Here is a 72089-nt window from a genome sequence, read left to right on the forward strand (position 1 = left end):
GTCAAAAAGGAAGATCTTCCTGGAGTCTTTCTGAAGTCATCTGATGACTTCAGCTGGGCTATTCCTGCAATTAACTGGTGAAGTTTGGGTGCTGGCATTGTCTACGAGGGAGAAGTCACTGTTTCAGGAAAAGGGCACTGTAGAGTATTTCCTTATAAAGTTGAAAACCCAAAAGGCCCACCAAGGACACTTGATACTATTAAATCTGATGTAAACAGTGCCATAATTAACATCGAGAATGGACTTTCTGATTACAGTGTAAGGGGTATCAAAGGTCCCATATGGTTCATGTTTTTGAAACATTTTTGTGCAACCAAAGGATTTGTAATTGATTACATGCATGGTGTCTGTAGTGGCATTATGAAATTGTTGCTGACAATTTGGTTCACTAAAGAATATAAGCATCATTCATATTCTTGTTATGAAAAAGTCAAAGCAGTTAATGTCTATTTGAAACAGATAAAACCCACACTGGATGTAAGTCGAGTTCCAAGGTCTCTTGATGAACTACCATACTGGAAGGCCTCAGAGTTTCGAAACTTCCTTTTATTTTATGGAATACCTGTGTTAAAACATGTTTTAGATAAATCACGCTATTTACACTTTTGTGTACTTGTAAAAGCAATTCATAAGCTATTAAGTGACAACATTACCCAGGAAGATTTAAAAATAGCAGAACAGTGTTTACTTCTATTAGTGCAACTATTTAATGATTTATATGAAAAAAGATTTTTGACAATGAATGTTCATCAACTGGTCCATTTAGTAGACAGTGTAAGAGCAGCAGGGCCTCTGTTTACTGCTAATTGTTTTGTTTTTGAAGATCTTAATGGTTTCCTTTTACAACATGTGCATGGTACAGTAGGAATAGAAACACAGATTCTAGACGCAGTAAACATGATACAAGTAATACCTGTGTTGATGGAGAATCATTTGTCTCCCAATAGTGATGAGGCAGAATTTTACCAGAGTATGATGTGTTCATATAACAGAAAACAATACTTAAAAATAGAAAATTTCATTTACTGTGTTGGGTCTACATACCCCTACAGCTTAACAGAGAATGAATATATGGCAGTAACTCAGGTCACTCATATTTTAGGCTCTGATGTAGTAGCCTATAACAAAATATTTTTAGAACAAAGCAATGTTCTTGTTTACAGCTCAAATTACACTCGTATTCAGAGGAGAGACCAAAGTGTAATAAAATATGAATCAGAACCAGGAGTGTTTGCCTATGGCAGGGTGACTAGATTCATTCAGTGCAAGCAGACAGACGTGTCTATTAATCTGGCACTCATAATTCCACTTAAGTGTGAATCCTATGACGTTAGGGAACCGGTTCATCTGGTAGTTGTAGATAACAACATCATAGCTATCAGATTATCATTGATAAAGTGTGCCTACTTTTACATTCAGGTAGAAAATGAATCATTTGTAAGTGAAATGCCAAATAGATTTGAAATAGATTAAGTTAAAGCATTATACATAGTTTTCCTACATGCATGTCTCTTGATATACCAGATTTGATTTGAGATAATCTACAATAGCAATCTTAACCTGTGCTCTAGGGACTCCTGGGGGATCTGCGACACCTATTCAGGGGTCCAGGACTGCTTATAAAACATAATAATTTTGACACAATAATAAAGGGCCTGATTAAGAGTATGGCAGTCCTAAGACCAAGGTACCAGTGGTGAATGTCTGACTGCCACATCCATGCCAGTCCCACTGCCGGATTAGGAAGCTGGTGGTCAGACATCACAAGACTACTGCCCCTGCCAGGATCATGGATCCTGATGCGTTGGCGGCATTGAAAGCCACGGTCAAGCACAGGAGTGCCGATGTCGGCCCCACGTGCTGGTCACGACTTGCCTTCCCACTGGCCTTTTCAAGGCGGGGAAGCTGCCATCAAATGGCTGGCGGAAAGGCAGAGACGGGGCCACAGAGGGGCCCCAGCACCGCCCATGTCAATGTCATGGACAGTGCGGAGGCCCCACATCAGCACAGCCAGAATGAGCACTATATGCAATGGCAACAGTGGGCATTCCGACTGTACTGTTGGCGCAGAGAGTGCGGTGGCATTGGCCTCGGCTCTCTCTTTGAAGTTAAAGCCGTCCCACTGTCTCAGCCATCGGCCCTGTGGAAACATCATAATATGGTGGTCAGGAGGCCGCCGACTTGGCTTCATCCTCCCAACCATCGTCTTGGCGGTCTGACCACCCTACTGCCAAGTTCGTAATCAGCCCCACCGTGTATATCATTAAAGAAGCAAAATGTACAATTGAACATTCAAAAATGGTCTGTAAATATGCAGCACTATGAAATTGGAGGCTTTAATTTGGTATCCTAGATTGATTTGGGGGAACAGTGCAAGTGCATCAGATAGAATACAGTACGGCTAATGAGTGTCCCCAATTGAATTTAGACAAGCTTCAACCTTTCATTAAAAGTAAAATGTTGATCTCTTTATTTACATTTAAATGTGAATTAAATGAAATATTCCACCATTTGTGTATTTTTTTGATGAATGCATGTTTGCATAATTTTATGTATTTGTTTGAGGTTCAAATCATCCAATATCACAATGGCTAGATAAAGAATGTGCTGCATAATGTGCCTCTAGTTATTGCATCATATGCAGCATCCCTTTTTTGTTACGTTATTTAGTCAATCCTCTCAAATAACTTCAAACTCCATTGTCACTTAATTTTAGTGATCATGGATATAATGGTCAATGTTCATCTTTATTAATGTTAAGCATTGCTCATTTTAACAATGGATGCTTGTTTTATCCATTTTGGAAAAAAAGAAAAAGTGGCAAAAATAAAAATGTGTTGAAAAATAACCTGTGACTTATACATAGTTCTCTGCTCATGGTGAATAATAAAAAAAAATCATGTAATTTTGTGTTTATCTGCAATTAAATATGTAATCATCCAACGGTTTGAAGTTTTTCTAGCGAACGTGAAGCTAGAGCGGTGAGCATGCTCTTGAAGTAACCAGCAATTAATGTTAAAATCACCAGAAAAAAAACATTTTATTGAAAACAAAATCGTACTTTTGAAGTAATCAGATACTCATTTTCAAATCATCCAAAAGTCATCAGGAACAGTCTCATCTTATAAAGTAATCGGATACTAATTTTCAAGTCGTTCTTAAATCATCAGGAATAATGGCACCTTCTGAAGTCATCAGATACTCATTTTCAAGTCATCTTTAAATCATCAGGAATAATGACACCTCCTGAAGTCATTGGTTACTCATTTTCAAGTCATCCTCAAATCATCAGAAATAATGACACCTACTGCAGTCATTGAATACTCATTTTCTAGTCATCCCTAAATCATCAGGAATAATGACACCTTCTGAAGTCATCAGGTACTCATTTTCAAGTCATCCTCAAATCATCAGGCTGAGCTTTTAAGCTTTCCTGATGACTTCAAGAGCTTGATGATGTCTGATGATATGAAAATGACTTCTAATGTGGTTGGATGATCATCAAATGACTCTAGGATGGCTTCTAAAGCAATCCTGTTTGACCTGGGAAAAATAAAATTTAAAAAGTCTTCCAGGGACCAAACTTACGCAGTCTCTATCACTCCTTTAAATGCACCCTCAAAATAAATAACACTTACTAGAAACCTCTTTAAGGAATGGAGACTACTCATACCTCGTGAGTCCCAGTGCGGATAACCAGCACCATACTGAAATTTCTTATACCATACTACAGGGAAAGTCATATGACATTAAACGATGTCCGGATGCCAAATTGTCAAAATATATCTAATCCGAATTTAGAAAATCATCCAAATAGTAATTTGTGACAGGTAAAGCTCAATATAAGGTCGTAGTAAAACAACTATGTGCCACAGAAAATGTAACTGCAATCGAATGGTAGTACCCTGAAAGAAGGTTCCGATAACCGTCCGTGGGATTGGTGGCCATCTCATAATATGTAATACGTGCTGAAAAATGAATACAAAAACACGGTGCAAAAGTAATGAACGTATGTATATATGAAAAATTCAACTAATAACATTACCGCTGCTCCAATTGGTCGTCAGCATGATTCCTGGTTGTACCTGATAATATTAGCAGCAGTCATCAATAACCAAGCTTGGGCAATAGGGGAGCAGCACAGACCACTGAAACTGTGTTAGTGTGAAAAGGGCTGCTTTATCAAAAGAGGTGCACATCACGTATATCTAAACCAGGACCTTAATGCCTTGCAAAACTAAACCTCACTATACATACCAGTTACCTACCTTAAACTACACCCACCCCTAAAATGTCCCTCTTCCCCACAAACTTACACCTGCAAAGTACTTTCCCTTTTTGGGCTAAACTTCCCCACTTGAGCCTTCAACCTCTCAACTTTTCCCTTTTTGGGCTAAACTTCCTCACTTGAGCCATCAACCTCTCAACTGTTTCACTGTAACTATTAACCTGTTACTACTTGTTAATGAACCTTAAACTTCCTGCCTCGTCCAGGCATGCGCTTGTATGCCTGTCCCCTTTCTGCCTGGATTGCCGAAGTCAACAACCATAAACTTGGCCAACCTAAGCAAACTCCTTGGCCATCTGCCTATGCACCTGTTTCAAAGTGACAACCATACAATCAGCTATCCCCTGTAAACGTGTCCCAACAAAGGCGATCCGGAAAACCTCAATATGAACCTCCAATGAATGCCTAAACTTAGCGATGAGAGGGTGGATTTAAAGGAAGCTGCTTAACAGCCAGCCACCTTGTCCTTCCTATGGCCGTCTACCCCCCAAGACTCCAATCTCAACATAGACTGCATCCAATAGTGAGGTTAAATCAGTAAACTTCTTGGTAGTACCCCCGCGGCCATCTTAAAACAATTCCAGAAGCCTAACAATATAAATTCACTCTAAAAAGTATAAACATCCTGTGCTGTCAGTTTATAAAGTAAGTAGCCACGCCTATAAAATTTGTCACATAACCTACCTATGTAACATGGCAAACAGGAGATTTGGAACTGCAATCCTCTTCACAAGCATGTCCAAATCCAAGACTAACAGTAGACATAGATATGTTAATTAGACAGGCGGGCACTGTAACACCCTTATTCTTATCACTCAAAATGGCAGAACAACAGCAAATACCGGATCACCAACCGTAAATAACCGCATCAACCGCAACAAAAACAAATAACTGCATCTTTCAAAATTCGTAACACCGTAACTTTTAAATGGGCTACATAATGTGCAATAACGTGCAACTGAAAATATACAGTATATGATCTATGTCAGAATTGTGAATGCCACTTTACGTGATGAAATGGTTTATTACTATATTCTTGTTTTGCACTGTTAAATAAAATGGCACTACCAGGCATGAGGATAAGGCCACAATCGCCACGTGGATATCCTTTTACTTTTCGTGGACCCATTTATAATTAATATTATTTCATACCAGGCAGTCGTGAACCTGATAGTCAGTGCATAACAACATCCTGCTGACCTGCATGCTGTCTATTTCGGCTAATTTTCTTATTGATGCGTACCAAGGCTATTTTATCTGAAGTTCATATGTTCTCCTAAAATGAAAGGCACAGAAAATCACTTGTCGAGAAGCATATTAGGGCAGCCCAACAGGCCATGACTGGTTTGTTGATTTAGTCTACTAGCCCAATACACAGATTATGAGTTTATGTAAACTGCAAAGTATTCCAGACCATTACAAGAAAATTGATGTTGTAAATCACGCTGTTTTCCGTTTTGTGAGAAGCTCTTAAAAGGGCATTGACGCAGAACACCATATGCCGCATTATTAAACAGGATCAATCCATCCCACATAAAGGTATAGCCTGTAAAAGAGAACTCGAACTGTCTGAGGCATTCTACACAGGACAAATACATCATTGGCTCGTGAAAGCATGTGCTAACAGAGCTGCTCTTACTAATCAAAGATGCACTTGCCTTCCTCTAGGCAGTATGCCTTTGTTTCCTTTTAGTTTTGACGAGACATGTATGTTCCTTTTTTAATATTGCAGGAAAACATCATTCAGTATAAAGGGATTCTGAACGCTGCAAATAGTTACAAATATCTAGAGATCTAAAGCCTACTTGATGATATTTGAAACTTAAAAGTACTAAAGTGTTTCAAACAACACCGCTCAAACAGTTCATTGTGCTGTTTTCGAGATCAAAAGCAAAACGCACTTGAGTCTATTTTGAAAATGTTGAACTGAAATAGTATTTGAAAGGTAAGAACGTCCTGTTCATAGTGCTTTCATCCAACACCGAGATACATTTTTTCAAGCTCCGAGACATACTTTTGCAATTAATGTGGTCTCTTTCGACTGGCTTACCTTGCATCCGACATATACTTGTTAGCACCCATGTGGGGACCGTGGATCTGATGTACACAAGTACTTTATATTGCATAGCCTGCTATAAACATTTCTGGATTTGTGAGTGCAACATAGCTTTATACAATGTACAATAGCCCCTTTAGGAGATCTTTTGCGCTCATAAAAATACATTTGCATCTGTTTCCAAATCTCAAAAAGGCAGTGGCATGAAATAGCACCTCCCTACTATCAATGAGTTGCTAAGGTATATGTTCCAGTAGATCTCTACAGGCTCCACCCAAAGAATTTTCTAGTACAAACATTGTTTGTAGCAGTGCCTGTCCTTCTAATGAAAATGTAATGTTTTTTTAAAGGTTTGTCAATCAAATGCATAGCCAGGTTTCATGGTTTCTGACATAAACCTTTCCACATCTGGGCCGTCAGGGAATAGTTCCTTCAGGGATGTCCATGTTTGGTCCCTGTATGAATAGAATGTGTATCCATCATGTTTGGAGTTTGTCAGCATGATTGCTGGGATGCTGGCTGGGGCAAACACTGTTAGTCTGCTCTCTGATACGACTACTTAGCAGAGTTTTGACATTGCTTATCACTAAGTTTATTCCCGCTTTGTTCTTCTCAAAACATAAGATACATTTTCCCTGCCCCATCAAACAATAGTGGCAATTTGATAGTTTGACTTTGAGCCCATGGCACATAAATGGTCCCTGACATGCCCTTTTGCAGTAGTGGGCATATGTTGGCCTTGTTGTAGTTCCATCTTCTTAGACAATCCTGCATGTAGGGGAAGTTCTACTTTGGCCATCCCGCTCTGTGCTGGATGCAGTCTTCTGCAACAGCCATGACCTCTGGTTCAAAGGATCTCTTCTCTGGCCAGGGTTTATCTTACTGGTCACTTCCCTTTGTAAATCAGGCTAGCAAGTAAAAAAATTATCACACAAAAACCTTGCTTACCTCTTGGGCCACTATCTCTCTTGAGCTTCCTCCTTGTAGTTCCACCGGCAAGTAGAGCCCTTTGTTCCTTTGAACTCCTACCTCTGTTGGGGGTTCGAGGCCCTACTCCACCTGCAGGCTTCCCCCTGCGCCTCATCCCTGGTGTCTATTGGGAGATCTCTGCTCTTCTACTAGGCTGCCCTCTGCCTCTTTTCTCCATTTCTCCTCTTTTGCCTCTGTTTCACTCTTTGTGTGCTTCTCCTTCCGTGTTCTGTCCCTTCTGTGTTCCTTTTGTCTTTCAGTTTCTGTGTTTCACTCCCTCCTCCCCGTTTCTCTCTCCTCTCATTCAGCTCTCTCACTCTCACTCTCGCTCTCCCCTCTCTCTTTCTCTGCTGGTGCTGCCCCTGCGGCCCCGGCCTCTCCTCTCTCTCACACTGTATCCCCGCCTATGATGTCCCCGCAGCCCCACCCCCATTTTTCATACCGTTTTCCACCCCCGCTCCAACCTCCCAGCCGTCCTCTCCTCCCATCCCCACTTAATGGCGGCCACGACGAAGGCACACATAAGGCAAGCCCATCTGTGCACAGCCGCAACCCGAACACAACCAGCGCCAGGACTCCTGGCAGGGCCACCAGTCGCCTCTACACAGCAGATAAACTCATCGCACTCAACCCAGGACGCAACAACATCTGCAAGCAAGCAGCTCCACAGTCCATTCAGCTGCCTCTGCTGCCATCAAACATACACCACTACCAAGACCCTGTCCCAGCACAACCCACCTGCAACAACTCATCGAACCCTAAACCCCTGAAGTGCATCCTCCTCAATGTTCGCTCCCTCTATAAACACACCACGAAATCTTGGACATTCTCGACAGCATCGCCTCGGACGTCACATTCCTCATCAAGACCTGGACCAACAACACCTCAGGCCCAGACATCACCATCACCATCCCCCAAAGGTACAAGATTGCCCAGAAAGATCACCCCAGCCACCCCAGGGGGGAATTGCCATCATCCACAAGTCCAACCTCTGCCTGAAAACACACTCCAAAGACTCCAAAGAAGCCACTAACCTGATGGAACACCTCCACTTCAAGCTAGACACCAGCCCTAAATCCATCATCAGGGGAACCATCATCTACCACTCTCCTGGACCCTGCACACCTTTCGTCGACTCCATCACGGACTTCATCTCCGCACAAGCCATCGCAGCCACCAACTACACCTTTGCTGGGAGACCTCAACTTCCATCTCGAGAATCCACAAGACTCCAACACCGCTTCCCTCCTATACAACCTCCACAACATAGGACTTCAACAGATCGTGACAGTGCCAACACACTCTGCAGGACAAAGCCTTGATCCTATCTTCACCACAGGAACTGCCTCTACATTCAGCCACACCACAGAACTCCCATGGACAGATCACTGATGCATCCACTTCACCTTCAACTCACCCACCATCACCAGACCCCAACCCCAGCTATCGCATAGAAACTGGACAAGAATAACCGACAATCAGTGCACTGCTGCCCTCTCCATCGCCTCACACATAGAGGACCCAAACACCACAGCACACACCTTCCACAAGTGGACCACCACATGCTCCAACACCATAGCCCCCCCTCAAAAACAACAACACCCACGCAAAGAGAGGCAGCTGGTTCACCCCTGAACTCTGGGAATAAAGATGCACCTGTTGTTGCCTTGAGAAAATCTGGAGAAACACTAAGGGGGTCATTCACCAGGGCCGGGTACGGAGGAAGCCCCGCCAACAGGCTGGCGGTGCTTCAGGGGCAATTCTGACCGCGGCGGTAAAGCCGCGGTCAGAAAAGGGAAACTGGCGGTTTCCCGCCTGTTTTCCCCTGTCCCAGGGAATCTTCCACGGCGGCGCTGCAAGCAGCGCCGCCATGGGGATTCCGACCCCCTTCCCGCCATCCTGTTTCTGGCGGTTTTCACCGCCAGAAACAGGATGGCGGGAACAGGTGTTGTGGGGCCCCCTAACAGGGCCCCATTAGGATTTTCAGTGTCTGCAAAGCAGACATTGAAAATCGCGACGGGTGCAACTGCACCCATCGCACACCAGCAACTTCGCCGGCTCCGTCCGGAGCCGGCTTCATCGTTGCTGGTGCTTTCCCGCTGGGCGGGCGGGCGGCCTTTTGGCGGTCGCCCGCCAGCCCAGCGGGAAAGTCAAAATGACCGCCGCAGTCATTTAACCGCGGAACGGTCTTTTGGCGGTCACCGCCTGGCGGGCGGCGCCCGCCGCCCGCCGGGGTAGGAATGACCCCCTAAATCTCCAGAAGCCCACTGCAACTTCATAGCCACCAACCCCGCACACCACCAACTTATCAGAAACACCAGAAAGAAGGCCATCCAAGACAGGATCTCCTCATGACCACACAATATCAAGGAACTCTTCAACATCATCAAGGAGCTCGCCCAACCCAACAGGAAGACAACGGACATCCCACCCTCACAGGACCTATGCGACAGACTCAATACCTACTTCCACCACAAAATCAACACCATCTACGACAGTTTCAACAAGGACAACCCAAGCACCAAACCCACCGTCCAACAACAGACACCAACAAACCCACTATCTCCACCTGGAAAACCCTCTCTACCGAAGATACATTGAAAACCATGAAGTCCATCCACTCCGGGACCCCCACCGACCCATGCCCCCATCACTTCTTCAAAAGAGCAGCAGGCACCATCGCCCCCAAGCTCTGCTTCACCATCAACTGCTCACTAGCTGCTGCCACCTTCCCCAACGACTGGAAACACACCAAGATCAACCCCCTCCTCAAGAAACCATCAGCCGACCCCACCGACCTCAAAAACTTCATCTCCCTACTTCCATTTCCTGCAAAAGTCATAGAAAAATCAGTCAACAGCCAACTCATCAGGTTTCTAGAGAGCCACAACATCCTCAACATCTCCCAATCCAGGATTCAGGTCAAACCACAGCACCGAAACAACCCTCCTGTCCACAACAGATGACATCCATTCCCTACTGGACAAGGGAGAGACGGTGGCACCCATCTTACTTGACCTCTCAGTAGCGTTCAACACAGTCTCCCATCAAACCCTAATGAGAAGACTCCACAAAGCTGGCATTAGAGATTAGGCCCTCAGCTGGATCCAATCCTTCCTCTCTGTCAGAACGCAATGAGTGAGACTAGCCCCACACCTTGCAGAACCCACACCCACCTCCTGCGGAGTGTCCCAAGGATCCTCCCTCAGCCCCACGCTGTTCAACTTCTACATGGCCCCGCTAGCCACCATCGTCAGAAGCTAGAGAATAAACATCATCTCCTATGCCAGTGACTCCCAACTCATCCTCTCCCTCTCTAACGAACCAGACAAAGCCAGACATAACTTCCACAAGGGCATGAAAGCAGTCGCCCACTGGATGTGAGATAGCTGTCTTCAACTCAACACAAACAAGACCGAGGTACTCATCCTGGGCCCCCAACCCAACGCTTGGAGCGCCTTCTGGTGGCCACCCACCCTCCTAAAGCTACCCACCACTGCCAGCCACGCCCGCAACCTCAGTATCATCCTGGACCCCAACCTCAGCATGAACCATCAGATTAATGCAGTCAACTCCACCTGCTCCGCATCCTCCGCCTCCTACGTAAGACCTTCAAATGAATCCCACTTGCGCATAGAAAGACCGTCACACATGCCCTCATCACCAGCAGACTGGACTATAGCAATGCACTCTATGCCAGAATCAACAAAAATCTCACCCGCTAATTGCAAAACATCCAGAACGCCGCCGCCAGATTGATCCTCGACCTACCCCGACACTGCCACATCTCACAACACCTACGCACACTGCACTGGCTCCCTATCGAAAAAAGAATCACTTTCAAAATTCTCACCTACGCACACAAAACCCTCCACAACACCGGACCTGCCTACCTTAACCAGCGACTCAACTTCCACATACCCCACAGGAACCTACGGTCAGCCCAGAAAAACCAGAACAGGAGGACACTCCTTCTCCTACCTCGCCAACACCACCTGGAACACCCTACCCATTCACATCAGACAAACCACCCCCCTCCCCAGCTTCACGAAGGAACTGAAGACATGGCTTTTCTAATACACCTCCAGTACACATTACATCCCCCCAGTGCCTTGAGACCCTAACGGGTGAGAAGCTGCACTCTATAAACTCTGATTGATTGATTGATGATTGTTAGCTTGTCTGCCCTGTGTGTTCAAGAGGTGCAGCAGACATCGTTGTCATTGCTCCCCTTGTGTGCACACAAGTGTCCCAACTTAGTTCTCCTGCATCTAAGTTGAGTGTGCACCAGACTACGTTATTCGCTTACTTCTGGTTCAGCCTCTCTCCTGCATTGACGATCTGGTGAGACGTAGACCCCAGCTAAAAGCCTTTCCTCCAATTCCACCGCAGACTCTCCTTCAAGTGGGCTCTGTACCTACCCCATCTCTTATTCGGGGGAGGGGTGCTGCTGTAGTCTCTGGTTGTGTTTCTAAGGCGTGAACTCTCTCTCTCTCCAAGGAAGAGTTTGCCTCTTTCCTCTAAATCTCACGTAAATTGCCTCCTTTGATCCTCACTATGCGCTGTTCTTTTTGGTCTGGACATGTCCTCAAACTCGCTCTCTGTTATTTCCTCGGCTACCCTGTGGCTGTCCCTCATCATCAGATACCGGATGACTGGAATCTCTTTCCTCACCCCCACTATTTGTCTCACTTTCCGTAACTGGTATGAATCTCTCTGTAACTTGAGTATGTTCACTGGAACCAGTGGGAGGGCATGTTCACCGTACCATAGGAGTTCAATGGGCTGAACTTGACGGACGGGGGTCGAACTTCAGGGAGCTCTAGCGCTGGACTGGGGTGGCGCTGGGATTGTTTAGGCCTGCTGGCCTGTTAGTCTGCCATGCCTAGATCTAACAGTTTATTGTTCCATAGGGGCCCTTTTGGCTCCCTCAACCAACGGATCAGGGGCATCGGGGAGAGCACCTCCATTCCTGTGTATGGGGGAGGTACAAATAATTTGCTTTCTGACTATGGGTTAGTGTTGTTGGTCTGGGCTTCCTTGAAGAGGGCCCATAATTCTAATAATGCCTCTCTCCTATCCTTCTTGTGCCCTGCATATTTAGTCTGTACGTGTGTTCTTGTGTGTTCAAGTATATTGGTGTGAAAGGTTCCCTCTTTTGTCTAGGAAAGTATGTGTTTTAGTGCATGTGTGCCATTCGTGGCAAAACTTGTTATGTTTTTCAGCCTGTTGGGGAAATCTGTTTTGCATGTGCTTTAGTGGTGATTCCATGATAAGTTGCCCAGATGTCCGGCCTGAGGGGAGCATAATCACTGTGTGTTACTGTGCATGATGTGTTCTGATTGGCTGTGTGTTCCTAACTTCAAGTGGCATCTGACTTTATGGTGTTTGAGAATGTGCGCACCTCTCTAACAATGTGTGTTTTGGGGGATAATCTCCTGGGACCATTGTGGTTTCACTGCCTATCTGTGATCCAAGTTTCCTGTATGCATTTGTCTGCCGGCTATGTGCTAATCCACCTGTGACCTATCCATCAGTAATCTCAGACCTTGGTCTCAGAGCCTCCCAGACCACATATCTTGGAGTCAGAGTTGATGGAGATTTCATGTTGGGTGGATTAGTTAATGGTGATTGGATTTGATTAGTATATGTGATCATGTCATGTTGCACATTGATATCAAGTTTCTCAATATTAACAACTGATCCAAAGTCAGGCTTTTCTCTTAGGGTGGTGATTCAAGTGGTACAGTTTTGAGATGTCTTCCAGCTTGTTTGTGGAGATTTTCTCTTCTTGATACTTCAACTTGAGTCACTGTTAGGGATCTGCAGTTGGTGACTGGTTAAGTATGTTGTGGGACCTTCTCTAGATGGCCCCTCTTTTGAATATTGCACCCTTACAGTGCTCGTAAGTGTTGGAGCATTTTGAGCTGTGAACCTTTATTAACCTGTCGCACAGCTTACTTGCTGTCTATTTGGCTCAGGCATTTTTGGATCTTTCTTGATACAACTGGTATTAATAGCTCTGCTTCCTTGCTGTCCTGTGGACTTGGACTTTCCACAGATGAGAGTGATTCTTAGTTTGGACTTTCCTTGATGTGTGTTTCTCTGCCTAACTGATTCACTGGTTGGTTATCACTGTAATCGTTCCCTTAAGACCTATGAACTGACTTCCTACTACGTTTTAACTGTTCCGATTCCTGTTTTAGTCCTGCTACCACTGTGGACATAATTAGAAGCAGCTCTGTGAGTTTGTCCAGAATGGGGTTGTATTAGCATGTCCTTGATTTCTGCAGTTCCAGGCCAGCCTTGCTTCGGCCTGTGCTGTGTTCTCAAATTATGAATTTAAATTGTTTAGTTTGCTATCAATTGCCATTGTGAAATTTGCCAGCATTTGCAAAATCAAAATTTCCATGTTGAGTTTATCCATGTTTAGCATTGTTCTGTTAGTTATGGTAAGTTTTATTTAGGGATTCCCATCCTATCATAGATGATGATTTGGCTAAGAATGCTAGATCCATCATTAAAGCTTGTCCCGGGTCTTGCTGTGAGGTTGAAGGAGTGCATTTGGATCCTTTCTTTGGTGACACAGGCTGACTGAATACATTCTTGGAGGCTGACACTGCCTCCTATTTAAGCACCTCTTCCAATACCTCTTGGGTGAGTAAATCAACCCACCTAAACTTCTCTCGTTCTTTCAAATTTGACATTTGCATTCCTGACTTCTGTTTTCATGTGAGCACCTTTATCTGTCGTCCAGCTTGTGGATCATGGCCCGGTTGCTTCCATAAGGTGCTGAGTGCAGCTCTTTATGATGACTATTGGTGACAGTAGATAGGCCCCTTTTGGTGAACTTGTGTTCCACCGAGATTGGCTTATTTGTGTTCTTTAACCCCTTGGCTGCTAGGTCTTTTCCAACCATGTGCTGAGCATTTTTTGGCTATTTGGGGTAGTTTGTGCTTAGGCCACCATAATTGTATGTCCTCAAAAGGTATCCACGTCAAATTTGTGTTCTTTTTTTCCAACACCATTGGGATGCTAAACGTACCCAGGGTTTGTGGGTTCTCCTGAAGGGGACTGAGATATTTGCCAAAATTCAAGTACATTTTTAGTTTTTTGGGGGAAAAATGGGAATGAGTGCTGCAGAAGAAAGCATCTGTTTTTTCCCCTGAAAATGGCAGCAATGAATGGATTGTGGTGCTAAAAAGCACCATCTTCCTAGCTTTCAGGAACAGGCAGACTTGAGGCAGAAAAACAAAATTTCAATAATTCATTTTACTGGGACATAGCCCATTGTTCTATTTTTGTGTTTTCAACCTTGTTTGGGTTAGTGGTAGAAATGGGTGTAAAACCAATGGTAGATCAAATAATGCTTACAATTTCTGAAAAGTAGATTACATTCTGAATTTGTGTATATTCTTCAAAGTTCTCTTATAGAAAGTAACAGTTGAATCAACAAATATTAAAATTGAGTTGAAAATAAACAGCCATTTGTGTCTACATTTTCATCTGTAACTTCTTCTAACTATGGCAGATTATTGAAAGCAATGTACTGTTATTTCCTCAGAACCCTTCTGGCTGTGTGGAAATATAGTGCTTGTAGGTTCACCAAGAACCTAAGGAACCCAGAGCCATAGATCTGGGCTGCACATTGAAATGGTTTTTCATTGTGCACAGGGTATACAGCAATTCACTTATAAAAATATAAAGAGTGAAAAAGGTGTCAAGGAAGGTATCAAGGAAACCTATCTATTTCCAAAATGGCCACACGATATGGAGGTTAGAAGCAGTGGTTATTTGCACATCTCTGAGTGTGTGTGACCCCATACTAACTTTTGAATTAGGGGCATTTCTCAAAATGGCTTATTTTTACACGCTTTCCTACATTTGGAAGGTACAAATGCAGAGAAATATAATTTCCAATAACACTTGTTCTACTATTTCTGTGCTCCCTTAAGTCTCCCAATAAAAAGAGTATCTCACTTGTCTGGGTAAGCCTGGGACCTGCAAAATGAAACAGCCCAAAATGCAATGTGGACACATCACATTTTTCACTGAAAACTAACCTTTTTTGCAAGATGCTTAGCTGTGGATTTTAGCCCCTATCTCAGGAGGCACCTAGAGAAACATAGCAGATCAGTAATATTTTGGAAACTAGATACCAAGGAAATCCAGGATGGGGTGACTTTTGTGGCTCACACCAGGTGCTGTTACCAAGAATCTATTGAGAACCTCAGCATTTGTCAAAAAATATATTTTCCTCACATTTCTGTGATCGAAAGTTTTGGAATCTGAGGGAAGCCACAAACTTACTTCCACCCAGCATTCCCCCAACTCTCCAAATAACAATGGTACCTCACTTGTGTGCGTAGGCCTAGTGCCTGTGACAGGAAATGGCACAAACTGCAATGTAGGGTCATTACATTTTTCTACTGAAGACTGACCCTGCCAATTTTTTTAAACTAGACACCTACGGGTATCCACAATGGGCTGACTTGCCTGGCTCTCATCATGTTTCTTTACACAGAATCCCTTGCAAACATCAAACTTTGAATAAAAACAAATTTTCCTCACATTTTTGCGATGTAAAGTTCTGTATTCTGTGGATAGCTAGAAATTCCCTTCCACTTAGCATACCTTCAGGTCTCCCGATAAAAATGGTACCTAACTTGTGTGGGTACGCTTGCTGCCCACGACAGGAAACAGCCCAAAATACAACCTGGAAGCAGCACATTTTTCACCAAAACATGACCCTTTCTTTCCAATGTTAGTAGCTTCAAATTTTGGCCCTACCTCAGCTAGCACCTAAGGAAACCTAGCCAACCTGTACATTTTTGAAAACTAGACACATAGAGGTATCAATGGTGGGCTGACGTGCATGGCTCACCACATGTTTTTACCCAGAATCCCTTGCAAACCTCAAACATTCACTAAAAAACACATTTTCCTCAGATTTCTGTGATGGAAAGTTCTGGAATATTCAGGAAGCCACACACTTCCTTCCAGCTGGCATACCCCCAGGATGCCTTATAAAAATGATACTTCACTTGTGTATGTAGTTCTAGTGCCAACAACAGGAAATGGCCCAAAATGTATTGTGGAGACATCAAAATTATCTATCACAAAAACGTGGTTTTGCAAGGGGGAAACCATAAATTTGGTCCTTGCACCGCGGCCATCCAAGGAAACCTACTAAGCCCAGACATTTCTGGAAAGTAGACATCCGGGTGAGTGCAGGGAGGTGTTGCTTGCATAGATCCTCCAAATGTTCTTACCAGAATCCCCAGCAAGCCTCAAATTTAGCAAAAAAACTCATTTTCTTCACATTCCTGTGTGGGATCACCATGTCAGCACAAATTCCTCCCACCTAGTGTTCCCCTCAGTCTCCTGATAAAAATGATACCTCACTTGTGTGGGTAGGTCAAGTGCCTGTGACAGGGAAGGGCCAAACATTTTTAGAGGTTGAGGAGGCACCAAAGCGTGTTCATAAGTGCAAATTATACATTTTTAGGCTGACTCTTCTTTGAACACCCTCACAAGTGAGGTATCATTTCTCATGCTCATGTACGTATGCATTTCCCCAGAAAATGCTACATTCTTAGGTAGCCAAGGACTTGTTTATTTTTTTGAGCTATAATAATGTACTTATTGTTAATAAACTGATTGATAACTGGAGGCATGTGCATGTTGTCTCTCAAGAGACTGTGGATCTGATTTAGATTCCGGAAGACAGAGTAATCAGTCACACACATGCTGGAGTATGCTGCCAAAAACCCTTATTTCATTTATCTCATTTAGAGATGGGTAGACCTTATGTATTCTGCCAACTGAGTCCTTGTTGGTTCCATTCACTTAGTACTTCCTCCGACATCACCAGGGAGTAGGAGCTGCTGAAGCAAGGACATTATACTGATCACCCTGCTTAGGGTGAATGGTGCAATATCTCTTTTCTAGTCCGATACCACCAGGAAAAACTTGTTGAGGGACAGGAAAAGCAGTAATGATTCCCTCACCCTCCAAGAAAACACCCATGGAGTGGAGGTCATTATATGCTTTCTTATTTGTTTTCCAGAAACAAACATCCCTTTGAAGGTTTGTTTATGGCAAACAAATAAAATGTACTATGTTTGGTGAATAGGCATGAAAGCTATTAGGACACTGAAAGGAAATGTAATGGCAGTTACTTTCAAAGTATGGAGTAATCATTTTGCCAGCAGTCAGTTTTAAATATGGCAGACAGAGTATCATCCTCTTGGCAAAGGTTATATTCTGATCCATCTTGAGAGACACTACTCATCTGTCAAACCCTTATTCGGGTCTTGTGTATCTTGAGATTAAATTATTGACAATTGATGCTCATATAGATGTTACCCCACTGTAAGGTGAGAAGCAAACCACATTTTCACTTCTTGTGCACTTTTTTGTGATGATAATTTCTGTAATGTCAGAGTGTTTGTTAGTGCTCCAATATTGTGATCCTGAAAGAATTTGCCACCTTTCTCATAAACCAAACAAAGCAGAGTAAAGAGTATCTCAAGGGTACATAAAAGGAAAGCCCATTTGTGCCTGGCTGTGGGCCAAGCAGGAGCAAGGGTCGGCTACAGCAAATGAAATACCTTTCTAAAATATTCTGCTTCTCAAAATTGGGCTTTTCAGAAAGGTAATTTGCTATTAGATCCAGACACCTCAAACCTGATTGTTAACCTAAATACAGGTATTAACGTGGGTCTCAACTCAGTAACTACCTAATCAGAAAAATAAAGAGAAAATAACTGTCTACTGGTAAATAATAAATCCAATATTGTTCATTCATTGGCAGGCATTCATTTATTATTATATAGAAAAGTCTGATTTTGTTTATTTTAGTCTAAATCTTGTCTTGATGAAAATTCTGGTCCTATGATAGATACAACGTTCTTGAAATCCAATTAGCCCTCTTACAACAATTGGGCTACCAGAAGAAAAGGTGAAGTCATTGCAGGTAAAACAAAGCATCAGATACTCAACATAGTCAAACACCCTGGTTCCTTATTTAAAGCACTACTATTTTTGTTACCTCGCACTTATTAAAGCTAATCTGTTAGTAACAATCACATTACAACAAGACAATCAAAACCTGACTAATCAATAACATTTGTAATATTACCATCTGGCTGCCAACTACACCAGTCACATAAAATTAGCTAGAGATTTTACCATCAAAATGTATTAGACGTCAGTCACTATTAACTCTCAATTGATCAATTGATGTGGTATGCAGTAATATCTCTGCATAGCAATTTCTTCCAATAGGGATGGAGGTTAATGGAATAATTCTACATTTGAATCCCATTGCAATCTATAAAAATTTAAATATTGTATTTTGCAAACACAGATTTCCCCATGTTTCCTAAATGCAGGGACGGCTCCTCCATTAGGGCGGAGGCGCATTGCCCTCCCCCACAGCAGCAGAAGCTGCAAAACCTTTCACAATGAATGGATAATGAACTTTGTTGATAATTCTTTTGTTGTGAAAGGGGCGGGGCCATGGAGTGACAAGCAGTGAGGGGAGTTCACTGTGCACTCTCCTCAGTGCTCAGGTATGTTTGGCTGGCCGTCTTAGGCCAGCCAAATTCACATGCGCAGTAGGTCTCTCCAGTTCAGCACTGTTTTGCCCGGCTAGAGAGAGCCTGCAGAGGCTCACAATATGCCAGGGAGTGCCCTGTCTGGGCACTCCCAGCTGATCTTGATGCTGCTTTGAGCAGCGTCAGGACTGGCCGCAGGGCAGGCTGGGAGCATATGCCTGCAGTGAGAGGGAGGAGAGGAGCGACATGAGGAGCGAAGCAAGTTTTTTTTTTTTTTTTTTTTTTTTTTTACATTGATATTCAGACTACTCCCACGTCCTTATGAGTGAAGTGAGCCGCGAATGTCTAAATGTGTGCAACCTGAAAGTGACAGTACTGGCCATTTCAGATGTACCTAGGCCTCTTTTAGTATCCCTAAACACTATAATAGTGGCCGAGACATTATCCCTTCCAGGCCCATTTCCTTCATTACTTGTGACTCACGGAGGAGTGATTAACTCTAGATTGATACCAGACTTCCTGCTTTCAGACCTTCCACATTTTTCCTTTCCATTCTACCAGCTTAGGAGTGGAGGGGGATTTCCGATATGTATTGTATTGTATTGTAATAGTATTTATATAGCGCTTACTACCCCTGACGAGGCATTAAAGCGCTTTTTGGCAAGTAGCATGCTACTCCGGAAACCAAGAGGAATTAGTTGTGGATTAGTATGGGGAAATACAAGTACAGTTTTAGCATTATTATGAGTTAATTTGAGCAGAGGGTATGTGAGTTTGTTAGTTGGATTGACTAGAGTAATGGAGGGATAGAGGAGGGAAGAATCCAGAGGTGTTGATTCAGAGTTTAGAGTAATAGTGTCGCGTGGTCTCTCATTATCCTAAATGAGACTACTGTATTTCTAGGTAGCACGGTCGTTCCCGGTGTCGGGGACTAAGTCCTACCCACTTGGAAGGAGCTCTGCCACCTTAAATCCGGTTTTGCTCCGGCTAACTAGCAGTGCCTCATCTCTCCCAAGGGGAAGGGATGATTGGGCAGCTGAGCGCAAGACATCTTTAGTACTTCTCAGGGAAGTCGTGGTCACTCAGATCCCAACCAGCTCTCTCATTTACAGTATGATCTCATATACAAATGACAAAGGCAGTTTGAGTTTTATAGATTGTTTTAATAAAACGACTGCATTTTAGATATTAAGGCGTGAGCCGCAATACCCAGAACCATACAACACAGTAGGATTGAAATAGTCACGAGGAGAGATGTAGCTTGGGATAAGTAAAGGGGGGATGGAGGAGGAAAGAGTCTGTTGAAATGGTTAGGGAGATCATAGTAGCAGGAGGGGTTTTGGATGAGTCAAAGGTGAGATAAATGGGGGGAATTTAATAGGGTTATTTTGGAGATCATGGAAGTAAACTGATGTTTGGGTGAGCTCGATGTGGAAGAGGAGGGAAGAGCTTAGGCAGGGTTATTTTGGAGATGAAAGTAGTAGAATGGGTTTGGAATGTGTCAGAGTGGGGATGGAGGATAGAGTGATAGAGACATGACATATGGTTAAAGGTAGACAAAGTGAAGTTTACAAGAGTGTACATTCATTTTATTTGTATTTATTTATAAATGTACATATATATATATATACATATATATATATATGTATATATATATACACACACACACTTTTTAATAATTATTTTTATTTTTATTTAATTTATTCATCCATTATTATTATTTTTAATTTACATATTTATAATTTGAATTTTATTTATATTTTTTATTTTATTTATTTTTATTCAGTTTTTCTCTGGTACAGTAGGGCTAGAGTAATAAATAGATATGTAAATACATAGTAAGGGAATATTTGTTCTGGGAATTTAATAATGGGTATACAAATATGAGAAGAAAAGTAGAATTATATAAACTGACTTTCAAGATTTGTAATATTTGAAGTTAATTGATGAGTGTACTTTTCTAACATTGCCTCAATTTCTGAATAGTGAAATGCTTATGATAATAAAACATTTGATCAGTGTAATACAATAATGAGAGCAGGGATTCATAAGTATCTAATATTACAACTTATCTAGGAGCTATGCAATGTTGCAAATCTTTGTACAAACATCTCAAAGAGGCATTGACTTTATCGTCCCACAACTGTTTAGCCCCATTTCTTGAAGAATAGCTATACTATCCTGATAAATGATTTAAAATAGCCCTTAATTGAGTGTACATGAAACAATGTCATTCACAAAAAAACAGTCTGGCCCTTTCCAAAAAAACTACAAACTTTATGGTAGATAGATTCTCCCATTTTCCTATTATTTTCTTGGCCACGGCAGGAGAGAGAGAAATAGACAAAAGCACAATAGAGTCAGCATTGACATGGGGATTTGATATTTACTGAAAACTCTCATTATGATTGAGCACCCACAAATTCTCCAGCATACGAAGGGGAATGGAGTTTTCAAAATTAGAGGAAAACATTGGAAAACACTGCAATTGTAAAATAAAGGATACCAATATAATAATATTTCTGGAGGATGGGTGGTCCAAAGCCACCTCCTTGTTGGGCAGCTGTAGCACCTTTAGCTTCACTCATAGTCATTTATGGGACCAAAATAAAGATGAGAGAGCTTGTTCCAGTTTTTTGAAGGAAGCTTCTAAATTACAAGGATTAGACAGGAATAATAAGAGGAACAGTGATAAGCTTGACATTTTAATTAAGGCACTCTGACCCATAATGGATAAGGGCAATCTTCTCTATATTTTTAATAAGTTGATAACAATTCTCATCAATGGATTAAAATTGTTGTTAAAGACTTCCTCTGATTCCGCTGAATAAAACACCCTCAAATTCCTTTTTGGACCTTCTCTATAGTTTTATGGCAGAACGGATAGGAGGACAACTGGGGAGGTATTAAACAGCAAACGTTTGTCCTTTGCTTCATTAAGTCTATATTAGGCCTGGGTGGAGATTGGTGAGTTCTGTTATGTGGAACTTCGTGAAGTGCTGAAAAAAATCTGCCACACTATGCAGAGTTCTGCAAGTTGTGTTATTCGTGCTGATTTTCAGCACCAGGACTTTCTCCAATGCTGTTAAATCATAGGGAATGGCATCATGCAGAGAGCCAGAGGGCACAACTTTCTTTCTGACACTTGAGTAGATTTTCTACTTAAGTTGCAGCCTCCAAATGTGAGCAGCAACTTTCTCATCGAGAGCAGTTGCAGCCTACTGTGACAGCTCTTGTTCAGAAATCTTGCTTGAGCTTACCAACTTAGCGATTTCGCTTGCACAAACTAACTTAATGTTGGTGAGCAAGGGAAAAAACTCTGCTCAGCCTCACTTCGCTGTGTTTTTCGGAACTCCGAACAGAGCGCAGAGTGGGGAAAACTCTGTAAACTATTCTGGTAGAGGGGAATTCTTCACCCACCCCTAGTTTATATCCCCCTATCATCATAAAGGTTTTCAATGATTTCAAGTCTCTATGAAAATTAGGAGTGGTTGGGGTTAGGAAAAAGGCCATATCATCTACCTATAGCATTAGTTTAGCTCCTATGGGTAGGGGAGATACAATATTTTATCTTGGTGGATGGATAGGGCCCAGGCTCAATTAATAGGGAAAATAATAAAGGGGAAAGAGGACAGCCTTGATGGGTGCCTTGATTTGAAAGAATTTGGCCTGCTGAGGAATTCATTATTTTTAACTGTTGCCCCTTGATATAGTGACTAACTAGATAGAGGTAAACGGGGATGGAAATTCAAACTTCTCCAAAATTCAAAATAAACACCTCCAGTTTGCAATATCAAATGCCCTCTCGGCATCTAGCAAAATCATCACCGTTGATTTGGTACCTGCCATCACAATATCTATACATTAAAACATGAATTCTGGACCCTGATAAAACCATCTAATCACATCTTCTTCCAAAAAGAGTGTCCTATTCATCACCCACTTCTTAGCCTGTGCATTGTTTAGGGATGGAACATCTCAAAACTACCGCCCAACGATCCATCACCCCACTAGCAATATCTGATATATAAACAATATGGAATGAAAAGGGCCCTAAAAATATATCAATCAGAGAAGCTGAATTAAACTTTTTAGAATATAACTTGTAAGACCTGCCTTCTGCCAAGGTTACCTGCCACACATCCCCCCCAACACCTAACAGGAAAAAGATATCTTAAAAAATCCTTTATGTGGGTCCATGCATTTGCACCCTACATGGGTTGGAGGAGTCAAGCCACAAATCTGGTACAAAATTGAAATGACCCACAGGGTTTTCTTTATTTTATCAAAGTTTATTTTATATTTTTACATTTTTTCATATATAGTTTTAATTATAAAGAAACATATATATTGATAACAATGACTTTACTATATTTTTGTTATTAAATGAACGATGTAAATCATATTTAAATAGTACTGTATGTTGTTGCTTTCCCTGTTTTTTTCTATTGTTTAAACTTTTTTTTATCATTAATCCAAGTATTTCATATGCATATTGTGGAAATAATTTTTACATATTTTGTAAAACTTTGTTTATGCTCACAATTAATTCATAATTTATGTTTTACATATTTTACTGACATTTTTACCATGTTTTAAATGTGTAATAATTTAGAAATTTGTTTTTTAACTATTTTTAACATATAGGGGGTCATTCTGACCCTGGCGGTCGGTGACCGCCAGGGTCACCGACCACGGGAGCACCGCCAACAGGCTGGCGGTGCTCCGTCGAGCATTCTGACCGCGGCGGTTCAGACGCGGTCAGAAACGGAAAGTCGGCGGTCTCCCGCCGACTTTCCGCTGCTCGGGAGAATCCTCCATGGCGGCGGAGCGCGCTCCGCTGCCATGGGGATTCTGACACCCCCTACCACCATCCTGTTCCTGGCGGGTCTCCCGCCAGGAACAGGATGGCGGTAGGGGGTGCCGCGGGGCCCCTGGGGGCCCCTGCAGTGCCCATGCCACTGGCATGGGCACTGCAGGGGCCCCCGTAAGAGGGCCCCACAAAGTATTTCAGTGTCTGCAAAGCAGACACTGAAATATGCGACGGGTGCAACTGCACCCGTCGCACCTTCCCACTACGCCGGCTCCATTCGGAGCTGGCGTCCTCGTGGGAAGGTAGATTTGCCCTGGGCTGGCGGGCGGCCTTTTGGCGGCCGCCCGCCAGCCCAGGGCAAATCTCAAAATACCCTCAGCGGTCTTGCGACCGCGGAGCGGTATTTTGTCGGGGGAAGACTGGCGGGCGGCCTCCGCCGCCCGCCAGTCTCAGAATCACCCCCATAGTCTCAATTCATTTTTATGGGGAGATAGCCTTGTTTTTAGTTTCATTTAGCGACCATTTTTTATACAGCTACCTTTTATATTTGCAGTCTATTTGTGTCATTTTTAGTCTATTTTCCATGATCCAGGTCGCTGGATGGTGCTGCTGTTTGTCAGAATAGGTAAATCCTTTAAAAAAAAATGTTTAGGGTTTTGAGAGAATGGGGGGTTCTAGAGGCTAGTTATAGTGTTGTTTGTGGGTTTTTAGTACATTTAGTTGTATTTATTTTATTGTTTTTCACTAATGTATTGGTTTAAGTTTCCATAGTGTTTTAATAATGTATTGATATGTTATGTTATATTTGTTATGTTATTTACTTTTTGATAACTAAGGTCCTGATTACAACTTTGGTGGTCTGACTCTGGTGTCCTCACCCTGTCATATCACAATGTTTCCATCAGGCTGACCAACAGAAATGTCATATTACAACATTTCCGCTGGTCAACCCATTGGTAACAGTGTTGTGGCATTGGCTACAGCTCCCTTAGGGAGCCAAGACCAATGATGTCGCACCCCAGAACCCTCAAAATGTGCACTGTCTGCACTGTGTGCATTCTGAGGGTGCCGTCAGTGAGACCCCTGCACTGCCCACGAGTCAGTGCATGGGCCCTCCTGTGGCCACCGGCACTGGCTTCCTGTCAGTCTTTTCAAGGCAACCCACCATGGAAAGATTGGGGGAAAATGAAGTTGAGATCAACATGGTAGTGCAACCATGTGCACTGCCGTGACTGACCATGACTTTGACTGCCGCCAAACTATTGGGATCAGTCATCCCAGCGGTGGCAGCAGCCTCCTGGCAGTCTGACTACCAGGATCATAATCTAGCAGTTGGAACACCAGGAGTACATCGGTCTGTCTGCCACCGTGAGTTTGGTGGTCCTAGGGCTGCCAAACTCGTAATCAGGCCCTAAGTGTAATTATTGTTTGCAACTTTCTTGGGTTCTCTGTTTCACTTTGTATGTTTTTGGTTACAAAAATGTCCTATTGTTATTTAGATTTATCATTTTCTTTTTTTCGCGAAATCTGTTTTGGTTTCTCATAAACCATTTTTTAAATGTTGATTTCCTTTTTTTTGAGGGAGGGTGTCCTGAGAGCATTTCTTTTTTTTAAAACACTTTTTCAGTTTTTATATGGTTCCTGGATGCTTTGGATTGCTCTGATGGATCTCCATTGGATTGGTTTTATTTTTGAATTTTTGGGGGCTTTTTCTAAAACATTTTTCCAGTTTTTGGTTGATTGGATCTTTTGACTATGTGGATACAGAGGATGATCTGCAAATACAGAACAGAAACAGCATTTACTTGTTTATTATTTGGTTTACATGTATTTTATTTTATGTGTTGTAATTATGTTTCACTATAGAATGAGCTTGTTGTTTGAGGTTTTTGGTTGGTGAGTTTTAGGCTTTTTAAATATATAAACATATATATATATATATATATATATATATATACATTTTGGACTTGTCTATATCTTTCCACTGTTTGAATCTTCACAACATTTTCCCCCCAAAAAGTGCCCTGGTGATTCTTGATTCACACGCAAAGTTTCAGGGTGATTCATCAAGCAGGAGCCGAGAAAAAGGGGGGGGTGAAGAAAGTTGTGTTTCCCATGTTAATTCCCCTAGAACATTTAGACACAACCACATACCGAACTACTGTACAGAATTATACAAAATCTGGCAGAAAGCTAGCTTTTAGTGTGCAGATTACGCTTTCATTTATTTGTTCAAAATCTGTTCACTACTTTAGGAAATATTAAAGAGAAAACAAATTTGAATATCTGTGATCGCAAACAATTCGCGAATATTTGCATATTTTTGTAAATGTGTGTGCAAAAAGAAGCGCTGTAATTGGCTGAATACAACCTCACTGGAAAGTTGCAACTGTGATTTTATTTCACAGAACACGGTCCCCAGGGGGTGAAAACCCAATTGAAAGTGGCATAAGGGGTCAGGGTGGAGGGATAGGTGTGTATCAGGGGCAAATTATGGGTTTAAAAGAATTTCCCATCGCTATGCATGATATTTATGAAAATTCATGAATTTTCATGAATTAACAAAATATTCACAAATATGAAAAAAGTTGGAAGAGAACCCACAGATTATTTTCATACACTAATTTATTCATTATTCATGCATTCAGAGACTAATGCACCCAGTCATACACCCACCCAGACCCTCATGCACCCACTCACAGATCTATTCAGACACTGATGCACCCACTCACAGACCCAGTGAGACACTGCACACCCACTCACAGACTCACTCAGACACTGACACACCCGCACACAGACCCATCAAGACACTCAAACACTGACTCAAAGACCACTCAGAGCCTCATGCATCCACTCACAGGCCTACTCAAACACTGATGTACCCACTCACCAACACACTCAGATAATGACACATCCACTCACAGACCCACTCAGAAACGGACACACCCACTCATTGACCCACTCAGACCCTCATGCACCCACTCACAGACCCACACAGACACTGACACAACCACTCACAGACCTACTCAGCCACTGATGTACCCACTCACAGACCCACTCAGACACTGATGCGCCCAATCACTGATCCACATAGTCCCTCATGCACCCACTCACAGGCCCAGAGAGACCCTCAACCACCCACTCACAAATCTACTCAGACTCTCATTCACTCAGTTATGGATCCACACAGACACTGAAACATCGACTCACAAACCCATTCAAACCCTTGTGCACCCACTCACAGACCCATTCAGACCCTTAAGCACCTACTCACAAATCCACTCAGACCCTCATGCACCCACTGTTGGAAAGTCCTCCTTTTTGCACTTGTCACTCCCAAACTTTTTAGACAGATACTGGTGGTTACTGACTCTTGGCTGTGACATGGACACTGCTTACCAGTCACAGGGCCAGTGCTCTGTGTAAAGTGGCTATGCAAATTATTCTAGTTATAATTGGCAATATCAACCTCCTTATAGGTCCCTAGTATATGGTACACAAGTTAGGCTTAGGGAGCCCAGCATAGGTAGTCCACCCAGAGGTGCACTGCTGAGGTGTCATTTTAAAGGCAGGCCTGCCTTGCTGGCTGCTTTTAAACTAACATTTTATGAAAATTCAACTTTAGAATTAAAAGTACTTTCAAAGACTTAAACTCCCTTACTTTTACATATATGTCACCCCTAAGGTGTACCCTAAGTGCTCCTAGGGTTGGGTGCCATGTAGCTATAAAAATTGTTTAACAAGCCCTGGTGTGGTAAAATAGCCAAATGTGTTTTTCCCTCGCTGTAGTGGTTGGCCTCCATAGGCTACAATGGAGAGACGTTATTTTAATTAATAAAGTCCCCATAAGAGCCAGATATTTTTAGTTTGGTATTGAATTGTTATAATAAATCCCACAACTTGCCATTGTTGGATTTAATATAACTAGTTCAGGTAAAGAGTTCTAAAACTCTACCTGAAAGTTGCCAACTTCAGCTCTGTAGTGCCCTTCTCTGTTTGGCCAGCCTCTGGCAGCCTGGCCAGGCCGCCCTAATGAGGTGTGAAGTGGTCTGAGCTGAACCCAAACGATGTGCCTGTGGGAGGAAATCTGCCTCTGTAGATGGTGAAACAGGACGGGGGAGGGCAGCCATACCGGCCTTCAAAGGAAGGGAAGGACATTAGGAACAGCTCAGGAACTACCCATTTCCTGCAACCCCAGACAATTAGGTGCCCTCTTGATTAGATTAGGAGAGGGCAGGAGAGGGGGTTGTTTAGAATTTTTAGCCACACCAGTGGCTGGGCTCAGCCAGACCTAACTTCAAAAGAAGAAGAAGGACTGCCCTGCTGGACCCCTGACCTGCATCTGGACACTGCGCCAGCTTCACACTTGGGCTTCACCACTAAAAGAACTTTGCATGCCTTCAACTGGTTCAGGAAGGGACTCCCTCCTTGCTACAGGTGAAAGTAGCTAACTAGAGTCTCCTGAATCAAATCCTGAAGAAACTGACTAGCTGACCACTGTCCAGTGGTCATTTTGGAATTTAAGGCAGGTGCATTCTAGGAGTTGGAGCCAAAGGCCTCAAGGAACAACTGAGAGCTTTTGGAACCTTGGGGTGAGCTGTGGACTCCTAGAGGACCTTCAAAGACCTTATGGAAGAATCAAAAAGTTTGGAGAAGATTGGAGAACTTTTGGTAAAAAGCTCCATAAAAGGACTGACCTGCTGTTGAGAGTCAACCTGATTTACATTGACCGGGATTGGCCTCTCTTGCAGGTTCTTTCTGCTGAAAAAAATCCTTGAGGATTTTACCGGGGGCTTGTGGAAAGACAGTCTGACATCGTCAACTCAAAATTGACTGGCTATGGAGGTCAGACGTCACAGCGAAAAAGCTCCAAAAAAGTGACTACATCTGAAGGTAAACGTTGACTGGGACTTCCCGTGCAGCATATCCGGGAGGACTCCAGGGACATCAGATCAAGATTCAGCTGTAGACCAAATGAAGTCCAAACCTATAATTCTTTAAAGAGGTCTCCTATGATGTGTATCTGAAGAGGGCGCCAGAGAGGTTGGATCAGATTGGTGACTTAGTCTAACTGAAGAAAATCTCTACTCTGTTTGCGCCAGATTTTTTTTACGAAAATCCAGTGCAAACTTAGCTCCACATTTATTTTTTGGTGCTAGACATGTCTAGCGCCAAAATATTGGAGTTAACAACATATTTTGTCTGCAGAAAACTACCTTGCATCAATGAGATGCAAGGTAGGCGTTCCCGGGCAAAAAATGCCTCAAAGAGCCTAGCACCTTATTTATCCTCCTGTGCAAAAATCACGCACGGGAGGAGGAGAGCCTTAAATAATGGCGCTAAGCCTGCTTAGCTCCATTATTTAATGCCTGGGTATGGGCAGGCATAAGGGGACCTGTAGGCAGATATCCATGGTCAGAGACCATGGAAAGTGTCCACAGGTGCCCTTCCTTGTCCCCAGGGACACCCTCACCCACCCCTACCCATACCAGGAGGTCACCCACGGATGGGGGACCCATCCAAAGGTATGTTCGGGTAGGTATTTGTTGTTCTGTCCAACACCACTCGGGTTCCTGACTTGGGGCCCCCTGCATGGCGCGGGCCCCAATGGCCATGCCCAGGGGACATTCATCCCCTAGGCATGGCCACTGGGGTGGTGGGCATGGTCCCTGTCTTGACTAAGACAGGAGCCATGTCCATGGTGCTTGAGCGCCAGAAAATGGTGCTACACTGCTTGGACGCAATTTGTTTGCCTCTAAACAGTGTAGAAGCATAATTTGGCGGAGAAGCCCTGGTTCCTCCTACGCCTCCCAGGCCCTTTTAGTGTCCTTTCAAAGGATTCTAACAGGGCCTTAGCGCCAGCTAGTGCCATTCCTTAAATAATATGGCACAGGGCCGGCGTCTAGGAATGGTGCCAGTCAGCGCTATACTTTTTGCCGCAAACCTACACTAACAAAGGTTTGCTGCAAAAAGTATAAATCTGCCCCTAAGGCCCTTATTTATGGAAAGTTAGTGTCACCTTAGCGTCAATTATTTTACGCTAAAGCAGCACTAACTTAACTCCATATTTATATTTTGATGTCAGACCGGTCTGGCATCAAAATATTGGAGTTAGGGCCATTTTTAGGAAGCCCCAACCCACCTTGCATCATTGAGATGCAAAGTAGGTGTTCCCTTCCTAAAAATCACGCCAGCACCATATTTAACTCTGACGCTGAAACAACGCGCAACTAGGAGGCAGACCTGCAAAGCGCCAAGCCAGATTAGTGTCATTATTTAATGCCTGGTCAGACCAGGCGTTAATGTCGTGGTAGGCCCATTTCCATGGGGAAACACCTTGGAATGGACACAAAGATGCCCAACCAAACCCCCAGAATCACCCCCACCCACACCACAGGGGCACTACAGGAGGAGGGAGCCAATTCCATATAAGTTGCAGGTAAGTGTACATGCATAAGTGTGGTGTGCCAGTGGGCCCCCTGACTGGCACTGGGTATGTTGGGCTTGCCCTGGGGACACTGGTCCTCTGTGGTGGGCATTGGGGTTGTGGTAATGACTCCAGTCTGTTCCCCGACAGGAGTCATTTTTTGTTTGCTTGTGCATCAAAAAATTATGCTAGGCTGATTAGCGGCAGAAAATTTGCTGCTAATCAGCCTACGATCATTTTTAAACCACTAGCGTCATTTCCACTAATGCCATCCATAATCGGCTAGTGTCTTTTATGGAGGCGCTAGCCATTCTTTAGCACCATTGTGCGTAATTTCCTAAACATGGTGCACGAATGGCGTTAGGGAATGGTGTTAGCTTGCATTAAGAAAAATGACCGACGACTGCCCTAGCGCCATTGTGTGTCATTTTTCTAAAACATAGGCCTAAGTCTAAAGGTAAACCTTTGACTGAGGCCTTCCACTTGCTTGTAGCTGAGCTGAGCTCCATCATGGTCAGCCTTAAACTTTGACTTTGCCCCAGTCGAGGTGCGACCAGATATCGCAAGTGTCGCTTTTAGTTTTCTACGCACTAAAAAGCATTAAGGCCCTCATTACAACCCTGGCGGTCGGTGATATAGTGGTGGTAATACCACCAACAGGCCGGCGGTAATAACTATTAAGCTATGACCACGGCAGAAACCGCTCAGACAGACACTTTAACACACCGACCACCAGGGCAAAATCAACAGGCTCCACAGCAGTAACCACCTACAGTCATGCGGAAGAAAATGTTATGCCCACTGTATAATGACACAGCATTCTGCTCCACTATGAACACCAACGCCGGCGAAGACGACCACGGTGAGTACTTCCGCCTAGCACACAGGGGAGGGAGGGACGAAAAAGAGAGTGACACACACACGTAACAGGCAACACCCCCACTCCAAACATCATACACACAAGCAGATGAAGTAACATAACATATTCACCCTGTACCCCTCAGGAATAATGCAAAGACAAAAGGAATTGATTAAAGTGAGTGTAATAAGATAAAATAGTATAAATACATGCATCCAAATCAACAAGTATATACATATTTACAAATGCAGGGACAATGCCCAGTCCTCAATGTTCATGGGCCACAGGGCCTTATCACAAAGTCCAAGGCCCCACCTCACTCCTGCAACAACACAGAGAGAACACTGCAGGGGCATCAGGTAGAAAATAGCCAGGCACCTCAGGGGGACAAGGAATGGGGGGGCACCTCAGCCAGAAGATGGTACAATGCCACTGGACCTGGAGGGGGAAACATGCCCTGTGCATGGTCCTGGGGAGTGCAAAGCCACAGTCTCTCAAGTGGGTGACTTGCCCTCTGACTTGTCCTGGGGAGAGCAAGGCCACAATCTTTCAAGTGGGTGACTTGCCCACTGACTTGTCAGGGGACTGAAAGGCCACAGTCTCTCAAGTGGGTGACTTGCCCACTGGCTATGGAGGGGGAAACAAGCCCTGTGCTTGATCCTGGGGAGTACAAAGCAACAGTCTCTCAAGTGAGTGACTTGCCCACTGGCTCTGGAGGGGGCAACATGCCCTGTGCTTGATCCTAGAGAGTGATAGGCCAGTCTCTCAAGTGGATGGCTTCTCTTCTGGTTCTGGAGGGGGCATTGTGCCCTATGATCTTCATCCTGTGGAGGATGGGGTGAGTGGATGGCTTCTTTGACTGGTTCTTGAGGGGGCATTGTGCCCAGTGATCTTCATCCTGTGGAGGACGTGGTGAGTGGATGGCTCCTCCACTGGTTCTGGAGGGGTCATTGTGCCCTGTGATGCAGATATTGAGGAATGCAAGGTCACAGTCTCTCACCTGGGTGTCAGACCCACAGGATTTGCAGGGGCTAGGCTGCACAACAGCCCCATGGATGCAGGACCACACACTGTCCGTCTGCAGTGATGGCTGTTCAGTGGTGGCAGTGGTGGTGCTGCAGGTGGAGCTGGCAGTGGGGGAGGGAGGCTCCAGTCCAGCCGCTGCAGCCTCGGATGACTACCCGCTGGTGCGGCTGCTGCTGGTGGCAGTGCTAGTGATGGTGCTGGCAGTGGTGGAGGGAGGCTTCAGCCCATTTCCTGCAACCACGGATGGCTGCCCACTGGGGCTGCTGCTGCTGGTGGCGGTTCTGGTGGTGGTGCTGGCAGTGGTGGGGGGAGACTCCAGCCCATCCCCTGCAGCCTCGGACGGCTGCAACACCATGGTTGGTGGTGGGGTCCCTGCACCAGGCCCCTTGTCTCTACTGTCTGCTGTTGCAGGCCCCTTACCCCTCCTTTGTGCAGCTGGGGCTGCCTCCTTGCCCTTCTGTCTTGCAGCTGGGGGTGCCTCCTTGCCCGCCCTTCCTTTCTGCAGCTTGGGCTGCCTCCTTGCCCTTTCTTCCTGCAGCTGGGGCCGACTCCTTGCTCTTCCTTCCTGAAGCTGGGGCTGCCTCCTTGCTCTTCCTTCCTGCAGTTGGGACTCCTTGCCCTTCCTTGACACACTTGGGGCGGGCACCCTTTCCGTCTGGCTGGCTGGTTGCCGGGATCCTTACTCTCCTGGAGTAGTTGGGGGCACTACTGTGCCAATGGACTGGGTGGCTGAGGTGCTTGGCTGGGTTTCGACCACCCTGGCCTGACATGAGAGACGGGGGAGAGCTAGGGAAGAGGTAAATGTTGGTGAGGAAACGCTGCTTAGGGACATTTGGGCGGGAAGAGGGAGATGGTTTGGGAGTGAAGAAAGAGGGAGTGGTGGTTGGAGGTGTCAGTCTGCTGTGTTTGGGTGCAGGTGCATGGACTGGATGCTGTTGTGAGGTGGATGGGTGTTGGGGGTCTGAGTGCTTGCATTTGTGTACTTTGGGAGGAGGAGTCCCACAGACACAATGGGAGAGGACACAGGGGACGTGTGCATGGATGTGGGGGTGGTGACTGCCAGTGAAGGGTGTGCACTGATAAGTGTGCTGGTGATGGTGGTAATGGATAAGGATGTAGTACATGCAGGTGTGAGTGTAGACGCATCTGGGGGGAAGGTGGATGACGAGGAGAAGGTGGCCACTGTGGAGGCAGTGGGTGTTGGTATGTCTGATTCTGGATGGTGTTTGTGTGAGTACCTGTGGGATGAAGTGTGGTGCTTGCGTTTGCCATGTCCACTCTTGTGTGTTGTCCTGGGTGCCTGCTCATCTGACTGTGTGCTTGGGATAGGTTGGGGTTGAGGGGAATAGTATTGGGAAGAGGAAGTTGGAGGGGGATGGTGGAAACAGGGACAATGGCTGCCATCAGAGAGGAGGCCAGAGCCTGGATTGATCACTCTTGGACCACCAAGCCAGTTTGAATGCCCTCCAGAAATGCATTGGTTTGTTGCATTTGGCCTGCCAGCCCCTGGATGGCATTCACAATGGTTGACTGCCCAACAGAGATGGATCGCAGGAGGTCAATAGCCTCCTCACTCAGGGCAGCAGGGCTAACTGGGGCAGGGCCTGAGGTGCCTGGGGTGAAGGAGATGCCCACCCTCCTGGGAGAGCGGGCACGGAAAACTTGCTGAGGGGCTGCTGGGAGAGTGGTGCTGGTATGGGGGTGGCAGCTGTACCTGTAGCTGGGGTGGGCACAGAGGTGTCCGCCACCACCAGGAAACTCCCATCGGAGGAGGCATCTGTGTCCAAACTGTCCCCTCCTGTCTCTCCCGTGGTGCTCCCCACACCCTCCATCCCACTGGTACCCTCACCGTCAGGGGATTTGGCCTCTTGGGTCCTGTGGGATGCAGCTCCCTCTGTTGCCGGTGCCCCTGCTCTTCCACCAGATGATGCTAATGCACATAAGGACAGGGTGAGAAAACAAAAAGGGGGTAAGAGACAAAGGATACACTTGGTCAATGGAAGTAACAACACCACAGTTGGCATGCACAACACACACAGGGAGCAGCCCTACAAACTAGGCAATGCACTACCAATCACAATGCTAGTCACCAGCCCATGGATAGGGACACCTAACACAAATTGCAGCATACCTGAGACACACAGACCCATGCCCAGTGGTGGATGCCTACTAGCTTAGTTGGAGTACTTTCACATCAGAATCCTGCCCAACATGGGACCTACTTTGCAATGCCAGGCCTGGGCTAGGGGCACCCACAGGGCTCACCCCCCACCCGGATACCACCCCACCAAGTGTAATTTGTAAATTAGGGTACTGTACTCACCCCCTTGTGGCTGCTGTGATGCCCCAATCGCCAATTTAGCTCCGGATAGGCCACTGTCAGTATGCGGGCCATCAGGGGTTCAGGGTTCAATGGGCACCCATTCCTTTTTGGGAGGCCAACCCCAGTCTTCCGTGGCCAGCACCTCAGGTCCTCCCACCGATTCCGAGAGTGGGTGCTCCTCCTGCTGTGGACCCCCAGCGTCCGCACTTCCTTGCAGATGGCATGACATGTGCACTTCTTTTGATGGGTCGCTGTCCTACAGGGAAATGGACACAGGGAAACGATTTAGTTTGACTGTCCTGCCTGTTACACTCATGGCCCACCATGCCCCTTCCCATCCCCATTAGCACACACATGGCCCGACATACATGCAGGACGCTGCCCAGGGCCCATCCACCAACCCCACTCACACTAGACCTTCATACACACCACTCCATGCATTCATGCCCCATGCATCGTGCTCACAGTGTACTCACCTGTTGGTCTGGATGCCCTTACAGCAGTCAGTAATGGGGTAGGACCCATCCACCAGTCGCTCCAACTCTGCTGAAGTGAAGGCAGGGGCCCTTTCCCCAGTAACAGGAGCCATGTTCGGTTCCAGACACAGGTCACAGCATCACATGCACTGTAGGTCCTCTCCTGTTGAAAGTCAGCTAGAAAGTGAGTGTGCAGATAGAAAATAGCAGTCATTCATTAACAGCGATGCTTACAGTCACCACCGGCATACATCACTATTGGCCACTGTACCCCATAGGGCTCAATGTTAACCAATGAGGAGTTGCACGGTGGTTCTCGACCCCCTCCTGCAAGGATGCACAACGTCAGTGGATTTACCTCATTTCCACCTGTCCCTCCATACAAGACAGGTGGATGCCATTTCAGGGGGGTGCAGGCCATGGATCCTAACTGCGTCACAGTACACAAATGCACCATTTGGACATCTCCCAAAAAATACTGTTCCAATCACAACATGCATTGAACTTTAGTGGTTCTAATGTAGCGATAATGACCAGCTGCTTACTCTTTTGCCCATAGATTGCAACCGCTGCAGATGAATAGGAGATGGAGACATCCCCCATGTACAGACCCCTGGTGGACTTGGCAACAATGGAGGACAGCACATTATCCTCACCTATAGACTTCACAGGGCCACAGTCACAGAGCTGTGTGCCCAATTGGAGCCTGACCGAATATCTGCTATCCGTCACCCCACCAGGATCCCCCCCTGTGCAAGTGCTATCAGTGCTCCATTTCCTGGCAACTGGCTCTTTCCAAGTGACAATGGGCTTGGCAGCAGGAATGTCACAGCCAATGTTCACAATAGTGCTGACCAGAGTGTTGTCTGCCCTGCTTAGCACATGTGCAGCAACATCGTTTTCCCCCAGGTGGAGGATCTGGCCACAGGGAAAGCTGACTTCTATGCAATGGGACATATCCCCAACATTATTGGGGCTATTGATGGAACACATGTTGCATTTGTTCCCCTCCCAGCAAAATGAGCATGTGTTCAGATATCAAAAGAATTTTCACTCCATGAATGTGCCGATGGTGTGCCTGGCGGAACAGTACATCTCCCTTGTCAATGCAAAGTATCCTCGGTCAGTGCATGATACCTTTATCCTGAGGAATAGCAGCATCCCAAATCTGATGGCCCAACTACAGAGGCACAGGGTGTGGCTAATAGGTGAGCCCTGGATCCCACCTAATGGATGTTGGTATACGGGTATGGTGTGGGCCCTAAGGGTTAGTGTGTGGCTAACAGTTGTCCCTCGATATTTTCAGGTGACTCTGGTTACCCCAACCTCTCATGGCTACTGACCCCTGTGAGGAAACCCAGGACAAGGGCAGAGGAACATTACAATGACGCACAAGGGCGAACAAGAAGGATTATAGAGAGGACCTTTGGCCTCCTGATGGCCAGGTATTTTTGCCTCCATCTAACAGGTGGAGCCCTGTGCTCCTCACCCAAGAAGGTCTGCCAGATCATTGTGGAATGCTGTATGTTGCACAACCTTGCCTTGTGTCACCATGTGACATTTCTGCAGGAGGAGGAGGCTGGAGATGGCCGTGTGGCAGCAGTGGCAGTAGTGTACCCTGTGGACAGTGAAGATGAGGAGGCAGAGGATGATGACGACAACAGAAGTGCAAATATTTGTCAATACTTCCAATGAGACACAGGTAAGACAGTGTTGATACACATATAATTGACAGTTTGATGTGTGACATTGTCACTGGCAAGCTGTGTATTCCTACTTCTATGCCCACTCACTGTACCCTTTGGCATACATTTTTGCAGATATTGGTGCCCCACTATTGCTCCTGGTGTCTTCAGTGGAGCCAACTACGGGTTAGTTACTGTACAGTTGAATTGCAATGTTTGAACCTTTGTTAAACGAATACCTTTTGAAAACATTTGACATACGCCATACTGTATTTTATCAAAGTGTGTTTATTGCAGTGCTCTGAAGAAGAGGGGGTAGTACAATGGGCTGGGGTGATGATGGAGGAAAGTCCAGGGTAGAGTCCAGTCTATTTGTATAACAGGTGCATTGTCCAAGGGGGCATAGAAATTGGAGCATTGGAAGTTCAAGGTGGCCAGGGTGACAGAGTGGGACACAAGGGTGACAATCAGGAGAGTCTTATTTCCTGGCAGGGGTCTTGGCAATAGTCTCTGGCTTCTGCCTGGATCGCATGGAACGTTTGCGGGGTGGTTCTCCCTCTGCAGAGGGAGGGGTGCTGGTGGCCTGTTGTTCCTGTGGCGAGGCCTCCTGTCCACTAGTGGCAACGGAGGTGGAGGGTTGTTCCATGGTTAGGCTAGTGTCAGGAGCCTGATGGAGTGCCACTGCCTGCCTCATACTGTTGGCCATGTCTGCCAGCACCCGTTCAATGGAGACCAGGGTGGTTTTGATGTCCTTCAAGTCCTCCCTGATCCCCAGGTACTGTCCCCCCTGCAGCCGCATGTTCTCCTGCAACTTGTCCAGCATCTGGCCCAGTGTATCCTGGGAATGTTGGTATGCTCCCAGGATTACAGTGAGTGCCTCCTGGAGGGTCGGTTCCCTGGGCCTGTCCTCCCTCTGTTGCACAGCAGTCATCCCAGCATCCCTGTTGTCCTGTGCCTCTGTCCCCTGAACTGTGTACCCACTGCCACTGACCCCAGGTCCCTGATTGTCCTGGATTTGTGGGGTGTCCTGGGGTCCCTGTAGTGGTGGACACACGGCTGATTGACATGTCCTGGGGACAGAAGTATGGGCCCGCTGGGTGGTGTTTCCTGAGGGGGAGGCTCTGTGGTGGTGTAAGAGTGTGCATGGGTAACCGACTGTCTGGAGGTCACTGTTGGGCCAGGTTGGTCATCCAGATCCAGACAACCAGAGCTGCTGTCATCACTGTGGGCCTCTTCTGTGGGGGGACTGGATGTTACTGGCACCTCTTCTCCGGTGATATTGGCTGGGATACCTGTGGGGATGTAAAGGCAGTGTTATTGTTTCTGTGTGTAACATATTGTGCATGGGTGGGTTGGCCTCTATAGTTGTTATTGCCCTGGCAGCTTTGCCTTGTGTGAGTTGCTATTTGGTGGGCTAGGTGATTCTCTCTAGTTTGCATGCTGTGGTGATAGGTGTTCATGCAGGTCTGTGAGAGGTGTCCATGCTTTGGTGTTGCATGCAAGGCTTTGTATTGGGATGAGTGGGTTGTGATGGTGGGTATGTGGGAGGTGGTGGAGTGAAGGTGAGGGTTGGGTATGAGATGGCATGCAGGTAAGGGGGTGATAGTTATAGAGAGTTGACTTACCAGAGACCAGTCCTCCTCTTACTTCTGCCAGGCCCTCAGGATGCATGATTGCCAAGACTTGCTCCTCCCATGTTGTTAGTTGTGGGGGAGGAGGTGGAGGTGGAGGTCCACCGCCAGTCCTCTGTACTGTGAGTTGGTGTCTTGCTGCAGTGGAACGCACCTTCCCCCATAGGGTGTTCCACCTATTCCTGATGTCATCTCTTGTTCTTGGGTGCTGTCCCACGTTGTTGACCCTGTCCATGATTCTCCGCCATAGCTCCATCTTCCTAGCAATGGATATCTGCTGCACCTGTGATCCAAATAGCTGTGGCTCTACCCTGATGATTTACTCCACCATGACCCTTAGCTCCTCGTCAGAGAACCTGGGGTGTCATTATGGTGCCATGAGTGTGGTGTTGGTGGTATGGGTGGTATGGGTGAGGGTGTGTAGGGTGATGTGTTGGGTTGTGTGATGTGAGGCTCGTGTGTAGTGTATAGGTGATGGTGGTATACGGCTCTGGTTGTGTGGGTGCTCTTGCTGTCTCTCTCTCTGTTGGCAATGGTTTGTATTCGTAAAGGGTTGTGGGTAGTGTGGGTGTGTGTTTTATGGTGGGGTGGGTGTGTGGTTGTGGTGTGTGTATAGGTGTCAGGTGTGTGTTATTTGAATTGTCAAATGTTGTGTTGTTTTGTATGTGTGTGTGTATTTTGAGCGCAGCAGTATGTACCACCAATGGTTTACCACCATTGAATGTCCACCACGGTGATTTGTGGGTCATAATGTTGTGGGCATAGTTCTGTTGGCGTAACGGTGTGGGTTTGGATCCCGTCAGTTTCTCACTGACCTTTGGGGTGGTGGACTTGTGTGTGTGGCTGTATAGTGACGGATTGGTATGTGTGTGTCATAATATGGTTGGTGGTTATCCGCCGCAGCGGTGTTATGTTGGCGCCATTCAGCATGGCGGTAAGTGGGATTTACCACCAATGTCATAATGAGGGCCTAATTCATAAAAAATTAATAGCTCCAGTTCCCCATATCCGATTTTATTTGTTTTGGTGTCAAATTAAAGATAAAAATAATTTCTATTTTTATAAATTGGTTTCAGATTTTTAAACTTTTTCCTGTGTTTTATTTTATTGCTGTTTTGTGATACTTGAATGCTTTACACACTTTGGCCCTCATTTTGACTTTGGTGGTCTTTTTGAAAGACCATCAAAGTCACTGAAGCCAACAGACCCCCTAATATGGTGGTCTGCTGACCAACATACTAGGAGTCATTTGGAGGACTTCCATCCATTTATGGGTGGAAGTCTGACTCCGTAGAGGCGGTTGCATAGGTAGCACTGCCATGCCAGAAAGACTCCGCTTGCCGTATTACGAGCCGTAATACGGCTCACTGGAGTCTTGCTGGTGTGGTGTTGCTGGTGATGCAAGACCACTAGACCCATCCCCTCCCGGATGACCTCCTCGACGGAGAAGGTAAGTGATTGCCCGAAAGGGGGGGTGGGGATTGTTGGGTGCGTGTGTGTGGTGTGTGTGTGTATGTGTGCGAATGGGGGTGTATGAGTGCATGTTTGTGAGTGAGTGAGTGGGGTTGTCAGTGTGCAATTGTGCAGATGAGGGGGATGCATATGTGTGAGTGTGGGTGTATAAATAGATGTGGATGGTTTGGGGTGTTTGTGGGTGTGAGTATGCGGTACAGGGGAAGTGGATGGTTAATGAATGTGTGTATGTGATTGAATGTGAATGTTTGTGTGCTTGTATGTGCGTGTGAATGGGGGTGTGTGTCTGCATATATGTGAGTGATTGTGGGTGTGTTTTGGCATGTATGTGAGTGCATGTGGGTTTCTTTGTGAATGTATGCGTATGCCAAGGGGTATGTATGTGAATACATGCGTGAAAGGGCAGGGGGTTTTGCAAGTGTGTGGATGGGTAGGGGGTGTCTGCATGTGTGTGGATGTGTGGGGGTGCATGTGCCGGCAACAGGAATGGAGATTCCTGTCGCTGGGTGAGTTTCCGCCTGGGTTTTCATGGTGGGTGACTGCCATGGAAAGCCTGGTGGTCTGTAGCCTAATAATCTGGCTGGCAGGCTGAACATGCCACCGGGTTGGGGTGCTCACCATGGGCTGTGGCGGTTCAACCACACCGGCAGGCCAGGCAGCATTGTGGAGATTTGGCATCTGCTAAACCACACAACTTGTCCTTACTGCTGGGTCTGTAATGAGGGCCTTTGTCTCCTAAGTTAAGCCTTGTTGCTCCTTGCCAAGCCACCAAGGGTTTAGCTGGAGTTAATTTATTGAGACTTAACTGAACCTAGTGGGGGTTAGTGGCTTATTGCTAAGTGTAGGTACTTACTTGCCCTTACTAATAATCCACTTTCCAACACCCACTCACAGACTCACTCAAAGACTGTCGCACCCACTCACAGACCTATTAAGACCCTCACACACTCATTCACAGACCCACACAGACAATTACACATCCGCTTACATACCCAATCAGAAAGTGATGCTCCCACTCACAGCCCCAATCAGACCCTGAAGCCCAAACTCACAAATCCACTCAGACCCTCATACACCCACTCACAGACCCACTCAGACACTGATTCACCCACAGACAGACCCACTGAGCCACTCATACACGGTATCACAGACCACTCAGAGCTTCATGCACCCACTCACAGACCCACTCAGATACTTACACATCCTCTTACCCACTGATGCACACACTCGCACACCTAGATAGAGACTCTCACAGCTACTCCAACCCCAGATACACCTTCTTACACCTATTCCCACACCCAGTGAGATAGGCTGCGGGAATCTCCCTTTGGCCATGCAGCGCGAAAGTTGAATTTATTTATAGTAATGAAAATTACTATCAGCTAAATAAACATAGAACTTCACTGATAAAACCAAAGGTTACAGGGACGTTATAGTTAGGTCCTGAATTTACTTCCACAAAACCAGAGACATTCAGCAGTTATAGTTACCTGAGCTAACTATAACTTGTGCCCCTGTAATGCACTGCTTATGACATCACATATTACATTACTCGTGACATAGTCAGTGACATCACTGATGACATCATCTAATATCTTTAAGTGGTTATTTGTATGTATGACTGAAGGTGTGATTACTTGCATTAGTGAGATAGTGGTTGAGTTAGTTTCTTTATGAAACCGTAAATGGATGTGTTACTAGATGTATATATGAGGAAGTGGATGTGTGGTAGTTGGTATTAGTACAGTGAGAAGGTGTCATAGTAACTGTATAGCTGAGAGAATGGAATGGGTGTGTGAATGTGTGTATAAGCACTGCCTGTATGTTTCAGCAGTGAGAGTGAGTGGATGTGTGAGTACATTTATTCATAAAGAAGTGGTTGCATGATTGGCTGAATGGGTGAGTCCTGTACGTATTGGTGACCGGGAGTCGGAGTTGTATCAGTGAATGATTGGGTGTGTCAGTCTTTGTGTTGGTGGGTAAGTGGTTGTGTAACTTTCTGTATGGATGAGTTCATGGGTGTGTTTTTTGTTGTATGTGTGGATGTGTCTGTGGTTATATGAATTTTAATATAGTGAATATTCTGTTTCCTGATATGTGTCATATGTATAGTTCTTTGGAGTTTTTAAACTGATTTTACAATTTGTTGTGCAGGGCTGAGACGCTTGGAAATTGAGAATGAGCCAAGCAGAAGAGCAAATATACTTTTCCTGACAGGGCGGGTTCACTGGTGGTACGACATTGCCCACTTGGGCATTATTCGAGTGTCATGACATTTGCTGATTAATTGAGTGCTGGGGAAAAACACAATTTAGAATGTGGCAACTAAAAATGGTAAAATATTACTTTTTTGTTATACCATTTTGAACTGAACTTGGTCCGCGTTGGAGTGACAAGGTACTTTGAGTAACCTAGTTCTGTTATTAAGTGAGGTTATGCATAGAGCTTTAACATGATCCTATTTGCATTATATTTTGTACAACAATGAATGATGTTTGGTGGGGGAACCTTGCTTACTGGGGCATAATGAGAACGGCATTGTGAATGTGACAAATATGATATTCTGCTTTGTTTAATAGCAATGTTTTTATACAATTCCATTTTTAAAGTGGGGAATTGCCTCACTCTGGATCAGACTCATTGGCGACACCAAGGCTGGGTCTGCAACAAGGCGGTGTGTAGCATAGATAGCATTAATGGCATCTGGTAGGAATCCCTCTGATAACCTTGTCTGCGTGAGAATGTATTTATACTGATCTTGTGGGACCCCTGACGTACGTATGTTCCCAAACAATGGATAAGAAGGCATGCTTGGGGTGGCAATTATATAAACAATTCCCTCCAAAAGTACATTATGTTCCTGTCAAGTGGGAAAGAACATGATGTGAATACCTACTTATATCTCTTGTCTTTGACGCTGTTGGTGACGCCTTCACAGAGTGGCACTGATAACGTAAAATCAAAAAATGTTCCTAACTATAAACATAGCATCTATCTTGGAAGAAATAATTTTAAAAATGCACTAAAGCAGTGCAGGCTAAGTAGGTTAAAAGTCACTAGGTGACAGGAGCACTAGCCTGCAAGCGAGAAGGCTAAGCTATCTCCTGATTCCCAATAAAACAAAAAGGAATCCACTACAGTGGTAATATATATGTATATACAAATATGTGTGTGTATATATATATATATATATATATATATATAGTGTGAAAAAAAGAAGAGGGGCCAAGGTAGGGACCCCTTAGCTCTGGTGCTGGGGTCCCAGAAGGACCTTGCCAGGGCAAAAAAACAGTTTTAAAAAACATTGTACCACAATTTTGCGGCATTGTCATAAATTTGCGGTAAACTTTTTTTAAAAAGCAAGGGGGAATTACATTTTGCATGGGGGGGCTGGCTAGCACCCCTGGGGACCACAATCTTCCTAGGACACATATATAAATGAAATGCGGGGAAGCTGCTTTGCCCCTCTGCAGCACCTGGGATCCAACACCTCTCTCTGGCACATTTTCAATTTAGAAACGGGTGGTCACTCACCTGCCTCCACAGCCCCTGGGACCACCACCTCCCTAGGGCACATATTCAAATCAAATGCAGGGGTGTGCTTGCTCCCCCACAGCCCCAGGGATGCACTCCCCTGGGGCAAATATGAAAAAAAGAAATAGGGTCATTTCGGACAGCCACAGCCCAGTGGACCACCAACTTGCTGGGCTAAATGCAGAGTTGGAGGGGTGTGCACAAACCCCCTTGAGGAGTCATAGATGGACCACCACCCACCAGGGCCAGCTCCTGCTATGTCCCTGGGTGGCCACCTCCGGGACATAGCTGTTTGCTTTTGTTTGGTGCTGGTCTGTCCATGTCAGCTCTGTTGTGTGGCAGAAGTTAATCTTATCGCTGGTTGTAAAGATGAGGTCCAGGATATGTCCTGCGATGTGTGTGGGGCCAGTGACTAGTTGTTTGATTCTAATGTTGTTTACGTTGTACAGGAGATTTGTGGAATTGTGGCTGTTGGGGTCATCAAGGTGGAAGTTTTGATCTCCTAGGAGCATATAGTGTGCTGAGTTGATCACCAGAGGGGCGATGAAGTCAGCTATGGCTGTGCAGGATCTTGGAGATCTGTATGCGAGGGTGTTTTTGATGGATGTTCTGGCATCAATGTAGATGAGGAAGTTAAGGTGGGAGTCCTCCTCTTCAAAGGTGGTACATGAGAGGCTAACCTTGTGGATGGTGGCGATTCCTCCTCCAGGCTTGTTGTGGCAGTCTTTGTGGATCTGCTTGTAGTCTTGTGGGGTGGAGCATGCGATTTCAGGGGCCGAAGTGGGTGTGAGCCACGTCTTGGTGATAAACATAAGGTCTGAGTTGAGGGTGGTTATAGTGCCCCATAATTCCATGGCGCGTTAGTAGAGTGATCTTGTGTTGAGTAATAGGCAGAGGAGTTGCTTCTCGGGCCTGGGAGAGGGCAAGGGGGGGTGTAGTTGTTGAAGTGAAATGGCAATGGCAGCAGGTGAAGTGTCTGATAATAATTGGAAGGGAGGTGATGCAGCAGATGTCTCAGTTTCTGGTGGCCAGGTCCAGGAGCTCTGTAGCAGAGTATCGGTGGACAGTGGGAGAACTGGGATTCCTAGCGCAGGACGTTGTCCAGGCATGAACAGGCGCAGGCGGCCTTGTCTTTGGTGCACCAGTGATGCAGCTGCAGCATGCCCACTGCGTGGTTACGCAGTGACCAACATGAATTAGGTCCTGCGTAGGAGGGGTGCAGTGGGTCAGAGTGGGAACCAAAAATACAGAAAAAGGGAGAGGAGGCAGGGGCAGAGACGCACAGCATCAGGGTCCCCAAGAGGGACACCAGGAGAATGACCAGCAGGCCACTGGGGCTGACCAGTGGCCTGCTGCCCTCAGAAAGGCTGGCAGAGGTACCAGGCAGCAACCAGAAGTAGGGAGCTGGCCCAGGACCTACTTAGTGGGATTGCACATCAACCGTCATTAAGAAGGTCCTGGGGTGGGAGGGTTGCAGTAGGAGGTGAGTGGGCAGGCAAAGCAGGTACCAAAAGGGTGGAAAAAGGCAGCCAGGGCAGAGGGCAGAGAAGTGGAAAACTGCTAGCATTTCCCACTGAGTGTACTGCAGTAAATGGGGAAATTAGGGTGCTTCATAACAAATAAATCTCAGATGATGTAGCACAAATATCACCCAAATGTAGCCCAAATGTAGCCCAATGACAGAATTGTACAAAAACACTTAGGCCCTCATTACGACCCTGGCAGGCGGGGGAGAAGTGGCGGTAATACCGCCAACAGGCTGGCTGAAAAAAAAAATGGAATTATGACCACGGCGGTTACCACCATGGTCATTCGCCACTTCTACACTCCAACCGCCAGGGCGGTGACGACTGCTGGGCTGGAGACTTCGGTCTCCAGCCTGGCGGCTGTCACCAGACCGCCGGCGGTATCAGGACTCTGCATACCGCCATGGATTTCGGTTGGTTTGGAACCGCCACAAAATCCATGGCTGTAGGCACTATCAGTGCCAGGGAATTCCTTCCCTGGCACTGGTAGGGGTCTCCCCCAATTCCCTCCACTACCCACACCCCCGATCGTCCTACCACCCCCCAAAGGTGGCAGGACGCACCACCCCAACCCCCAACATATACACACACCCCCTCCCTACCCCCACCCCCAACATCAACATGCACATCCCCCTACATGCACACATACACTACAACACATACCTGCACGCATACAAACAGACATGCACACAGACTGACCCGCACACATTTCCCATACACACAACACACCCACCGCATGATACATGCGCTCACACACCCCCTCTACATACTCACACACACACCCCTATGCACGCACACAACACACAACACCGCCTCGCCCCCTCCCCTAACGGACGATCACCTTACCTTGTCCGGTGATCCTCCGGGAGGGGATGGGATCCATGGGGGCTGCTCCGCCGCCAGCTCCCCATCACCAGAACACCACCACACCAAATCCTGGGTTGGGATTCGGTGGGCGGTGTTCTGATGGGGAGTGGAGCAGCCTCCACATCCCCGCCGACCGCCAGTATGGCTGCTGGCGGCTCTCGATCCGAAAAAGGACGGAGGGCTGCCAGCAGTCTTGATTCGCTGTGTGGAAAACCACCTGCACTGGCGGTGTTCAGCACAGCGGTACCTCCGCGGTCTTGGAAAAAGACCGCCGAGGTTGAAATGAGGGCCTAAATTTATTTGTTTTTTTGCAGTTTTATACAGTGCAGACTTGGCCTGAAAGTACTGGAGTGCTTTACATAGGCAACAGTTACATCACAGAAGGACACATTCATTTTGGTCTCCAGCATGGGAAGATTAAGGGACATATTTAAGAGCCCCCAGTGCCACTGGTGTGTCACTTTTCACGACTCTTCGGTGGTCCTAAGCACTGCTCAATATTTACAAAGAGGCTGCCTCAGACTTATGAGTTAGTGTAAACCTGAGGCAGCGCCAGAAATATTTTTATTCCTCCTCGTTTTTTACTTTTTCCATGTGTGCTGCATTCTGTAGCACACATAGAAGAAACAAAATGCCATGGACATGGACTATTGTTTACATGCAGTAATGGACACCTTTCTGCACATAAACAATCCTTCAAAATGACGCTTTTGCAGCACACACAGAAGTATCAAATCACGGTTATAGATTGTTCATATGCAGGAAGGGACACCTTTCTGCATATACACAATCTATCCCCTCAACAGAGACACCCATGCACTAAGGTGCAAGGATACCTGAACTGGTGCTAGGCATCTTAATTCAGTGCCAATATAGGGGGAAATGCAGGAGTGTGTGCTGTATTCCTCTAAAAATGTCACACTCCTGCATTTCAAAAGTGGCGCAGCTGTGCTATTTTAGGCGCAGCATTGAGCTACACCACTTTAGCATAAATCTGGGCCTAAGATTTGCCCAGATTCACAGGATGTCAAGCTCAGGCTGAAACTCAAACCTGGCTCCCCAGTTCCAAAGTCTGCAGCTCTGGCCCAAGTGCCACATCCTCTCCCCTAAGTGAAAAATATAAAAGTGAACAACCAGATAGAAGAATATAAAGATAACAAATAATTTAAAAGTGCTTTGTCATTATTTGGAAACTCAGACAATATGTCCTCCTTTTAGTTTTTAGTAGCACTAACCATAATTTCTATGGAAATGAGATAATCTCCAGGCGTGCCACATTTTTGTAATAAATATAGAATGTTAGCAGTCTAGATGTTCATTAGATTACTGTGGGAAAACAGAGGTCAGGGGTACAGACTCAGATAATTGAGGACAGGGAGGAGGATGCAGAGTCAACAAGTTGACCACATTTGGCAGGCGGTAGGGGCAGTGGTGCCACAGTGGACCATGGAGAGAAGGGGAAAGGGGGCAGGGGCAACAAAACAACCATGTAGTATAGGCAAGAGAGGATGTGGCAATATAACAGACCACTGAGGGCAGAAGGAAAAGGCAGTGGAAGTACAGCTATACATGCCAACAGATCTGATCCAGGCAGGAAACTCCCAATGATTTAAGCCCAGAAGCCCAAAAGGACATTATTTTATTTGTCTCCTGCCTAATATGTCCTCTTTTTCAATGTAATTCAAAAAGAAAAGGGAAAAAAACAATGCCCCAGGTGTATTTTTCAAAATCTCCCTCTTACCAACTTCAAAATGTTGGCAAGTATGGTGTATTAGATCATGGAGGGCAGGAAGAATGGAGTAGGGACATGGACTTGGATAACAGAGAACAGGAGGGAGATGGGCAAGGGCACCAAACTGGCCTCACAAGGCAGGAGTCAGAGGTTGCAGCAGCACAATATGCCACATGGGCAAGCAGGACAACAGTGTAGCACAAAAGAACACAGGAAGCGATAGGGAGGGAACATGACCATGCACATGGATATCAGAGAGCAGAATGGAAAGAGGAAAGGGCAGCAAGCTGACCATACCGGACAGATAGGAGGGACCGTTGGAGCATAACGGCCCATGAAGGGCAGGAGGGAGGGTGCAGAGGCACAAAAATGAACCAGACAAAGCAGGAGTAAGGGGATGGGAGCCTGCATGTGGAAAACGGAGGGCAGGGGAAATGGGGCAGGAGCAGGAAGCTGACCATGGAGGACGGTCAGGATGGGCACTGGAAGTACAACACACCTTGGAGGGCAACAGTGAGACCATAATGGCATACGTGCAGACAAAAGAGGGAAGGAGGGAGGGGAGCAAAGTGACCACACAGGGCAGTTGGGAGGGGATGTGGCAGCACAGAAGACCATGCATGGCAAGCAGGGGTGGTAGTGGCTGCACAAAGGTCATGGTGGGCAAAAGGGAGTAGGCAGAGGCATGCACAAAGGACCATGGAGGATAGAAGGGAAGGGTAAGGACCGGACACAGCCATGAGAGGGCAGGGGAAGAGGCTTCACAACAGACCATGCGGGGCAGGCAGGTGGTGCAATTGCAGCACAACAGAGCATGGAGAACAGAATGGAGGGTCAGCAAAATGGGCAATGGAGGACACAATAGAGGTGCTAGAGGCATGGAATTTAGACAGACATGGTAGAGGTAACAAGGACAGGCGACAGCAATCAGACCATGTTAGGCAGGTGGGAGGGGCACTGGAAGCATAACAGGACATGGTTGGCAAAAGAGAGAGAGCAGGAACATGCACACAGACATGAGAGGGTAAGGGAAGAAGGGTAGGGACAGCAAGCGAAGCACAGAGATTAATCAGGAGGACCATGATAGGACATAGAATACGGCTCTGACACACTCCCCTCTATCCTGAATGTGTCAGACTGCTCCCCGGTCTTTTCATATCTTATGGATCCATATTTATTCTTGTGGAGTCTTATGAGAATATCTAAAATAGTTGCTGGTACTCCCATGCTACCTAGAGCTTCCCACAGTTTTCTTCGAGGAACCATATCAAATATAGACTTTAAAACTACAAATGCAATGTAGAGGTGCCCTTCTCCTAGTACTATTGTTCTCCAATAAATTGTGCTAAGTCTGCACACCCTTTCTTGTATAATGGAACTATCGTGGCAGTTTGCCAAGATTTTGGTATAGAACCTCATGTTAGAGTTGCCCTTGTAAGAATATTAAGATAAGTTGCACGATATAAGAAAGGGTGTGCAGACTTAGCACAATTTATTGGAGAACAATAGTACTAGGAGAAGGGCACCTCTACATTGCATTTGTAGTTTTAAAGTCTATATTTAGACCCAGATTGCATTATATAAGGCCTTTTTGGTAACAATTAATTTTAAAGCCCTAATAAAGTCTGAGCTAGCTATCTCAAGGGATTCTGAATGCTTTGGTTTGTTAATATTGCAAGAGCCATCCAACCTACTGCCTCCTTCTCCATCATCAATGTCAGAATATAACTTCTAAAAGTGGTTGACCCACTTGTGCAGTTGTACATTGAGGCTACAAGGGAAACTGAAGAGCAACAACCAGGTGAAATAATGGCCCAGAAGGTTTTTGTATCATCTATTTTAGCTTTTAGCTGCATGTATCAGATCTGGAAAACCTGTTCTCATAACAGAGTTTAGCTTGTGATAAAGTTGACTTGTATTTTCAACATGCCCCTAGGTTGCCACCTTTGATACATTCCAGAAGGGAAGATTTTGCGAACCTACACTGTGCATTATACCAATAATGTGATTTAAAACTGTTGTTGTCTACTCTCTTTAGATCACTAGAGATCAAATCCCTCGGACTAGCTAACAAATCCTCAGTGACCATTACTATTAGATTAGGGACTGCACCTTGGTCTAACAAGTGTCTCATTGTTTCCAAGGCATCTCCTATGTTTAGGTAGATCTGTTTCAAAGGGTCAAAATGTTCTTCCACATACTCCCTGTTTAAAGTATTTTTTTGTTTTTTGAAAGGATGTGATTTACTAAGAGGCTAGATTTATTTGTGTCCAGTCCGGGGACTATGAGCCCAGTCAGCTCTAATTTGAGGGCATTGTGGTCACTGTCCCCATCCTACAATTAAGATCATGGGGGTCATTCCAACCCTGGCGATCGGTGTTAAAGCGGCGGTCAAACCGCCAACAGGCTGGCGGTAAAAAAAATGCAATTCCGACCCTGGCGGAAACCGCCAACAGAGACCGCCACTTGAACACACCGCCTGCCACGGCGGGACAAACAAACAGCGCGGCGGTCTCCGCCAACAGACAGGCGGGAGACAATTTACCGCCCACCCTATCACAACCCACCAATCCGATAAAAACACGGCGGAAACAGCCATTTCAAACGGAAAACGCTCACCTCCATACACCCCACGAGGAATCTGGACAGCATGGAACCCGAACAACACATCCTACCAGCCATTGTCTTCCTGCTCCTCTACCAGGAGCACGAACACCGGCGCAGAAGACAACGGTGAGTACTGCACCTACGACACAGGGGAGGGGGAGGCAAAAAATTACGGGGACACACATATGCGACACACCCACCCTCACCCTCAACCACTACAACACACACATCAATGCATAGAAACACATCACAGTTACACCCCCAAGCCCCCTGGAAGAATGCAAAGGCAAAAGGAAATGATTATAAATATAGAATTATATTGTAAGACTGAGTATAAAATATATCACACATCTATAACTTTATATACATAAATTGTCCAGTCCGATATGTCTATCAGCCATTGTTAGTGGGCCACTGGGCCAAAACACATGGGCAAAGCCCACACAGGATACCTGCCTCCAACGGAGAGAACACTGCAGGGGCATCAGATAGGAAAACTACAGGCACCTCAGGGGGAAGGGAAGGGGGGGCACCTCAGCCAGATGAGTCCACGACACCAGATCCACGAGGGGCCTCCATGGCCACTGTGCCATCCTGGGGAGTGCAAAGCCACAGATGAGATGAAGGGCCCAGTTCAGCGGTGCTTGAGACGGCGGTGCCCAGTTCAGCGGTGCTTCAGATGAAGGGCCCAGTTCAGCGGTGCTTGAGACGGCGGTGCCCAATTCAGTGGTGCTTGAGATGAGGGGCCCAGTTCAGCGGTTCCTGAGACGGCGGTGCCCAGCAGAGCGGTGCTTGAGATGAAGGGCCCAGCGGAGCGGTGCTTGAGATGAAGGGCCCTGTTCAGCGGTGCTTGAGACGGCAGTGCCCTGCTCAGCGGTGCTTGAGATGAAGGGCCCAGTTCAGCGGTGCTTGACACGGCGGTGCCCTGTTCAGCGGTGCTTGAGATGAAGGGCCCAGTTCAGCGGTGCTTGAGACGGCGGTGCCCTGTTCAGCTGTGCTTGAGACGGCGGTGCCCAGTTCAGCGGTGCTTGAGATGAAGGGCCCAGTTCAGCGGTTCCTGAGACGGCGGTGCCCAGCGGAGCAGTGCTTGAGACGGCGGTGCCCAGCGGAGCGGTGCTTGAGATGAAGGGCCCAGCGGAGCGGTGCTTGAGATGAAGGGCCCTGTTCAGCGGTGCTTGAGACGGCGGTGCCCTGTTCAGCGGTGCTTGAGATGAATGGCCCAGTTCAGCGGTGCTTGAGACGGCGGTGCCCTGTTCAACGTTGCTTGAGATGAAGGGCCCAGTTTAGCGGTGCTTGAGACGGCGGTGCCCTGTTCAGCGGTGCTTGAGACGGCGGTGCCCAGTTCAGCGGTGCTTGAGATGAAGGGCCCAGTTCAGCGGTTCCTGAGACGGCGGTGCCCAGTGGAGCGGTGCTTGAGATGAGTGTCCTGGTCAGCGGATCCGGCCCAGGCATGGATGTCACTTGCCACCTGACATGTGGCTGGCGGGGCCTTCCTGCCCATCTGTCTGGTGGCTTGCGGGGCCCTCCTGGGCTGCAGTTCTCGGCCTGTGGGTGTCCTCCTGCCCACCTGGGATGTGGCTTGCGGAGCCCTCCTGGGCTGCAGTACCGGGCCTGTGTGTGTCCTCCTGCACACCTGGGATGGGGCTGGTGGGGCCCTCCTGGCCAGCTGGCCTGCTGCCGGACTTGTCAGGCGTGCTGCCCTTCCCACCCTTCCCTGGACGCTGGAGGCCCTTTCCCACCTTTGGCGGTGTGCCAGGTGGCACCCGACTTCCTGGCGGAGCCAATGTAGGGATTTTTGTCCCTGGGGTCTTTGGTCGCTCGCGCCGGGCACTGGCAATCTTAGGATACTTTTCCTGTGGTGGGCTGGCCGTGCCTTGGCTCCTAGCTGAACTGGATGCCCTTGAGGGTGGGGGACTCCACAGTCCATGGACAACAGTCTTCACAGGTCCCGGTTTTGTGGTGGCTGAGGTGCTGATTGGAGTCTTATGAGATGGACGGGGTGGGGGAGTTGTTGGAAAGAGGTTAAGGTTGGCAAGGAAAAGCAATTTAGAAAGAGAGGGACGGGTAGGTGTAGTGGGTATGGGAGTGGAGGAAGGAGTGTGAAGTCTGGTGTCTTTGGGTGCAGGTGCTTGGGCTGGAGGCTGTCGTGAGGTGGATGGCTGTTGGGTGGGTGGCTGCCTGCGTTTGTGTAGTTTGGAAGAGGGGGTGACAGACACACTGGGAGAGGACACAGGGGACGTGTAAATGGTAGTGGGGTGGTGACTGCACGTGTGCGGAGTGTACTGGTGGGTGTGCTGGTGATGGACGTAGTGGCTGAAGATGTTGTGCATGCAAGTGTGAGTGGAGACGTGACAGGGAGGGAGGAGGGAGACGAGGAGGAGGGGGACACAGTGGAGGTAGTGGCTGTTGGTATGTCTGCATGTGGATGTTGCTTGTGTGAATGCTTGTGTGATGTGTGGTGCTTATGTCTGGATGAGCTTCCCTTGGGTGTTGAGGTGTGCGCAGGCTGGTCTGATGGTGTGTCTGGGATAGGCAGAGGTACAGGGGATTGGGTCTGGGTGGAGGGAGTTGGAGGGGGGAGGCTAGAGACAGGGACAATTGCTGCCGTCAGTGCTGAGGCCAGAGCGTTGAACGATCGCTGATGGGCAGCCTGACCCGAATGAATGCCCTCCAGGTATGCATTACTCTGGTGCACCTCCCTTTGTACACCCTGGATGGCATTCAAAAGGGTAGACTGCCCAACAATGATGGTCATCAGGAGGTCAATGACCTCCTCACTGATGGCAGCAGGGGCGACAGGGGCAGGGCCTGAGGTGCCTGGGGCGAAGGAGATGCCCGCCTTCCTGGGTGAGCGGGCACGGGGCAAACGCTGAGGGGCTGCTGGGAGGGCGGTGCTGGTGCGCTGGGTGGCGGCTGTACCTGTTGTTGCGGGGGGCACGGATGTTGCCGCCACCACAAGGGAGCTCCCTTCAGAGGACGAGTCGCTGTCACTGACATCAGCACGAGTCCCCGCTGTGGAGCTCCCCTCGCCCTCCGTCTCACTGGTGAAATCCGAGTCTGTTGCATGGCCCGCCATGGCCATGTGAGATGCAGCTCCCTCGTGCTCCGATGCCACTTCTCCTCCGCCTGATGATGCTAATGCACACATGAACAGGAAGACCACAAAAAAGGGGGGGAGGAGAAATAAAGACATGTTGAGTGCATGGATTACCGCTACCGTTGGTGGACAAGACAGACACAGAAGCCCCCTGCACTACGCCGCGCACTTGGGGTCCACTACGCAATCCGTGGGACATGGCCTACAAGCCTATGGACGACAACTGCACACATAGATGACACAGGGCCATGGATACCTGTACTTGACACCCTACAGAGGTGGGGGTCAGGGGCACAGGGCCATGCCTTACGGAGGGGCCTAGCCTACAGAAATCGCCCTGGCCTAGGGATACCCACAGCCCTCCTCCCCCACCCAGACACCTCCACTGCGCGCAAAGTCAGTAGAATGTATTTGTACTCACCCCCTTGTGTCTGCTGTGATGTCCTCACGCGCCCATCCAAATCGGGGTAGGCCACCGCCAGGATCCGGGACATCAGGGGGATCAAATGACGACTGGCACCCCTCCTACGTTGGGAGGCCATCCCCAGCTGAGCCTCCGCCGTCTTCCTGCTCCAGCGTCGGATGTCCACCCACCTCTTCCGGCAGTGGGTGCCCCCTCTGCTGTGGACCCCCAGGGTCCGGACGTCCTTGCCGATGGCACGCCAAATCGCGACTTTCTGGTGGGCGCTGACCTATGTGACATGTACAGGGAGAGAAAAATTGTCATCACCTTCTGCATGCTCGATGTGAGTGGCCCCCCATCCCCACCCTTGCCATGTGGTACATGCTCTCATCTGTCGTTTGATGCATGCCTCAATCGCTCCCCTCCCCACCATCTTTCATCCACCCCACTCAACCCAGGCATTGCCCACTAAGCATGGTCACAGTGTACTTACCTGTTGGCCTGGAGGACCGTAGAGTAGCGCATACTGGGGGAGGACCCCATCCACAAGTTTCTCCAACTCCTCCGCAGTGAAGGCAGGGGCCCTTTCCCCAGTCGCATGAGCCATTTTCTCTTCCAGACCGAGGTCACAGCAGCACTTGCAGTGTAGGTCCTCTCCTGTCGAAGATCAGGTATCGAGTGATTAAGCAGATAGAAAATGGCGGTCACGCCCGTGGCGGTGCGTACCGCGGCGGTGCGTACCGCCGGCTCCTGAAACCCATAGGGTTCAGAGTTAACCAATGCGGTTTAGCGCTGCGGTCTTCGACCGCCTACCGCCGCGGTGTGCCACGCCAGCGCATTGACCTCACATCCCACTGTCGCACTTCACAGGTCAGGCAGCCGCCATTTCAAGGGCCCACATGGCCTAATTACCAACTGCGTCACACATACCTAGGCCATGCACCAACACTCATACAAGCCATTCAATGCATTGGGAATCGTGTTCTGTGCAAGCTGTGGTTACGTACCTGTGGGTTGCTTGACTCTGTGCTCGCTGTTGTCCTTCATAGGCACCGTCCGCTGGGACATGCGAGGAGATGGAGGAATCTTCCCGTGTACAGACCGCTGGTGGACCTGTCGACAATGGAGGAACGACATGTCATACTGACATACAGGCTTGACCGAGCCACTATACAGGAACTGTGTGCCCAGCTGGAGCCAGACCTGATGTCACCCATCCGCCAACCCACAGGGATCCCCCCTCTAGTGCAGGTGCTGTCAGTACTCCATTTCTTAGCAAGTGGGTCCTTTCAAACAACAGTGGCCATGGCATCAGGGATGTCCCAGCCTATGTTTTCCAAGGTGTTGTCCAGAGTGTTGTCTGCCCTGCTGAAACACATGCGGAGCTACATCGTTTTCCCTGAGGTGGGGGATTTGCCTACAGTGAAGGGTGATTTCTATGCCCTTGGACATATCCCCAACATCATAGGTGCCACTGATGGGACACATGTTGCTTTGGTCCCCCCCAGCAGGAGTGAACAGGTGTACAGGAACCGGAAGAGTTATCATTCGATGAATGTACAGATGGTGTGTTTGGCTGACCAGTACATCTCCCATGTTAATGCTAAGTTCCCTGGGTCAGTGCATGACGCCTACATCCTGCGGAATAGCAGCATCCCGTATGTGATGGGTCAACTCCAGAGGCACCGGGTGTGGCTATTAGGGGACTCTGGTTACCCCAACCTGTCCTAGCTACTGACCCCAGTGAGGAATCCCAGGACAAGGGCAGAGGAACGGTACAATGAGGCCCATGGGCGGACTAGGAGGGTGATCGAGCGAACCTTTGGCCTCCTGAAGGCCAGGTTCAGGTGCCTCCATATGACAGGTGGATCCCTAATGTACTCACCAAAGAAGGTGTGCCAGATCATCATGGCCTGCTGTATGCTTCACAACCTGGCTTTGCGCCGCCAGGTGCCTTTTCTGCAGGAGGATGGTCCAGATGGTGGTGTTGTAGCAGCTGTGGAGCCTGTGGAGAGTGAAGAGGAGGAAGCCGAAGAGGACGACATAGAGAACAGGAACACAGTAATACAGCAGTATTTTCAGTGACACACAGGCAAGAGTAGACACCGGCATATTACATTTACTTAATGACTCCTACCTCTCTACTGTCTGACTTTTTCCCCCAGTGTATGGTAACTGTGTTGTGACTTTCCCTTCCGTTTTCAGAGATGTGGGCCCCACTGCGTGACATCTGCTTTGTTTCCCCATGGACTACAGCTGTGTGACAGCGGTTTGTTAGCATCACAATGTGAATTAACATTTTGGCACGGTCATGTCTAATACATTTGTTCTAAATCACAGCCAGACTCCAGATTGTTTTGTGCAATAAGTGTTTTTATTCAAGTGCTCTAAATTGGATGGGTGGTTGCAAATCGGTGAGGGGTGATGGTGGAGGATTGTCCATGGCAGAGTCCAGACTATCAGTTTCACAGGTGCATTGTCCAAATGCCTGTGGGAAGTGGAGCAGGGGCAGTTTAAGGTTGGACAGGGTGACAATGTGGGACAGTGGGATGACAATCAGGGTGGTATCCTTTGCTGGCGGGGGTCTTGACATCTTACTCTGTCTTCTTCCTGGATCTCAGGGCCCGCTTGCGGGTGGTTCTCCTTCTGCAGGGGGTGGGGTTCTGGTGGCCTGTTGGTCTTGTGTCGGGCCTCCTGTCCACTAGCACCGGCGGAGGTGGTAGGCAGTTCTTGGTGCATGCTAGTGTCAGGAGCCCTTTGAGGTGCCACAGTGTCCCGCAATGTCGTGACTACCTCATTCAGGGCCACTACGATGGTACCCATGGCGGAACTGATGTTTCTTAGTTCCTCCCTGAACCCCATATACTGTTGCTCCTGCAGAAGCTGGATCTCCTGAAACCTGGCCAGGACCGTCGCCATCGTCTCCTGGGAGCGGTGGTATGCTCCCATGATGGAGGAGAGGGCCTCGTGGAGAGTGGGTTCCCTGGGCCTGTCCCCCCCTGTCGCACAGCAGCCCTCCCAGTTCCCCTGTTTCCCTGGGCCTCTGTCCCTTGGACCGTGTGCCCACTACCACTGCCCCCAGGTCCCTGTTGTTGTTGGGGTGGTGGGTTAGCATGGGTTCCCTGTAGTGGTGGACACACGCTGATTGACGTGGCCTGGGGACAGAGGTATGGGCCCGCTGGATGGGTGCTGTGCTGGTGTTCCCAGAGGGGGGAAGGTCTACTGTGGCCTGTGGCTGTGTGAGGGGAACCGACTGTCCCGAGGTCCCCGATGGACCGGGCTGGTCATCTAGATCCAGGGAGACAGAGCTGCTGTCCTCACTGTGGGCCTCTTCTGGGGGTGGAGTGGACATTTGTGGACCCTCCTGCACGGTGATGTGGCGTTCGGGTCCTGCAGGGGTATAAAAGTATGGTTATTGCTTCTGTGTGTGTCATAACGTGCAATGAATGGGTGCCCGTGTACCCCAGTGCTGGCATTCCTTTGTGGGGGCTGTTGTGACGGTGGTTGGGGGGGGGTTGTATGTGTATGTGCCGTGGACATGCTTAGGTGATGGGTGTCCATGCTTTGTGGACGCATGCAGGGCTAGGTGTTGGGATGGGTGGGTTGTGATGGTGAGGCAGTTGCAAGGAGTAGGATGTGATGTGGGTGAGGGTGAGGGTGAGGGTGGGGGTATGAGTTGGCATGCAGGTGGGGTGGGGGGAAGAAGTAGTTAAGATTTGCCTTACCAGAGTCCATTACTCCGCCTACTCCTGCGAGGCCCTCAGGATGCAGGATGTTCAAGACTTGCTCCTCCCATGTTGTAAATTCTGGGGGAGGAGGTGGGGGTCCGCTGCCAGTCTTCTGCACCGCGATGTTGTGCCTGGATACCATGGAACGCACCTTCCCCCGTAGGTCGTTCCACCTCTTCCTGATGTCGTCCCGATTTCTTGGGTGCCGTCCCACAGCGTTGACCCTGTTCACTATTCTGCTCCATAGCTCCATCTTCCTGGCAGTGGTGGTGTGCTGCACCTGTGCCCCGAACAGCTGTGGCTCTACTCGTACAATTTCCTCCACCATGACCCTGAGTTCATCATCAGAGAACCTGGGGTGTTTTTGCGGTGCCATGGGGTGGTGTGGGTGATGTGTAGGGTGGATTGTGTGGTGCTAAGTGTGGTGATGTGTATTGTTGTGTTGTGTGAAGTGCGTGCAAATATTGCTGGGTGACAGTGAATTGGGCGTCTGGGTGCTCGGATTTCTTTTCTCGGTGCGTGTTCACGAGTCTCTAGGAGTGGAGGTTTGTGGGTGATGTCGGTGTGTATTTTATATTTAATTGGGTGTGTGGGAGGGGTGTGTGTATGTGTCTCAGGTGTGTGTATTTTGAATTGTCCAATGTGGTTGTATTTTGTAAGTGTGTGTGTATTTTGAGCGCGGCGGTGTGTACCGCCAATGGAATACCGCGGTTGAAAGACCGCTGTGTGGATTCGTGTGTCGTGATAGTGTGGGCGTATTTCTGTTGGCGTGACGGTGGAGGTCTGGTCATCGCCAGTTTCTAGCTGCCCTTTGGTGTGGCGGACTTTTGTGGATGTCTGTATTTTGGCGGTTTGCCTGTTGTGGGTCAGAATGACCGTGGCGGCTTACCGCGGCCGCGGTGGTGTTATGGCGGTCTTCTGAACGACAGTAAGCGCCTTTTACCTCTGAGGTTGGAATGACCACCCATGTCTGTTATGAATAGCCAAATATGTAAGGATGGAATATGTAGTTGATTCTGCTTGTGCAGATTAGTCATTTGAAAGTAGTGGAACAATCTTAGACAGAAAAAAGATCTACCGTTGCAGGCTCTTAGCCTGACCTCAATGTAATGCCCAACAGTTGATGTGCTAAGGTTGAGCGGCTCTTCACTTAGAAGATACCAATTTTAGGGATTTGCCATAAAGCATCTTCCTCATCAGTTAGATTCAAATCACAATCATCCAAGTGTTTGAATGTCACATTGAAATCACTTTCATTTATCATAAGAGCTTTAGGAGGTAAAGCACCTATCAAATTATCTATAAGCAATAGAGTAGGAGACTCCTTAAAAACACCTACATAACTATTGTAAGTGTAATATAGATACACGTAGTGCTTATCTTTGATCAATGATAGACCGAATAGGTCAGAAGAGAGTCCAGGCAATCTCTTGATTTTAAAATTTAACATATTTTTCACCCAGACAATTAAACTTCCCAACAGGAAGACCTCTCGCCTGGATTAAAGCGGGGCAATAAAGACTTGAGAAACCACATATGTAGGAAAGTCCTCCTTTTTTGCCCTGGTCACCCGTAAATGTTTTGTACAGTTCCTGGTGGTTATTGACTCTTGGCTGAGCCCTGGGTACTACTTACCAGTCCCAGGGCCTGTGCTCTGTGTTAAGTGGATAACCAAATTATGCTAATTATAATTGGCACTATCAGCCTATCTATAAGTCCAAGTATATTGTAGGGCATGTATGTTTAGGGACCCCAGCAGAGGAAGTGCATCCAGAGGTGCACTGCTGAGGTGCCCAATGTCATTTTAAAGACAGTACTGCATTGCTGGCTGCTTTTAAACTAAATTACATATAAATTCGACTTTAGAATTAAAAGTACTTCCAAAGTCTGAAGCTTCCTTATTTATACATACAAGTCACCCCTAAGGTGTGCCTTAAGTACCCCTAGGGCTTGGTGATAAGTAACTTTATGAAGGGGTTTTCATAAAAATTGTTTTATAAACCCTGGTGAGGTAAAATCGTCACATTTCTTTTTCCCTCACTGTAGCTAAAAGCTTCAGGAAGGGACCGATCCGCCGTGGTGAGTCAAGACGGCTTACTTCAACTGTGACAAGGCCTGATTTGCAGGTTTGTCCCTCTGAAAAGCTCCGGAGCCCAGGACTTCCAGGATTTCATCGGTGGCTCTTGGAAAAGTGATCCAACAACCTCACATCAAAATTGGCTTGCTGTGGATGGTCAACTCCCGTCAGAATGAAAAAGCTCCAAAAAAGTGACAAGATCCCAACGTAAAAAGTTGACTCAGACTTCCCACACAGAGTATCCGAGAAGGACTCCATAGAGGTTGGATCAGATTGGTGACTTCGTCCCGCTGAAGAAAATCTTCAAGAAAAAGACTAAAGCCCTCATTACATCTTTGGTAGTCAGAGTACCGCCACAGTGGCAATGGCGGTTGCACCGCTGTCAGACCAGCGTTGAAGAACACCATATAATGTTCCCAACAGAACACAGCCAAAATACCACCAGTACCGCTGCAGGAGGCAGTAGGCATCTCCAGGCCACCGAGGAGCATGTTTCCGCCAGCCATATTATGACCCAGCACACACCAGGCTTTTCGGGGTGGTCATACCATCACAAAAATGCTGGCAGAAGCGAGCAACATAAAAGGAGACACTAACCTTCAGGAACACAGACACGTCCATAGTTGCTATGGAACCTGAACTGGAAGTCTTTCCACTGCTCCTGCTAGCCGTACACCTCTAGAACCAGCGACAAAGACAACACCCGTAAGTACACCCACCTAGCACACACTAGAGGGAAGGCCATTAGTACATACCCACACGCAACACGCATCCCTGCCACTGCTTACTAGGGCCACACACACATGGAAACATTCACCCATACCAACACACAAAAATATTTATAAATACATACACACAAACACACACCGCATACAGCATACAAGTGTCATACACACACCACCCCTCACACACACACCACCACCACACACAACCACAACACCATTGTAACCGCACAAACGCATTGGCAGAGAGGCACAACACACACTTCCACAGGAAAAAACATACAACAGCACACAACTAATACAACAGTAACACTTTCAAAGTGTCACATCACACGCCACGTCCACCCAACACACAATGTACATCACATGTGCATCACAACACAAGCACCACCACCACACAATGCCACACAACACCAACACAATACATCACAAGTCCATAGCACAACTCACCAACACAACTCATGCTGCTACACAATCATCACATACACTGAAGACACACACCAAATTGCACATTTCCAACAAGTAAGTCCGGAAGGAAAGGCAGGACCTCAACACCAATGGGTGACTGGTTCAGATATATTGAAAACATGTCCTCATTTAGTAAATAACTATGTACATAAGAGTACTAATGGCCAGTCCAAAATTGTCCATTGGCCCAGACACACTGGGCAGAGTTCGTGGCCCCAAATTGACTCCTAACTGCAAAGTGGCCTCTACACGGCAGGAGCATAAATGGGTCATGCAGGTTCCTCAAGGACAATGGAGGGGTGGGGGAGAGAAGGGGTTTGGGTTTTAGAGGGAGGGTCCTTAGGTTTGAGTTTGAGTGAGGGCGTCCTTAGGTTTGGGTTTTTGAGGGGGGCTTTCCCCTTCGTATGGCCCTTAGAAGGAGGTCACCTGCCTTTTAGTGTGGTGGTAGTCCCCGTAGGGTGAAGGGGGCATGTTCACTACCAGGAGGGCCATGGTAGGGCTGGGAGGTGGAAGGACTGGAAATGTGGAGGACATGAGGGCACTTGGGGGAAACAGGGACAGGTTCAGTGGGAAGGAAGAGGGCAAATTTGTAGAGGAATCTTTTTTTAGGAACATAACAGCGGTCAAGGGAAAAACAGGTGGGAGAGGAGGGAGAGGGAATAGTTGTGTGGTGTGTCTTGATAGGTGCCTTGGGTGCAGGTGCGTGGGTGGAAGCAATGTGTATGCTGGGTGACTGTTGGGTGGGTGAGTGTGGGTGTTTAGTTGTCTTGGGAGGGGGAAGGAGATGCAGGGAGATGACAGGGTGGATATGTGTGTGTCTGTTGTGGTGGTGCCTGCAAGTAAGTTGGATGTGCTGCATGTGAGTAGTTGTGGTGAGTACGCATGCAGTGAATGGGGTGGATGTATGGGGGTCTGCTTTGTGGTGACAGTGGGCATGATGGAACCTGTTGATTGATCTAGGAGTGTTGATGTGGTGAAAGCAGGTGTGAGTGGTATTGTGTCTGTGAGGGAGGAGAGGAGGTGGTGGGGAAGTCTGTGTAGGGAGTGCATGTTTTTGTGTGTGCATGGTGGTGGTGGGACTAGTGGTGCCTGTGTTTGTCTTGTGAACCGTGTCTGTTGAGGTGGATGAATGCTGGTCAAACTGTGCTCTCGATGGGTGTGGGGAGAGGGGTGTGAGATTGGGCACAGGTAACTGGAGGGGGGACGGATAACGAAGGGACACTGGCTGCTTTCAATGAGGAGACCAGAGCCTGAAAAGATCTCTGCAAGCCAGTCAGGGCACTGTGAATGCCTTCTAGGAAGGCATTGGTCTGTGGCATCTGTGATGCCAGACTCTGGATTGCATTGACGATGGCTGACGTTCCCACAGAGATGGACCTCAGGAGGTCAATAACTTCCTCATCGAGGGCAGCATGGCTGACAGGGGCAGGAGCAGAGGTGCCTGCAGCGAAGGAGACACCCACCCTCCTGGGTGAGCGGGCACAGGCAACTGGTGATGCTGATGCACACAATGAAAGAGGAGGAGAGGGAGGATGGGAGAGAAGGAAAGGGTGCAGTCGGTCAATACCTACACATCATTTACGCAGACTGACAACCTAATTAACTGCTGGTATGCCATTGCATATCTTTACATTGGAAGGCTCAACTTAGGGAAATCAGATGGGAAACAGAAGCAGTGTACTCTAATGCAACCAATGAGGGAACATTGGCACCTTTGACTACATGAATGGTCATACAATGCACAGTAGCACAATACTTGGCACACACCCGTTCTCGTCTGCATAGACTTACCCTGTCCTCCTTACTATACCGATTCCTGCATGGCAAGATAGCATGCCAGGAAATCAATCAACAATATGGTCAGTTACATTTTGTCCCCTGCAGCCATCTACATCTACAGTCTGAGGCACCTGATTTGGATTACACCAATTACCTCTATCATAGTGGCAGACCATAGTGGCAGTGGCAGACCATTAGTGATGAGAAGGCCTTTGATGGAAGGAGCTAGTCACCCAAAATATGATAAATGTAAGGAGACAATATCCAATATTTACGTTCCTACCCACATGAGTCACTATCTGCATGGTTCTGGCACACATATACAATATAATTTGTGCCAGGATTCCTCATAGCCATAGCCGATGTGCAAATACTAATGGTCTACACAACGTCTACCCACTAGTAGGCTACCCAAACCCATACATGCCTAACATTAGGGAGGTGGGAGTGTGTATGTACCCCCTTGTGGCTGCTGTGCTGCCCTCAAGCGCACATCCACCTCAGGGTAAGCCACTGCCAAAATGCGGGCCATTAGGGGAGTCAGGGTCCGACGGGCATCCCTCCCTCGTTGGGAGTACATCCCCAGTTGGGCCTTCGTGGTCTACCGGGCTCAGCATCTCAGGTCCACCCACCGCTTTCTACAGTGAGTGCTCTGCTGGGCATGGACCCCGAGGGTCCACACTTCCTTGGTGATGGCATGCCAAATCCCCTTCTTCTGATGGGCACTGACCTGCATGGGTGACACAGACAGAAGGCGAAAGTCATGTAGATTGGCATCACACCAACAGCAGTGGACTTTACACATCAGACAAATCTCATAACCACACAAGCGTGTCTTCAAGGCACATTGCATCTACTCCTCTGCCATCTGCATGCATCCCCTCCATGTGTGTTGTCTCCATGGCTTTCAAACCCACACAGACAGGTCAGGAACTTTGGACTCACTTGCTGCTCTGGTGCCCCATACAACTGTCCATACAGGGGTAGGACACGATCAATGAGCTTCTCCACTTCCTCCTGGGTGAAGGCAGGGGCTTTATGTCCTGCAGGACATGGCATAATTCCTCCCAGAGACAGAACACAGCAGCACAAACAGTGGAGGTCTTGCTTGCATGAGTGTCAGGAGTCACGTGAGCTATACAACACAAAATGGTGGTCACGGCCTCCACGTACATGACTGTTACGGCCGCCAGTGATCATCATTGGCCCCAGTCTCTCATAGGCAACAACGTTAGCCAATGATGAGTCCCACAGCGCTTGCGACCGCCTACCGCCATGACGACTAATGCCAGCGGAATTAGGTTTCTTCCACCAGTCCTGTGCTTGCAGGACAAGCGGCTGCCATTTTACATTTAGCTAGTGTATTGTAGGTTAATTATAAGTGCATCATGTATGAATTCTGGTGCCATATGCATAGATAGTCCATGTTCAGACATCAAAGCAAGGTTCACACATGTGACATTCAGGGATAGTCAAGTGTGTGTACATGTGCTGTCACTTGCAGAATCGTAGATGGCCTAACCAAATGTGGGAGTCACCAAGCCATAACATCAATACTGTATGTGGCTTTTTCCTCTCTCTTATTTCTAGATACCTTGCAATGGTGAGAATGAAACATGCACCGGTATACCAGTCCCTAATCGACCTTGCTATCCTGGAAGAGAGACACATCATTCAGACCTATCATCTGAACCATCAGACCATCATGGAACTGTGTACCCAGTTGGAATCAGATCTCTTGGCAACCATCGGTAATCCCTATTCCATCTCTCACAATACAGGTCTTATCTGTTCTACACTTCCTTTCCTCAGGCCTTTCCCAGTTGACAGTGCCTTGATAGCAGGGATGTCACAGCCGATGTTCAGTATAGTGTTGAACAAGGTACTGTGTGCATTCACCTGGACAGCTACATCAGATTCCCAAATCGTGAGGATTTGGCCACTGTTAAATCTGACTTCTATGCTATGGCACATGTCCCGAATGTGATAGGGGGCAAAGACGGCACTCACATTGCTTTGGCACCTCCCAGGTTGAATGAACAAGTTTGCAGGAACAGGAAAAGCTTTTACTCCATCAATGTCCAGGTGGTGTGTCTCGCTGACCAGTACATCTCACAAGTGATGGCCAAGTTTCCTGGATCTGTGCATTACTCCTACATCCTGAGGAACAGCAATGTGGCACACGTGATGACACAACTACACAGAGAGAGGGCCCAGGCCCCCTGTGCATGTGCCGCTGAAATGGTGTGCACACTCCCAGCTACAATAGGACCATCATTGTCTTGGCTGTAATGTGGGGCACACTGCTGTTTGAACAGTCCTTAGAACACAGGTTTGGATATGAGGAGTTGCCTGTGTTGTTGTTACCACCGGGGTGGTAGGGTTAGGTGTGGGAAGGGTGAGGCTGGTGGTGGTGGACTACCTGTGGATGGAGAGAGGGAGAGTTACATTCTGGAAGTGTACTTGTTCGTATCATTGTATGATGCATACAGGGGGTTATTCCAACTTTGGAGGAGTGTTAATCCGTCCCAAAAGTGACGGTAAAGTGACGGATATACCACCATCCGTATTACGAGTTCCATAGGATATAATGGACTCGTAATACGGCTGGTGGTAAATCCGTCACTTTTCCGTCACTTTTGGGACGGATTAACACCTCCTCCAAAGTTGGAATAACCCCCACAGTGTCTTGACTTGCTTCCCCATGATGGCAATGACAGATGCGGCACTATAGACATTGCTAGTGGGTGATGGATTGTGGAACTGGTATCATGCTCCTTGTAGGGTTGTCGATAGCATAGCTGTCATTGTCATGTGGTGGTATGCAGTCGAAGCGTCCACTTATTGAAGCTGTTGTTATGGTTTTAGGTGCAGGTGTTCCACTGTGTTGTGGGATTGGCAGCTTTTCATGTGTGGGGGAGTCATGCATTGTGGTAGTTGTAGTGATTGCCATTGTGAGTGCTATCTGTGCAATCGGGGTAGACTGTCTGGGGATGGTGGCAGTGGTGGGGCATTAGGTGGGGTGAGTAAGTGTGAGGTGGGTTGCATTAGGGAGTGATAGGGTAGTGGGGACGAATGTTGTAAAGGAGTCGTTGGATGCAGGGGAGTGTTAGTAACTTACTAGACTCCAGGCCTCTGGATATTCCAGTCATACCAACAGGATGCAGTATGTCCAATACCTTCTCCTCCCACGAAGTAAACTCTGACGGAGGAAGTGGGGGCCCACTGCCAGTCTTGTTGATGGCAATGTGGTGTTGTGATGCCATGGTACACACCTTCCACCGTAGATCATTTCTCCTCTTCCTGATATCCTCCCTTATGCGTGGATGGTTTCCCACTGAATTGACTGTGTCGACGATCCTTCATCATAACTCAATTTTCCTGGCAACGGATGTATGCTGGACCTGTACTCTGTACAGTTGTGGCTCTACCCTGATGATTTAATTGACCATGACCCTCAACTCTTCGTCTGTAAATCATGGGTGCTTTTGAGGGGACATAGTGGTAGTGAAGTGGATGGTGGGGGGGGTGTTGTGCACAAGGGTGTTGTGTTTGGTGCTTGATAGGGTGTGTAGTGTTTGTGTGCAGTTGTGCTGTGTGTGACGTGTGTGTGCCAATGGTGTATCTGTGCTATATATTGGTAAGGGCAGTATCTCTGGGTCTGTGTGAAAAGTTCCTTTTGCAAAGGATTGTGAAATTTGTGGGGGGTGTTCTATTGTGGTGTGTGTGGGTGTGTCTGATATCTGTATGTGTCTCAGGTGTGGGGTATTCGTAGTATCTAATGTGGCTTTGGGTTCTGCTGGAGGTGTATTTTTGAGTGCGCCGGTTCACACCGCCAATGGTTTACCGCTGTGGAAGGACGCTGTGCTGATTTGTGGGGCATTATTTGGAGGGAGCTATGTTGGCGTGGCGGTGCTGGTGGTGAGACCGCCTCTCTCTAGCCCTCGGCAGGCCTGCCGTTGTTGGATTCTTGACTGTTTTTGTGCAAACATCTGTCTGTGACTCGTAAAACGGCGCTCGTGATACCACCAACACTGGCGGTCTTTTGGTGCCCGCCACCACGGCGGTCTTCAGATAACACTGCCAAAGTCATAATGAGGGACTAAATCCGAAGGTTAACTTTTCACTGTGGACTCCAGATTGCTGCATCCAAGAAGTGATCCATTGCGGTCGGCCTCAGACTTTGACTTTGCCCCGACTTTGCGACCAGATGACCAGAGTGGAGCTTTTAGTTTCTATGTGGTAGATAACATTAAGGGCCTGATTACAACTTTGGAGGAGGTGTTAATCCGTCCCAAAAGTGACGGTAAAATGACAGATATACCACCAGCCGTATTACGAGTCCATTATATCCTATGGAACTCGTAATACGGCTGGTGGTATATCTGTCACATTTGGGACGGATTTACACCTCCTCCAAAGTTGTAATCAGGCCCTAATTCTTTAAAAAATCATATCTCCGGTTCCCCTTATCCGATTATAAATGTTTTGGTGTCATTTTAAAGAAAAGAATATACTCTATCATTATTAATTGGTGTTGGATTTTATTTTGTTTTGTGTTTTACTTATTAACTGTTTTGTGATTTTTTAATGCTTTATAAACTTGTCTCCTAAGTTAATACTTGTCATTCATTGCCAAGTTGCCTACTGTTGAGCTGGGTTGAATTTACTGAGCCCTAACTGGACCTATTAGGGTTTAGTGGCCTATTGCTAGGTGAAGTTCTTACCTGCCCTTACCAATAATCCACTTTCTAACAACATCTCAAACAGAGCTCTATGTGCCAAGATTCCTGCAATAGACAAGTTTAATGCTCATCAATGAAAGACCCCCCACTGTGGGTCAGTGAGTTTGGATTTTAGGCCAGCTATATTCCATGAAAGGATGCTCCATGAATCATTTCTAGAGGGCCTAAAAGACAGACTAGAAGAGACCTCTTGACTGATGTCATCATACTTTGGTGTTCGTTTCATACACCGAACAGGGAAATTGGCATTGCTTGAATAGATAACATCCCAACAATTCAGAGTATTACTGAACAGTCATCCTTTTTCCTTGAGCATAGATGATAGAGAACCCCATGGGTGGCAACTCCAACTGGAATGAATTTGGTAGTTCCTTTACCATGAAGTCTTGTTGGAGGACATAGTGACTTACTGATTTGGACTTCTAATGGACCTTTTGGGTTATTCAAACATATCGCTCATACTTCTGCTCTCTACTGGTGAATAGGATGCCTTGTTGAGTTTAGCTTATGATGAGTCTTTTGGATTCCTTACAAATTCTGGAGCTAACTTAAATTGGAAGACGGAGTTCTGAGGGGGTGGACAACCAGACTTCCAAAGCTAAGAGGCAGACCAGCATGGTCTGGTTCTTTCTAACCAGTTTTATGTTATTGTTAGAGCACTGATTGTTTCACAGATGTGACACAAATATTTTATCTGAGTGGATAAGAGAAAGACACTTGTGTTTGTAACGGATCCAATGCATCACCTTATTTATTAGAGACTCAGTTCACTCTCATTGTCCAGTTGCCACTCTAGGTACTTTGTCATAAATATGATCAAGCTTGTTCCTCCCTGGATGGTTTTTGATGAAACTGAAGGATGCATATCTTGTAGAGACGGCACATAAGCATCGGAGTCTAGTCTTGGAAACCAGTGGTGAGTGTGGTTTTCAGCTTTGGAGCTAAGAAGGAAATTTGAGTAATGAAAGCAATAAATGCAGGGAGATACTGGTAATCAATAACCTGTGGATTACTGCTTGCTGGGTGCAGAGTTGCCATTAGAATGTGGGTTCCCTCACCACCGATAAGCCGTTCTTTACCATCTACTCCTGTGGAGTTGCTCTGGGAGCTCATAGCACCCAAGGTATAGTGGGCAGAGGAACCAAATGGTACTTTTCCTCTCAGTGTTGCTCCTTTGGTAAAGCATCTGCATAGCTGGCAGCTTCATTGGCCCCATATTCTCTGACAGAATATCTCACTAGTTTCTTTGCTAATTCGAAGTTAGATTTTCAGACTCCTTAACCTTGGTATTTAAAGACTGCACAGAACCCCTCAAAACTTCAAGATCTTCTCTGATGGATTCATTACTTACTAAGCCATGGTCCAAGTCTTCAGACTGGGTTGCCTTTGGGACCTTCTGCTCAAGGTTGTCCTCTCCCAGATTAATGAGGGGAGAGTTCCATTTTGAGCAAACCATTTTGGGCGGGGGCTCTTCTACTGCTAATTGGTTTGCATTGAGTGGAGAAAGTTGTGGATACAATAGGGGTATTTGGTAAACAAGATTCTTTGTTGAGCGAAGGTGGGTAGGGACCCATAGTAGCAATGCTACTTGACCTTGCTGTTGATGCTCTTCTTGTTTTTCCCTTTGAAATAGTGTGTTGTTTTGGCCTGGCACCATTGCCCCAGAATCAGTTCTTCTCTTCCCCCAGAATGTCCTCCACCTCCCTAATTAGCACATCAACAGCATCTAGTGCACAGTTGTCTGTGGCATGTCTCTTGGCAGCATGTACTGGTACACTGTCTGGTATTTTTCTTTTGGCCATTAGTGATGATATATATTAAAAATCAAGTACTTACAATTGGCACTGCTGAGAAGATATTTTGATGATAGAACCAAGGGGGTAGCCCACTGCCTCTTTCTGGTGCTCACAATTACAGAATGGCCCTAACTTTGCCAGGTGCAGCCTGTGCACATCCCAAGCAGTGGGAGAAGTTGCAGTTCTTTGTAACACCAAGAGGAGTCAAGGCTCCTCCCCCTTCATCCAGGCATGATGATGGTGCAGAGCACTGTGGGACCTGGAGTCCCTTCCCAAAGGAACTGTGGACTTGTCCTTTCAAGCACAGCGTGAGACCTTGCAGCACTTTATAGCGCCGGGGGGGGGGGGTCAAAGCTCCTCTCCTTTTTATAATTGTTTTTATTTTACTTTCTTTCTAAGTGCCTTTGTATAAGTGTCCAAGTTTGGATTTGGATTATTTTGTCTCTACTGCTTCCTTTTTCTCAAGTGGTTCCTTAGTTTTTAAAGACTGATGTAGATAGTAAAAGAAAGAGTTTAGTAATATGTTTTTATGTTTGCATTTTAGGTTGTGTTTGTTAGAGATGGGCAGTGAGCTCCCCTCCACACGCAGACATAACAAAATGTTCGGCAAGAAGTGGGGAGTTCGAGCAAAAACTTAGCTAGCCCAGCCAGTTAAGCGGAGTTCTCTGCGTGTGCACTGCAGCCCAGTTATGGACCACACAGCACAAGCACAGACAGTCTGTGCTTGCACTGTGTTGCCTATAACCAGGCTGCAGTGTGCACTCGGCCTAATGTGAGCGAAGGAGTTGCTTAATGGTACTGACTCTAGTTCCAGGCCTCCCACCGCCAACAGCCCGGGATCAGGGTGCAGAGGGAGTCAGTGAGCCAGACTGCTGGCAACGAGGACACCCTGGGAGGACCCAGGTTAGCCCTTGTTTTCATTTCTGTGGAATCTGTGCACACTGGTGCTCAAGAGTACTGAAACTGGAACTTTCTCTACCTATGGCCCTAGCCTAAATTGAGGCAAGGGATGTAGGCACCAAAACCTGCTGTTTCAGGCCTCTTGTGCACATGCCTCTTGTGTCCCAGAATGCCCCATGTGCAGTGCACATGGGGAAGGCTGGTGCACAAGAGGCCTGAAACAGCGGCTTTTGCTGCCACCTGCCCTGGCCTGAATGTGCCCAAACCTGTTTAGCACTTCTGAGCACAGCCATATTCAGGCCAGAGCAGGCAGAACTCCGCAGTTTGTGGAACTCCAACTCCGCGGAATTCTGCAAAGTGGAACTCTGTGAGCACTGCCCAGCCCTAGTATTTGTTATCAATAAGTATACATCTGTAGCTCTGTTTTTAAGTCTTTCTTCTGGGATTGCGTTGTACAGTCTCGCAGAGTGTTATTTTCTTGTAGTTGACAAGATTTTCCAGCAAGAGTTAGGGGGTTATTCTAACTTTGGAGGAGTGTTAATCCGTCCCAAAAGTGACGGTAAAGTGACGGATATACCACCAGCCGTATTACGAGTTCCATAGGATATAAAGGACTCGTAATACGGCTGGTGGTAAATCCGTCACTTTTCCGTCACTTTTGGGACGGATTAACACCTCCTCCAAAGTTAGAATAACCCCCTTAGTGACATTTTGGGCTCTTTTATGTAGTGTTCTGTTAGTTATGTATATGTTTGTAATGGGTGATAAGTTTCAAAATAGATGTTTGGTTCCTATTTGTCTGGGTTGAATTTTTGGGGGTTATTTCCATTTTTGTGTACCCTAATCTGTGTTTACTTTTATTTTAAATTATTGTTGTACAATTAATATATTTGTAAAGTAACATTTTCTGCCTTTATTTTAGTAACATTTATTTTCTTGTAATAAAGTGTGTATTCCTAAAGTGTGTTTCTATAAAATTATATATATGGTCAATAAATTTAACTTTACATGTGAATAAGTTTATGTTTCTTGTTTTAATGTGTTATTGTATATTTATTATAAATAAATCATAGTAGTATTTGATTAAAAATATTATTGTCCGCTTATCTCTAATGATAATATTGTATTCAGTATTGTTTTTCAATATGAATATTATCTATACATTTTATTTGTAAATTATAATTTTGGTTTTGACACATGTGCTCAAAATTGTTAACTTTAGATTTGTTTTACAGTGATAGTGTAGACATTGATATTTCTACAGCTGTTAATTATGTACGGAATTATGTTATGTGTGTAAATAATATTATGTTGATATTCCATTGAAGAGTTCACACTATTTTCAACAATATTACGACATCAAACCCAAACAACCTAATTTTATATAATAAAACACGTATTCAAACCTTGAGATGCTGGTGACATTGATGTGATAATGATTCAGTGAGCAAAAGGAACCACTGCACATCCAAATATTTCAAAAATGTCCTTTTATTCTTCCATATAGTTTGTCCGTTGTAACATCCGCCAAAGTGTTCAAGGTGAAGACAGCCGACACGTGTTTCGTCGTGATAACGACTTTCTCAAGGCTGTGGAACAATGTTTGAATACAATAGTGAGCTAACTCATAGTTCCAATCGTCTTGGTGTGATGTTATTATCTAACACCCGAAGTGTAATAAGTCAAAGTATTTGGCTGGATAGATTGCCCAAAAAGAAAAAATTAAATTTTGCATGCATACCATTGCACTCACCACAGTGTATGGTAAACACACAAAGAAAACTAATTGGTGCTCCCCATAAGATAAAATACACTAGGTGAGAGGACTAAGGGAAAAAGGGGAATAAGCCTAATAACCCCTTACAGTACTGTAAGCTCAGATGTCTTCAAAATCTTAAAGAAAAACTAGCCCATCCTGTTGTCTGATGACACCTTAAAAAGTGGTCTCCAGGATAGAACTAATGTCATTTATAGCAGGGGTCGCACTCTGAGAGATGTACTATGCCACAGTTTCTTACCTAATCTCACAAAAAGTAACTGGATCCCACAACCACCACCTGGATTCTATAAATATGGTCAATGTAACATTTGTGATTATACCATTGACAAAACCAAGTCTTTTTGCTACAACACCGGTGTTAAGCATCACATCAAACATTTCATAAATTGCAATACCAAATTTGTGGTGTACTGTCTCATATGTATCTGCAAGCTTATTTATATAGGCAGTACTATCAGACCTTATAAAGAGAGATTACAAGAGCATGTTCGAGCAATAAAAAACAACAACAAAGAATATCCATTTGCCGTAAACTTTAACACGATGCATACACAGCGAGACATACACAACATCAGAACACATGGTGTTGCCACTCTGGACAGATGTCCCAGGGGTGGTAACAGGACATTATCACTTAGACAACTAGAAAGTAGGTGGATAATTAAGTTACGCACAGTTGAGGAGGGTCTGAACAAAGAAAAGGATTTACATGTCTTCCTGTGATCACACTGCGTAGGCTTT

The sequence above is a fragment of the Pleurodeles waltl genome, chromosome 9, assembly GCF_031143425.1.
Source record: "Pleurodeles waltl isolate 20211129_DDA chromosome 9, aPleWal1.hap1.20221129, whole genome shotgun sequence".
Classification (NCBI taxonomy): Eukaryota; Metazoa; Chordata; class Amphibia; order Caudata; family Salamandridae; genus Pleurodeles; species Pleurodeles waltl.